Source organism: Trichophyton benhamiae (genome assembly GCF_000151125.1).
Source record: "Trichophyton benhamiae CBS 112371 chromosome Unknown contig00360.0, whole genome shotgun sequence".
In the NCBI taxonomy this organism is placed as follows: domain Eukaryota; kingdom Fungi; phylum Ascomycota; class Eurotiomycetes; order Onygenales; family Arthrodermataceae; genus Trichophyton; species Trichophyton benhamiae.
In genome coordinates, this window is record NW_003315074.1 from 1 (window position 1) to 61,364 (window position 61,364).

At 49.2% G+C, this 61,364-nt stretch overlaps 17 protein-coding genes across 17 annotated transcripts, besides 1 other annotated feature; 4 read left to right on the forward strand and 13 right to left on the reverse strand.

The window, feature by feature from the left end:
* Positions 1 to 1,309: 1,309 nt before the first annotated feature.
* On the reverse strand, positions 1,310 to 3,530 carry ARB_03684 (bZIP transcription factor CpcA; the record flags this gene model as incomplete). Its single annotated transcript, XM_003010024.1, has 3 exons — positions 1,310 to 3,026; positions 3,118 to 3,397; positions 3,476 to 3,530. The coding sequence occupies 3 exons, from the start codon at positions 3,528 to 3,530 to the stop codon at positions 1,310 to 1,312; spliced, it is 2,052 nt and encodes a 683-aa protein (XP_003010070.1).
* Positions 3,531 to 4,624: 1,094 nt separating this feature from the next.
* ARB_03685 (uncharacterized protein) lies at positions 4,625 to 5,167 on the forward strand (the record flags this gene model as incomplete). The annotated part of the gene is made up of 1 exon (XM_003010025.1): positions 4,625 to 5,167. The coding sequence occupies one exon, from the start codon at positions 4,625 to 4,627 to the stop codon at positions 5,165 to 5,167; it is 543 nt and encodes a 180-aa protein (XP_003010071.1).
* Positions 5,168 to 5,512: 345 nt separating this feature from the next.
* On the forward strand, positions 5,513 to 8,660 carry ARB_03686 (uncharacterized protein; the record flags this gene model as incomplete). Its single annotated transcript, XM_003010026.1, has 11 exons — positions 5,513 to 6,383; positions 6,436 to 6,588; positions 6,648 to 6,788; positions 6,842 to 7,003; positions 7,062 to 7,232; positions 7,295 to 7,549; positions 7,606 to 7,739; positions 7,805 to 7,960; positions 8,014 to 8,182; positions 8,239 to 8,562; positions 8,611 to 8,660. 11 exons carry the CDS (start codon positions 5,513 to 5,515, stop codon positions 8,658 to 8,660), a joined length of 2,586 nt encoding a protein of 861 aa, XP_003010072.1.
* A 1,605-nt stretch (positions 8,661 to 10,265) lies between these two features.
* On the reverse strand, positions 10,266 to 12,381 carry ARB_03687 (conserved lysine-rich protein, putative; the record flags this gene model as incomplete). Its single annotated transcript, XM_003010027.1, has 5 exons — positions 10,266 to 11,047; positions 11,122 to 11,514; positions 11,549 to 11,750; positions 11,818 to 12,016; positions 12,125 to 12,381. The coding sequence occupies 5 exons, from the start codon at positions 12,379 to 12,381 to the stop codon at positions 10,266 to 10,268; spliced, it is 1,833 nt and encodes a 610-aa protein (XP_003010073.1).
* A 63-nt stretch (positions 12,382 to 12,444) lies between these two features.
* Positions 12,445 to 12,825, forward strand: ARB_03688 (uncharacterized protein; the record flags this gene model as incomplete). The annotated part of the gene is made up of 1 exon (XM_003010028.1): positions 12,445 to 12,825. One exon carries the CDS (start codon positions 12,445 to 12,447, stop codon positions 12,823 to 12,825), a length of 381 nt encoding a protein of 126 aa, XP_003010074.1.
* A 1,492-nt stretch (positions 12,826 to 14,317) lies between these two features.
* On the reverse strand, positions 14,318 to 18,190 carry ARB_03689 (uncharacterized protein; the record flags this gene model as incomplete). The annotated part of the gene is made up of 8 exons (XM_003010029.1): positions 14,318 to 14,426; positions 14,568 to 14,685; positions 14,734 to 15,159; positions 15,238 to 15,850; positions 15,915 to 16,148; positions 16,205 to 16,404; positions 16,460 to 17,863; positions 17,932 to 18,190. The coding sequence occupies 8 exons, from the start codon at positions 18,188 to 18,190 to the stop codon at positions 14,318 to 14,320; spliced, it is 3,363 nt and encodes a 1,120-aa protein (XP_003010075.1).
* Positions 18,191 to 21,272: 3,082 nt separating this feature from the next.
* Positions 21,273 to 22,242, reverse strand: ARB_03690 (uncharacterized protein; the record flags this gene model as incomplete). Its single annotated transcript, XM_003010030.1, has 3 exons — positions 21,273 to 21,360; positions 21,532 to 22,136; positions 22,216 to 22,242. 3 exons carry the CDS (start codon positions 22,240 to 22,242, stop codon positions 21,273 to 21,275), a joined length of 720 nt encoding a protein of 239 aa, XP_003010076.1.
* A 1,021-nt stretch (positions 22,243 to 23,263) lies between these two features.
* ARB_03691 (HMG box protein, putative) lies at positions 23,264 to 25,113 on the reverse strand (the record flags this gene model as incomplete). Its single annotated transcript, XM_003010031.1, has 3 exons — positions 23,264 to 24,637; positions 24,724 to 24,798; positions 24,865 to 25,113. 3 exons carry the CDS (start codon positions 25,111 to 25,113, stop codon positions 23,264 to 23,266), a joined length of 1,698 nt encoding a protein of 565 aa, XP_003010077.1.
* Positions 25,114 to 38,416: 13,303 nt separating this feature from the next.
* ARB_03692 (uncharacterized protein) lies at positions 38,417 to 41,327 on the reverse strand (the record flags this gene model as incomplete). The annotated part of the gene is made up of 5 exons (XM_003010032.1): positions 38,417 to 39,658; positions 39,730 to 40,569; positions 40,636 to 40,852; positions 40,914 to 41,011; positions 41,157 to 41,327. 5 exons carry the CDS (start codon positions 41,325 to 41,327, stop codon positions 38,417 to 38,419), a joined length of 2,568 nt encoding a protein of 855 aa, XP_003010078.1.
* Positions 41,328 to 42,516: 1,189 nt separating this feature from the next.
* ARB_03693 (uncharacterized protein) lies at positions 42,517 to 44,123 on the reverse strand (the record flags this gene model as incomplete). The annotated part of the gene is made up of 5 exons (XM_003010033.1): positions 42,517 to 42,604; positions 42,738 to 42,908; positions 42,967 to 43,342; positions 43,448 to 43,561; positions 43,643 to 44,123. 5 exons carry the CDS (start codon positions 44,121 to 44,123, stop codon positions 42,517 to 42,519), a joined length of 1,230 nt encoding a protein of 409 aa, XP_003010079.1.
* A 576-nt stretch (positions 44,124 to 44,699) lies between these two features.
* Positions 44,700 to 45,713, reverse strand: ARB_03694 (uncharacterized protein; the record flags this gene model as incomplete). The annotated part of the gene is made up of 1 exon (XM_003010034.1): positions 44,700 to 45,713. One exon carries the CDS (start codon positions 45,711 to 45,713, stop codon positions 44,700 to 44,702), a length of 1,014 nt encoding a protein of 337 aa, XP_003010080.1.
* A 130-nt stretch (positions 45,714 to 45,843) lies between these two features.
* ARB_03695 (uncharacterized protein) lies at positions 45,844 to 46,029 on the reverse strand (the record flags this gene model as incomplete). The annotated part of the gene is made up of 1 exon (XM_003010035.1): positions 45,844 to 46,029. One exon carries the CDS (start codon positions 46,027 to 46,029, stop codon positions 45,844 to 45,846), a length of 186 nt encoding a protein of 61 aa, XP_003010081.1.
* Positions 46,030 to 48,229: 2,200 nt separating this feature from the next.
* On the reverse strand, positions 48,230 to 48,823 carry ARB_03696 (uncharacterized protein; the record flags this gene model as incomplete). Its single annotated transcript, XM_003010036.1, has 1 exon — positions 48,230 to 48,823. One exon carries the CDS (start codon positions 48,821 to 48,823, stop codon positions 48,230 to 48,232), a length of 594 nt encoding a protein of 197 aa, XP_003010082.1.
* Positions 48,824 to 49,589: 766 nt separating this feature from the next.
* On the reverse strand, positions 49,590 to 50,405 carry ARB_03697 (uncharacterized protein; the record flags this gene model as incomplete). Its single annotated transcript, XM_003010037.1, has 1 exon — positions 49,590 to 50,405. One exon carries the CDS (start codon positions 50,403 to 50,405, stop codon positions 49,590 to 49,592), a length of 816 nt encoding a protein of 271 aa, XP_003010083.1.
* A 1,306-nt stretch (positions 50,406 to 51,711) lies between these two features.
* Positions 51,712 to 52,838, forward strand: ARB_03698 (uncharacterized protein; the record flags this gene model as incomplete). The annotated part of the gene is made up of 2 exons (XM_003010038.1): positions 51,712 to 51,766; positions 51,856 to 52,838. The coding sequence occupies 2 exons, from the start codon at positions 51,712 to 51,714 to the stop codon at positions 52,836 to 52,838; spliced, it is 1,038 nt and encodes a 345-aa protein (XP_003010084.1).
* Positions 52,839 to 53,576: 738 nt separating this feature from the next.
* ARB_03699 (polysaccharide deacetylase family protein) lies at positions 53,577 to 54,657 on the reverse strand (the record flags this gene model as incomplete). Its single annotated transcript, XM_003010039.1, has 2 exons — positions 53,577 to 53,973; positions 54,029 to 54,657. The coding sequence occupies 2 exons, from the start codon at positions 54,655 to 54,657 to the stop codon at positions 53,577 to 53,579; spliced, it is 1,026 nt and encodes a 341-aa protein (XP_003010085.1).
* A 2,057-nt stretch (positions 54,658 to 56,714) lies between these two features.
* On the reverse strand, positions 56,715 to 58,345 carry ARB_03700 (uncharacterized protein; the record flags this gene model as incomplete). The annotated part of the gene is made up of 4 exons (XM_003010040.1): positions 56,715 to 56,927; positions 57,001 to 57,066; positions 57,160 to 57,560; positions 57,592 to 58,345. 4 exons carry the CDS (start codon positions 58,343 to 58,345, stop codon positions 56,715 to 56,717), a joined length of 1,434 nt encoding a protein of 477 aa, XP_003010086.1.
* A 2,741-nt stretch (positions 58,346 to 61,086) lies between these two features.
* Positions 61,087 to 61,364: a repeat region (AT_rich region).

Here is a 61,364-nt window from a genome sequence, read left to right on the forward strand (position 1 = left end):
GTTGCGAGTGATTCCACCGATTCCTTACTTGCTGAAATACGCCTATGAATGAATCTGCACTATGGTACCAGGCATAATCTAGGTCTGCGCACCGTTTTTCAACTTATTTATACCAGAACCGAATATTCACGTCAAGGAACATGTTCGGTTCAACCACATTCATACTCCTAAGACGACACCTTTATCCATTAGTTAATAGCGTAGATCGTCTACCTAATTTACAAGATACTTGGAGTCCCTCTACAGTTTGGACTTACCCGTTGCTACATATACCAAGCTGCAGAGGGACGTATGGAGTACGTTGTGTCAAGACAAGGAGAGCTGTAGTCCATATTTTTCAATGCAGCAATGCAGACGGCATACATGAGCGTGAAATCGTCTACAGTGCCGAACGCGGTAAGAGAAATACACCAACGAAACGCATATTTGAAGACGTGCGTTCGATTTCACTGTGTATACATTCACCGAGCTAGAGCTGAGCATGACAGGTTCATCTCCAGAGGATTGGGTCAACTGCAATATTGCAGACAGGGCGCAGTATTTACAGACATAGCCTTACACATATAGAGTGCGTCATTTGGAATTGTCAAGAATGAATAGCAACTGAATTAGATTTTTTTTTTTTTTTGTTAAGGATACTATCCTATTCAGAAAAAGCACATTGGTTAAGAATAAATCTAGACCACTACCAGCCCCGAAGGCGAGGGTCGATAAACGCATCGACAGAACAACACGTGTGAAGGACAAGTAGACATCAGCGTAGGAATGGAAAAGAACCATGGATTAGAGGGCTGGTGTCCATCGGAAGAGAAAGAGAAATAGAAAAGCCACGAGTCAATCCTAGCGCAAAACATACCAACACGGGCTGGGCTGAGAAGCAAAAAGAGGAGACATCAGACGGCAGGGAAAGAGTAAGCTGAGAGCAGAATGGAGTACATCAGTGACGGTGAGCAGTGAGAGGGATGTAAAAGCCTGAACATAGAACAAGAGGAACAGATAATGATGAAACTGAAACTTTTCTCCAACGCCGTCTGGGCGGAGGGAGTTGGTTACCCGACGAGTCTCTGATAATGAATGCTTTTTTTTTTTTTTTTTCAGACTGTAGTAGATTCGGAGACTCGCCGGGTAACCGATCATAAGTAGGAGAACAGACAACACTACACAACATGTGTAATTGTTGGGTCGGCCCGTGGGCCTCCGCAAACAACGCCTTTGTTCTTGACGAGACTCTGATGCGGAGGCCCATCGGGTAACAGAGTGTTGAGAATAAAGTCACTGACTTGAACGAGTAAAAGTCACATTCTCAGGATTAGCTTCCGGTGTGCCCAGCAACACCTTTCCAGTGCTCGGCCTCTTGTTTGGCTTGCTCCAGTTCGGCTTCAAGCTCTTCAATACGACGCTCAAGTGACTCCTGGAGTTCCACCTTCCGCTGGCGAGATTTTCTGGCTGCCTCGGTGTTCTTAGCTCGCTTGACTGCGACAGGATCGGAAGGATCAACCTCAATTGGTGGCAAAGGGTGCTTTTCACGAGTTCGCTTAGTGACCCCGGACACCGATGAAGGGCGGCTGGATGACGAGCGAGAACTCAAGCGAGGTGATGGCGTTGGAAAAGAGCGAGATTTAACAGCAGGTGAAGACGAAGCAGTGGTAGAAATCCTTTCTTGCTGGACAGTTCGATGAGCCGGTGGCTGAGTCAGAACAGGCGCCGAAAGCTTTGGGGTTTCATCGAGAGTGGTCAGCGGATCTCCGGGGAAGAGCGACTCCCAGCCATCATGGTCAGCAGAGAGATCGTCCGCAGTGCTGAAGAGTGGCGAGGTGTCGTGGCTGAAGGTGCCGGGGGACTCGAAGGATGGAGTGCTGAGATCGGTCATGCAGGTGGAAGGCGGGCACGAAGAGTCCAAGAGAAGTTCTTGGGGAGAAACAGTCAGGGGAGGAGCGTCTGCAAGGGCAAGTGGCTGGCTGCCGTTCAAGGCCAACGAGTCACTGCCCTGCATTTCGTAGGTATCGGACAAGTCAAAATAGTCTATAGTAGTAGCGAGAGAGGGATTAGTGTTGGTCAAAATCGAAGAAGTAGCGACCGACGTACCCTCCATTGCGGCGTTCTTGATCTGATCTTGCAAATGGACTGGAGTTTTCTTTCCCAAATCCACGAACAAGGGTACAGGAGGACGCAAGCTTTGGCTGGCTAGGCGAGATGAAGAAGTGTTTACACTAGGCGAGTAGAAGACCGGTTGCGGGGCTGAGATACAGGTACGACTGCTGCTGGTAGGCAAAGCAGAGGCTGCAGAACCAGATCTAGGGGTATTCTGGATACTCTGACGCAAAACCAGACGAGAGCTCTTGGGAGCTGACCAGCTGCTGGGTTGTGCTGCAAGCGGCTGAGGAGTCGGGAAGAGCTGAAAGTCTTGCTGCAGGGAGGCAGGGAGACTGTTGTAACTGTATTGCGGTTGCTGTGGACGATTGTTTGTAGCCAAAGGCTGTCTGGACTGTGGTTGGGAAAGCCATGATGGGCGTTGGTTATCCGTGGTGAACGACGTAAAGTCGAACTGGGGAATGGTGGTGGAGGAAGAGAACGCGGGGTTTGCACGAGACAAATCAGAAGATGCGTTCAGAGGTCCGGAAGGAGGCTCTGAAGGGGGTGAAGAAGTTGATGGTGAAGTGGTATAATCGTGGGAATCCAACGTGGTTGTTGTCTCTTGGTGGGAGAGACCGAGCGAGCTGGAGCCTGCGTCTAGAAGGCCATCTTGTAGCCTTGAGAAGAGAAAGTCGAAGTCAGGGAATGCTTGTATGGTTGCGTCTGGCGTTTGTCTGAGGCCTCGATGCCGGGTATCTCGCCGTCTATCTTCTTTTTCTGTGTTTATGTGTATGTCTTTTTTTTTTGTGTGCGTGAAGAGGATGAAGATGAGAGAAAGAAAAAAAAAGACGAAGCAAAAGACGACGACGAAGCGAGTTTTTAAAATAAGAAAAAAAAAAGGGCGCGCGAGTGGCAGTAAAATCCCACCGCCTTCCCGATCGAGCGACCCGACTCTGCGCTAAACCGAGAGCGGCAGAAAGTGGGGCTGCAGCTATGAGTCACTGCACTTCCGCACTCTGATTGGTCAATGGCAACCTTAACCACTCTGTCTTAGTCATCAGAAAGGACGACCGCGCGGGACGAGGAAAAGTCGCAGCGAGACGCGGGAAGATGGAGGAGACAGCAGAGGCGCCAGCGAGGACGACGAGGCCAGCAGCAGCGCGAGGGAGAGGGTGGAAGGCGGCCGTGGGCGGTGGTGGGCGCAGCTGAAACCGATAGTTCGCTTCTGGCGTGGATGCGAACCCTTGCAGAAGAAACGAGATGCGGCTCAACGCCGCCTCAGCCTGCGCACTCCAGCGCTGGAACACGAAGCCAGGCAGCCATCCTTCGCCGCTTTTGCCGGATCACTCGGCCTGTCGCTGCCAATCCCCCCTCTTGTTTAGCTTGCAGCCTCGAGACAGACGCTTGTCTCTCTCCTTTCCGCTGAATATCTTTTGCTCACCCCATTCTCCGTCCATGTTTTACTTGCCTGCGTTTTCTCTCTGGCGTTTCTCTCTTCCACGGTGTGGTCACTGCGCTGCTAGGTACCTACCTATTTCCTTTTTCGGAAGAACGCGGAGATGCGGCCATGTGACGGACGCCAAGCTTCCCAAGGTTATCTCGGGCCGTATGCTGACTAAGAGGAACATCAGGTCCGACGGAATCTTTCATTCCTCAGACGACGCCCCAACGCGTCCTCTGTATGCTTAATCGTAAGCGGATGTTGCAGAAATAAAGGTTATATATTATTAATTAACAGTCCCTTTATGATTCGTTTTACGAGTTAACTATAAATAACATCTCGTTTTGCGAGTGATCTCCAGGCCGTTCCCGCGGTCCTATCGACATTTTGTACTCCGTATCAATCTATTCTTAAGATTAGTATGTTGGAACGGTGAATGGTTGCATGTGCTACTCCGTATAAAGAATGATGGCGTCTTTGACAATTGGGTGTATCCTTATGTCCATGCCAGCAGCAGTTACTTCGAAGTATATAGAATGAAAGAAGCGATATACTGCTTTCTCTTTGATCAGTGTTATGTTGCATGTCGAGACAGACTTGCAGATAATTAAGGCCTCGCACACACGGCAAGCAAATATGGCAGTGAAGGAATGCAAACAGCCAACTTTCTGCCACCTAGATGCTTACCATTTTTAGTGCGGACTCCATCCTTTTGGCCATAATATGGTTGACTTTGTCCTTCCAGTAGTCCTCTTTGTCGAACGAAGCGAAGTTGTGGGGAAGAGCATGCCAAGGCCTTATCACGAGCCCCTTGATGACTAAGCTTTCCCTATTACATAAGGCGGAGCCTGATCCTCCGTCTTTGCGGCCTTTTGTTGATAAGATCAAGATAAGATCGCGCGCTTTCTGGAGCTTCGTTGCGGAGAGAGGCCGCGCTTATCCCAGTCGACCCCTCACAACATCCACAGCAACACTTCTACAACGCATCTATACGCCCTTAATAGATGCTAACACTGCTCAACCATAGTTGCAACGGGGTCTGGCGGCCGTCTGGGAGGTAGTACCCAGTAGAATGATACCCATTCTCCACCTACTGCGAGACACGCGACCATGAACAACCTCACCTCCCTGCGGAGAGCTGTGGTCAGCTTCGGGCAGCATGCTCGTTTCTTCTCCTGCTCGTCCCAGTACTACCAGCAGCAGCAACAGCAAAGTGACAGCAAGATCAAAACGGTCCCGTACTCCTCCCTCACCATCGGCGTGCCTCTCGAGTCATACCCGTCAGAACGCCGTGTCTCTCTCACCCCGGCTAATGCCGCCCTCTTGCTGAAGAAAGGGTTCGGGCAGGTGCTGGTCGAGCGTGGGGCTGGTGCAGCATCCCAGTTCACGGATAAGGCATATATAGATGCCGGGGCTAGCTTGGTGGACCGCCATGACGTTTGGGAAAGCGACATCGTGCTCAAGGTGCGAGCTCCCAGCCTCAATCGTGGCGAGGTAGGCTTGCTTAAGGATGGTGCTACGGCCATATCTTTCATCTATCCGGCACTTAACAGAGACCTGGTTGAAGCCCTGGCCAAGGGAGGCGTCACCGCCTTTGCCATGGATATGGTTCCTAGGATATCCCGTGCCCAGGTCTTTGATGCTCTCAGGTGAACTACCTAGTACTCCACCAGCACAGAGACAAAAAGGAAAACTAACGGCCAGTAGTTCAATGGCAAACATAGCGGGATACAAGGCAATACTAGAAGCCTCTAACCATTTTGGGAGATTCCTACCCGGTCAGGTTACTGCTGCAGGGTGAGTATGCTCTTACGCTTACCCGCATTCATATACAATACTAACATCCAATAGCAAGGTCCGTTTTGCTGTTCACTCCAATTATTGCCATAATTAATGCAGTGTAGATTCCACCCGGAAAGGTACTCGTTATCGGTGCTGGTGTTGCTGGCCTCAGCGCAATCTCGGCAGTAAGCCACGGTCACTCTTATATAAAGCATCATGGTTTATACTAAAAAAATCAAGGCACGTCGTATGGGTGCCATAGTCCGCGGTTTTGATACCCGTCCCGCCGTTCGTGAACAAGTTCAATCCCTCGGAGCCGAATTCATCGAGGTAGACATCCAAGAAGACGGTTCCGGCGCTGGTGGCTACGCAAAGGAAATGTCCAAGGAATTCATCGAAGCTGAAATGAAGCTCTTCCTCCAACAAAGCCGTGAAGTGGACATCATCGTTACCACAGCCTTGATTCCTGGAAAACCAGCTCCAAAACTTATCACTGAAGAAATGATCATGGCCATGAAGCCTGGCTCTGTCGTGGTAGACCTCGCGGCAGAGGCTGGAGGGAACTGTGTCCTGACTAAACCTGGGGAGCTGGTATTAAGTTCCAATGGCGTTACTATCATAGGATACACTGATCTTCCATCCCGTCTACCCACGCAATCGTCTACGCTGTACTCAAACAATATCACTAAGTTCCTGCTTTCAATGGCCCCCGTTGAGAAACAGTTCGGTGTTGACCTCGAAGATGAAGTCGTCCGCGGCTCCATTGTCACCCATGCTGGTTCTATTTTGCCCCCTGCTCCCAGGCCCGCCCCGCCTCCACAGCCAGCAACTCCCAAGAAAGACAACGCAGCTCTTTCCGCCGACGCGGCTAAGATGGAACTTACCCCATTCCAAAAGGTCTCAAGAGAAGTAGCTACTGTTACTGGTGGCATGGGCACAGCTCTCGCCTTAGGAAAATTCACTGGTCCACTGTTCATGAGTAATGTCTTCACAGCGGGTTTGGCTGGCTTAATTGGATATCGAGTTGTATGGGGCGTCACTCCTGCCTTGCATTCTCCCTTGATGAGTGTAACCAACGCTATTTCAGGTAATGTAACTCTCCGTTGTCTAATACCGACTATCTACTTACTCGCATGTAGGAATGGTGGGAATTGGTGGCCTATTCGTCATGGGTGGAGGGTATTTCCCCGAAACCATACCTCAGGCCCTAGGTGCATTGTCTGTGCTCCTTGCCTTCGTCAACGTATCAGGCGGCTTTGTCATAACTAAACGCATGCTGGACATGTTCAAGAGTGAGCTCTAGTTACCCAGAGGTATTGCTTGGCACCGCACACTAATAACTACTATGTAGGGCCTACTGATCCACCGGAATATCCATGGCTCTACGCTATTCCTGGTGTCCTATTCGGAGGCGGGTACCTTGCAGCTGTGAGCACCGGTATGGCGGGTCTAATTCAAGCCGGATACCTCGTCAGCAGTATTCTATGCATAAGTATGTACTTTATTCTGTGGTATTTGTGTGATCTGCAACTTCTAACAATGTAGGTTCTATTTCGGGCCTTGCATCTCAGGCCACTGCTCGTGCAGGAAACTCTCTTGGTATCTTGGGCGTTGCTTCTGGTATTCTCGCCTCTTTGGTTGCTGTAGGCTTCTCTCCTGAAGTTCTTGCCCAATTTGTCGGACTAGCTGGTATCGGAGGTTTGGTTGGTTAGTTCTACCGTTATCGTGTTCCGTTGTTCTATTCACCGATGATAACATAACATAGGTGCCGTGATCGGCCGTCGTATTACTCCCACCGAGCTCCCTCAGATGGTAGCGGCACTGCATTCTGTTGTTGGGCTCGCGGCCGTCCTCACTAGTATTGGAAGTGTCCTCGCTGATATCGACCATGTTTCAACCCTACATCTTGTTACAGCATACTCTGGCGTAGTCATAGGTAAGCCTTCGCAAATCGTATAACTACTAAAACAGGGAATGTTAAACTCACTGAATAAACAGGCGGGATCACCTTCACCGGCTCCATCGTGGCGTTCCTCAAGTTATCAGGGAAAATGGCATCTAAACCACTTGCATTCAAAGGTCGACATATTGTAAACTCCTCTTTACTGGGGACCAACATGGCGCTCATGGGAGGATTTATATCAATGGCTCCGGGCGCTCCCCTAGTAGCTGCAGCAGCTTTATCAGCGAGTACCATCCTCAGTTTCATAAAGGGGTTCACGACAACCGCTGCTATAGGGGGTGCTGACATGCGTATGTTTACCTTGATCCTTTAATCCTGGTGAAGACCTGCTAAATGACTTTTATAGCTGTTGTGATAACGGTTTTAAACGCTTATTCTGGCTTTGCGCTTGTTGCCGAAGGCTTTATGCTTGACAATCCACTTCTTACGACAGTGGGATCGCTTATCGGCATCAGCGGTTCCATTCTATCATATATCATGGTTAGTCCACGGCTAGCGATGTTTCGAACTAGTTCTTGAAATAGCGCCAGGCTAACTGTCTAAAGTGTGTCGCGATGAACCGTTCTCTAACCAATGTCCTATTCGGCGGAATATCATCACCAACCCAGGCACAATCGGATCACCAAATTGAAGGAAAGATTACGAAGACTTCCATTGAAGAAACGGCCGAGACTCTTGCGAGTGCCGAAAGCGTTATTATAGTACGTTACTCTAATCTTGATCTGTTGAATCAACTGTTAACCTATGTCCCTAGGTCGTTGGATACGGCATGGCAGTCGCAAAAGCCCAATATGCCATATCAGAAATCACCCGTATGCTTCGTGCAAAAGGAGTCAAAGTTCGATTCGCTATCCACCCCGTCGCCGGCCGCATGCCTGGGCAATGCAATGTCCTGCTTGCTGAAGCTGCTGTTCCATACGATAGTAGGTTCTCCTGTTTATCGGTGTCTGCATTGCACAAAGCTAACAAAGGAAATTAGTTGTCCTTGAAATGGATGAAATCAACGACGACTTCGGCGATACGGACGTGACTCTCGTCATCGGTGCGAATGACACGGTTAACCCCATTGCCTTGGAGCCCAACTCCTCTATTGCGGGAATGCCTGTTTTGCACGCCTGGAAGAGCAAAGAGGTCATTGTTATGAAGCGTGGAATGTCAAGCGGATACGGTAAGTTATTGAACTCCTACCTAACCAAAAGGGACCTGTTTAATCTAACATATCCGATAGCTGATGTGCCTAACCCCATGTTCTATATGCCTGGTACCAAGATGCTGTTTGGAGACGCAAAGACTTCTTGTGATGGTGAGTCCTACTACCAGACTAACTGCGTTTGCCTGTGTGTAATTATAGATACTAACTCGCACCTAGCTATTCAACATGCTCTTGAAGCACATAAATGAGAAGAAAGAATTTTACAATTCGGGTGATATATAAACTACTTGATATCATTTTTTTTCTTCCAGCCACTCAACCTCAAATAGATCAGTTAGATCACTTGTTCAAAGACCGAGAAGATATTTTTATCTATCCACGCACTTTCTAAGAGCCTTTCTTATCTAGTTGCGGTCAATGATGCATTTACAGCATATTATCAACTATTTCCCCCACATATTTAACTAGGCCTTTTCGCTTTATTTCCTTGGTTTGTTTTACGTTTTTCACCCCCCTGCGAGCCTGCTGTTGAATGGATTTAGCTAGTCGAACGAATTAACTGCTGGTTTGACAATGAGCTGGCTGACTGATTACTTTTGTTACTTATATGCAAATCCCTTATACAGTATACTTTATGTCTACTTATCACAGTGTGCATGGACATGTCTCTTTTGATACATGCCGGCGTAAGTGTAAGTTAGTGTACTTACAACCCGTTTCCGTTTCAACAAACTGATATTCTCCATTGGAGAACATGAAGCGCTTGCCAATCAAGCTCCGATTTGCCTTGTTTGACAGGTGGCATGATGACGATGGATGGATGCATGGTGGGGGAGAAAATACGAGCCTGTGTAATGCAGGCCTCTATTCGCCAGTTTAAATCATGCGGTCTGCTCATCTCCTGCAGGTTAATGGCCTGTGGGTGGAGGTGATGTATCATAATATCATGCATATACACAAGGGGGGGGGGGGGGGTGGTAACTTGCGCTACGATGAGAAAAGTCGGGGAAGTTTGGAGCAAAATATTCATGGAAAGTTATAATTATCAATTTGGATGGTTGAGTAGAGAGTAGCGGCATGCATAGCCATCAAAAGTAGTAAACAAGTCATACTGCAACTAGAGTCCAAGAGACGAAACGCATGAGACAAAATCATAGACCATGGTATGGAAATACGGGGAGAGGAGAGATGACGTTTACAATCTGGATAAGGAGAATTGAACGGAAGCAGAATTATGCAGGACTAAAAGCGAGTAATTAATTAACAGGAAGAAATGAAACGCAAGCAGCACAAAACGGTATGATTTGGGTATCGGGGGTATCGGGATCGGGTATGGGTATCATTCACGTCCACCTCGCCTTTTTTTTTTTTTTTGGATTGTTGATTAGAAATTCTGATAATTCCCACAAGACAGCCATGCATCATCACCGCGTACAGAGGGAGTGACGAAACAGTAGGGAGTGGCAAGTTGGAAATTTGGATGGATCGAGCCAGTAATTAATTAGACAAGAAGAGCAAGACATAGGAAACAGAAGAAAAGGATAGGGGAAACACAGGCACACACGAACACACGAGACATATATTAGAGTGAGGTTTTTAGAGAACTGGATTTGGTTTTTCTTGTTCAAAGTCATGGCCATGCTCGTTAGGAAGTTGGCTGGGCTGCGTGAAGGATTGGTTTGATGGCGGGACAGTGTTGAGTGTTAAATTGGCTAAAGTGCTGTGTTCAGGGGATTTTTTATTTTATTTTTGTTCGGTTGATATCGTTATGCTGTAGACAAACCAGGACAGTGCAAATACCGCTGGTCCCACCACTTTTCGATTTCAACGGAGCTCGTCCTGGCGTCTGCTCTTCATGCGGCAGTGGGCACGGGTTGGGTGGCGGCAACAGGAGCGGGCTCAGAGGTGGGGGCCTCGGTGGCCTTGGGCTCTTCACCGTTGGCAGCCTGCTCGGTGGTGGTAGCAGCTTGAGTCTCGGTGACGGGCTCCTCTGCAATGGGCTCAGTCTCGGGGACTGGGTTGGGAGCAGGCTCCTTCTTGACAGCCTTGCTGGGCTTGCGGAAGAGTCCGGAGAGGGAACTAGATTTCTTAGTCTCGCCCTCGGGAGCTTCACCCTCGACTTCAGGCTTCTTCTCCTTCTTGCCACCGAGGTTGCCGAAGAGCGATGTACGGCGCTTCTCCTTGAGGCCGGGAACAACAGCATCAACTGCAGCAGTGGCAGTCTCGTCAGCCTTGGAGACGGCCTCATCAACCTTCTTCTCGACGGCGTCAGTGGCAGCCTTCTCAGCCTTCTCAATCTTCTCGGTCTTGTCAGACTTCTTCATGAAGGAGAGGAACTTGTTGCCCGAGGTTGGGGTAGTGACCTCCTCGGTCTTCTCGGCCTTTTCAGCGGTATCTTCAGCGGTAGCAGTAACAGTCTCCGGCTTGATTGGCTCGGAGGTTGAGGCATCGACAGGGTCGCCGAGCTGGGGAGCAGTGCTAGAGACAGCCGGGGTCTCAGAAACGGCCTCCTTCTTGGCCTTGTCCTGATCTTCCTTGGGGAACTTCTGGAAGAAGCTGCCGAAAATGGAGGTACGCTTGGACTTGACAGGAGTCTCTGCCTTCTTCTCCTCTGGCTTCGACTCTTCAGCAGGAGCTAATAAAATTGCAAATTATTAGTAAATGAGGGCTTAATGAATGTGATATTTTGTAAACCAGGTTTAAGCTTACCATCAGCGGCTGGCTCAGCAGCAGCGGAAGTAGAGGCCTCAGCGGCCTCGGCAGCGGCAGGCTCGGTGACCTCAGGAGCATCGGTCACAGCAGCTGGAGTAGTTTCAGCATCATCCTTCTTGACTTCCTTGTTTTCCTCAGTCTTGTCTTCCTCCTTCTGCTCGTCTTTCTTCTCTTCTTGCTCTTCCTTCTTTCCGAGGAAGTTTCCAAAGATGCTGGCACGCTTGCGAGACTGAGAGCGGCTCTTCTTGTCGTCCTTCTTCTCTTCCTTTGGCTCGACAACAGCATCAACGGCCTTATTGGCTTCGTCGGTCACCTTCTTGGCGGTGCCGGCAACAGCGGCAACGACGGGGACCTTGGCTGCACCACCGTTAGTCAAAACGATAAAATAAGCTTTAAATTGGGGGGTTACAAAATGGTCACGTACTGAACTTCTCAAGCTCGCTCTTGTAGCCCTCACAACCAACGATCTCCTCCTTGGCGGCCTTTCCTTCGGCAGACTTGGCCTCGATGGCGGCAATCCAGCTGTCACGCTCGTCGGCGTCGGCGGCCTGGAAGGTGTGCTTCTGGCCGTGGAGCTTGAAGATAAACTCGTTGCTGCCCTCCTTGGTGATATCGGTGACATCACTCTACAACTACGCGTTAGTCCAACTCCTCTCTGTTTTGCCCTTGAATTTATCTAGACCTCCAACATACCAAGTTGATGATACCAGCAGGGTTGGCCTTGTCCTCAGTGCGCTTGGCAAAGAAAAGAAGACCCTTGCCGGTCTGGCTGGCCCAAGCAGCGTTGGGGTGAGCAAAGCTAAGCTTTTCATTCTGGAAGTAGGAGGTGAGCTGCTTGCTCTCGACGGGCTCCTCGGTGAACCAGAAGTGTCTCTTGACAAAGCGGAAGCTCCTGTCATCCAGAGTCTTGTTAGTGTTGTTCTCTTCTTTTTTTCTCTCTCCTATATCCCTCCCTCGCTACCAAAAGCATGAATATATGTATCTGCCTTGTACTACTTACTTGACGAGTCCCGGGGCCTTGTATCCAAGCTGGCCGTCGGTGGCTGGGACAACCTCCTTAGCAGCAGGCTCCTCCTTAGCAGGCTCCTCAGCAGCGGGAGCCTCCTCGGTGGCCTTGACGGGCTCTTCGGTGGTGGTTGTTGCAGCGACCACTGGCTCGGCGACTGCTGGAGTCTCGGTAGCGGCGGTGGTAACGGCGGGGGTGGTCTCTGGGACGACGGCGGGCGTCTCCTCGACGGGCTTCTGGACTTCAGACATGGCTATTTGTTGTAGTCGTGAGCTCGTTGGGCGTGTTTTATTTTGTGGTGAACGGTGTTTTTGATGAAGCGGATATTAAAAAGTAGCTACGGGCGTCCTTTTCGAGGGGCGGAAACGGGTATCTCGGGTATCACGAAGAAGCGAAGAAAGGAGGTGATTAAAATAGCTAAGAGAAGGCTCTCTCTGGTAATTATTAGATGGAAAAGGCGAAGCAAGCAAAAAAGAAAAGAAAAAGGTATCACTGGGTATCTCAAGAAGGCAGAAGCTGGAGCAGACGAAGAAGAAGAAGAGGAGGAGGAAGAGGAAGAGGAGGACGAGAGAGAAAAGGCCGGATTAATATTTGCGACAAGGAGGCCGTTTTTATTTTGCTCTTTTCCGCTTTGGGCGATAAATTACAGGGTAGGGAAAAAAAAAAAAAAAAAAAAAAAAGGGAGGAGCCCGTGACTTGTAAGGTAAGCGCGATACAAGGGCGGTAAGTTACGCTGGGCGGGTCAGCCCCTTTTTTGCCCTGGTACCGTCATGACCGTACGCGTAATACCCGTACCGCGAGCTCCAGGCCGCTCACCTGACCCAGTTGCCCATAGCGCAGGCCGCGCTTGCTGCCTGTTTGGGTCTAGCGCCGCGTGTTCCCGCTGTCTGATCAGCGGTACCGTACGGTCAGTTACGTGACGTGACGGGCTGCTGTCCTCTTACATAAGCCCCGGAGATACCGCTATAGACACGCCAGAGAAGCCATCACAGCAGCGAGCAGAGCAGCGGGCAGATCGATGCAGGTACTCTGTGTCCTCCGTCGCTGGCCGTCGAGTCGCCGGCTGTCACTGCTCGAGTTATACAGTGCATGCATGCATGCAGCTCCGTGTGCGCGCGCTCACGTCTCCCCTAAGTTCTGATTCGAGAGAGTCGCTGCAGCCATGATGATAATAATAATAATACAAGTAAATACTAGAAGACCAGCCGGAGGCCCCCCCTGATACCACGTGACTCCCCTATTTCGGGTGGAGAACTCTCTTTTGTCTTGGCATCAAGTCACATGCCCACCGCTCTGTGTTTCGCCCGTTTTTTTGTCGCCCTTTCTGGGATGTCCCGTTGGCGACGCTCCTCGTCGGGGGCCGGTTTGATAGACAGCGAGGGACGCTGGAGATGAGACGACGAGGATGCCAGAGGACGCAGAGCAGGGCCCGATGTTGACTGTCGGTGGCGAGGCCAGCGGTGCCAGCAACGAATCGCCAGATGGAGGTGGTCTTTACCCATCCTTAGCACGCACACGCTATTGATCAGTGGAGTACACGGCAGAGGGCCAGAGATTGGATATACGGGAATTACAGCCAATACAGATAGCTAATACCTTAATTCGAAGACAAGATGGAAATTCGGTACCTGTCATCATAAGGTCGTTACCATAATCATCATAAATTACTGCTATCGCGTAATAGTGGAAACACGCCGCTCGCTCGTTCGAGAGCTATGTATGAAGCGACTTTGTGTGGTCTGCCCAAAGTGCCCCCTTTTTTTTCCTTTTTCCTTTTTCCCTTTTTTTTTGGGGCCTTTCTCTCTGCGACGCTAGGCTAGGGTAGCTGTGGCCTTGTCACCAGGAGCTTCGACAGTACGACTCAGCAGGGCCCCTGCGTCAGGCCACTTGAAACAGCTGCCAACCAGCTTGACCAGCTCCAATTCGAACCATTCGTTACGGTAGGCGAGGAGAGTGGCCTGTAATCATGTCCAGACTTCGTCTGCCCTTGGTGAAGACTGGTAGCCTGGAAACAGGGAAAGGGGCAAAACACACCCCCTGGGCTGGTCAATCTCATGTTCGCCCTTGATAGCAAAGTGAACCGATGGGGCTGCGAGAAGGGGAAGAGAAAAACTTTGGACCGCTGGCAGTCCACTCCGGGCACCTGCAATCAGCGTGTGGCTGTCAAAACATATCTAAAATGAGCTGTTAGCGCCGGTCGATCGTACAAGGGGAGAGAGACCATGGAGCTTCTTTTATCAATTTCTTTTGTTTTTCTTTTTCTTTTTTCTTTCTTTCCTTTTTTTTTTTTTTCGCTCTTTACTTCTTCCCCCTAGCTAGTTATTGGACCCATGTCCAATCGTGCGTACAGGGGAAGATTTAAAGCCGTTTGCCGTGCAATTGATAAGGAACTCTTGATGCAAGCGGGGAGGGCAGGGAAGTAAGAAGAAGAACTTACGAAGTGATGCTCTCCGTCCGCTCAGCTGTCAATTTCAAACACACTTTCAGCAACTCCAACGCAACGGTCGGCTCCTTTACCTGGAGTGTCTCCCACTCCTTCGTCCCTAGCGTCCAGACTACACAATCACGTTCTACCCTCACGGTCGCACTGCGGCTCGTCTCACCAAAGAAGGACAGCTCGCCACATGGTCGGCCAGCCACGATGAGCTCAAAGTAGCTTCGCCCTTGTGGAGTGGCATGTTCCGCCCGTAGCATACCTGATTCCAACAGGTAGAACTGACCCGGGTAGTCATTCTCGCGGTACAACACCGAAGATGCTGCAAACTCGGCCCGTGTAAAATATGGACACACGGGAAGCCAAAACTCTGCGGATTTGATGCTGAGACCCTGGAAGGTTTGGAGCAGCAGCGGGAGCGGCTGCTGCTGCTGTTGTGCTGGTGACAGGCGTTTGTGAAGGATCTTGCCCGATCGAGTGTCTTCGGCTTCCTCCCGCAGGAAATTGGACGCTAGCTGGTGAAGATAATAGCCGCGAGGAGTGTTGGCAGCCATGTCAGCCGCCAGTGTCTGGGCATGGGCCTTGTTTAATGGTTCTATATGAAACATGCCTTATTTAGCAATGATGATCCAACTCGTTATCAACGATGGGCACCACCAAAGGACGGACTTACTCAGGTTTCCTTCACCGGGGGATAGCCCGGCGGGCGGAGTCTCTTTGTGCTCGTGGATCGCCTTCAGGGCCTCATTCTCGCAGTGCTCAAGCGCAGAATTTAGATCTTGGAAAATCTCGACCGCATCGTCCAGCCCAAACAGGCCGACATTTTGCAGGCTTGTTGCAACCTCTCCCGCTATATCAAGCCCGCATACAAGCATGTGCACTCCCTTCTTTTTCAGTATCCTATTCAGCCTTGTAAAGGCTTCGGCTGCTGAAAAGTCTAGCCCGTTGACATATGAGAAATCAAGTATGAGGAATCTGATGGGCCGCTCGCTGAATGCTTCTGCATCCACCAATCCACGTATCCGCTTTTCGACACTGACAATGGTTCCGAAAAAGAGGAAACCAGCGAGCTTGATGACGAATGTCTGCTTGCCCGCTTCACGTAGGAACCTTGCGTGCAGCGGGTGTCGCCGAACGGTAGAAAGGGCCACTTGGCCTGTGTATGTTGCTGTTATCGCGGATTTTTGTGATGTTTGAGCCACAAAATTGACACACGCGAGGATGATACCCACAATAATACCCGCAACAAAGTCCCATGCTCCCATCGTGACAACAATTGTTACAACCTAGTCCACCAATTTGAGATTAGCAGGTGGACCGTGCCAATTAGCGAAATTAGACCACACTCACAGTCAAATACTCAAGCCTGTGCAACTTCCCCCACGTATCAACCAGTGCTTCCTCTAGAAGCTCAATTCCAAGCATATATATCAGGGCACCAACAACCATAATTGGAATATATCCAACTATACCTGGTCCAATGACTAGAATTCCAAATGTACCAACAGCCAACATGATTCCTGCTAGACGGTGATTGCCTCCACTGGCAATAAAAAGGAGACTGTTCGTGTATACAAGGTAGTTCTAGGCTGTTCGTTAGCTCTCGTTCCGGTAAAAAGAATGACGAAGTAAAGCCATACCTGCACACTACCAGCAAAGCCGGAAAATACATTGGAAATTCCATGTGAGACCAGCTCTCGGTCTATATTCAGGTGATCTTCACCCGTTGAAATACCAAGCGCAGGAACGTTGATGGGAACATGAAGAATTCCAAAAAATGTTAATGCAAACATGGCTGGAACAGTTTCTGCAAGTGCAGCCCAATGAACCGCCGAAAAATCTGTATCGACGGTTAATCTCAATCTTAGTCTGTCTCGTGGGCAGACAATACATACCGTATAACGTATAGAAATGGTACCATGGTTGTGAAGATGCAGGAGCATAAAAAACCCACCCTCCTTCCCTCAATGAACTCATAGAAACATTCGTAATAAACTTAACAATGTAAAAACCGGCCCCGATGGCTAAAAAGTAGGCACATAGAAGGAAATTAGAACGTATGAAACGCTTCAGAACCAGCAGACCAATTGCAAGAAGCAACGGAACGGTCCACAGTGGTATGGTATCAAGCTGGAAAAGCTTCTCTAATGTTTTGAGGTTGTATTCTAGATTGCCTGACAAACGAGCGGATATCTCGATACCAGTAACGACAAGGAACCATCCTACGCCGCCAATGCAGCCGATGAGAATGTGGCGGGGGAAAAACCCAATTAGGGAGCCAAGGCGGCATGCTCCCATGCTGAAGAATACAAGCCCTGTGAGTATGGCGCTTAGAGAAAATGCTAAAATTGTTGTTGCATAAACAGCTCTAGGGTCATCGTCTCCCACCCTGGTGAGAATTTGTGTTGCCATTGCGTGGAAAAATGGGACGACCTCAATCATCTCCGCGCCGATACCGCCTTTGAAGACCGAGCCTCCGCAGGAAAAAACCAACTGGGAGATGATAGTACTGACATAAAACATGGCAATGCCGTCAGCACCCATAGCAGCAAATATGGGCTCACCCAGCGGAAAGAGAATCATTCCATAGGAAAGGGCATCTAGGATATTGAGAAGCAGGCCTAAGAAAACAGCTGGCAGTAGGCTGACGGGTAATTTTACTCCATTTTCATATATGGATTTTTTGTCCCACGTCCGTGGGTTGCATATGGTCTTTGCCCATGCAGGAGGTTTTGAGACCATCCATCGACCTAAGCTAGCTAAATCTGGTCTTTGGGGCCCAAAGTCTTCAGGGCCGCCAGGTATAGAACCATACTTGGAGCTGCTCTGAACTTTAATCAACGGTGCTTGCTCGGGATCTATGATCCGAGGCATAGATGCCACCGGGCGGTGACCAAGGGCCGTTTCCTCATCATCCTCATTGGGTTCTTGTATGGTCATGTCTCTTCCAGATTGCACGGGGGCACTGGTAGACTTCTTCAAGGGGTTTGTTGGGGACGATCGTAACATGGCAGTCAAGGCAGATTCACCCACGAACGAAGGGAAGGCGGATCCTCGGGGGGTGGTCGGTTCTGACCTTTCTTCAATGGCCTCTGGTCGGGACCGAGACCGAGTGAGACGATCTGACACTCCATCCCCAGCCCAACCTTCCCTGGCGAGTAAACCGCCAGTAGACGTAGACAGATCACTCGCATAACCGGAGAGTGACTTATGACTAATTGATTCGGCGTCAGATAAGGCTAGAGACTCGATCTCCGCAGTTCGTTCTCGAACTCCTAGTGAGGAGTATTGGGCGGTGTCTAAAGTATAGATAGCCGTTAGCTTTGTGCGTCAAAAGGAGGATTAATCCGCGGTATTAGGTACGCACCCAATGGCCCATGAAATGTTCGATGGTAAAATGATCGTGTCGGTGTCTTCTCGCTGACAGACACACGGCGACGTAATGAAGCTCCGTTTGAAACGTCTGGAGCTTGCAAGAGATCCGAATTGTTACCCGCAGTCGTAGTTGTCGCACTCACTCTTCGATCAATAGCTGGGGCAGCATCTCTCAGGAAGCTTAGGTTGGAAAAGGTCGACGAACGGCGCCTGCCAGTGGCTGGGAGGGTTTTCCCCTTTCCTCCATCCATCCTGTTGCTTTCCACGACCCAAGAAAGCGAAAATGGCACTAAAGATGGAGGGCCAGAAGGGGTCGTATCCCAGGGCTACACCAAAATCCGTAGGCGGTGCATTCTAGTGGAAGTTATATTGAGGGGAAGCATGTACAAATGATGAGGCGATGGTTGTGATCTTGAATGTCTCCCCTCTTAGTGGTCTTGTGATAGCTTCTCCATACCAGACCTAGGCAGGCGGAGCAGGGAATGACGCAAAGAGGCTAACGAGGTACAAGGATGGCCACCAACCTCCGGGCGAATACGAAGTATCTTTTTGGGGCGTTTCCAAAGCGCTTCAGGTGCAAGCTTAATAAACAGTGGCCAGTTCTGGACAGTGAGAGAGGTCGGCAAGAGGGTAAAAACACACTGATTGGTTTTCCCGACTGGCCCTCTTGTCTCAACATACTTGGTTATATCAAGGCCTCCCTGGCGATAAGATAGGCAAATGGATTCGATGACCCTGGCGATTATTGTGGCGACCATGCACGGCAGATGCTGGGCTTTGACACCGCGCTAGTCGCGAACTATAATCAACACATATGGTTAGCCGGCTACAAGATATCTCTCCCCTCTCCCGGTCCCAGCCCCCGCCGGTAGCAGGGGTAGCTTTATGGTAGCATGGACGGTTTTACCTCTTGCCAGTAAATTATCCACGGGCTTCGTCTCATGGCCGATGCTCACGCCTCTTCTCGCCCTGCGAAGTGGCCAAGTCAAGCTGAAGTTGGAGTTGAAGTTCGGTTTTGATGCCAAGACCGACGCTTATCTCAAAGCTTTTCTTGGCAAATCTGATGACTAAGACGCACGAGCCGCATGCTTTGACTGGTTATGTAATCTAAGCTGGTAAACATCAACATCAACATCATTTGCTGCGAAGGTATTTTTACTCACGAGCAAAGGAATCGATGGAGACAGAGGCCATGAAGTAACTTTCACCGTCAACGTAACGTCTAGGCCTTACCACTATATAGCCAAAACAATATTACCAACTGCAACTCGGCAAGAAATAAGGAGCATAGGAAGACGGGTAGCATTCTAAAGTGTTGGTAGGCGTGACAAGTGCCGACCAACACAGGCCGGATGCCCTAGGTACTTACTTCTGTGACATACGGAGTACTCATATTAACACAGGATGTTTCGTTCCACTAACTGATAATAAAATCAACCCTACGCTAGAAATGGGCTCCAGATCCACCAAATATGGACGCAGGGGTCGTCGTCGCAGTCGATGGTCGTAACCCACTTTTCATTCTTATGAAACTCCCAAGTTTACAGGTTTAAAGACGGACGAAAGGTGTAAAGTGGGAACAACAACCCAGGGGGAATGCAACTTTTGTACAGTTAAAGTTTTTGGAAGATCGTTTCTTCAGTATGGTGAAGGGAGAGAGCGAACTACGGGGCCTTATCCTCAGCCTTGAGACACCATTTGACCCAAAAAGCCACTAAGCCACTAAGCCATGCTGATGCAGAGAGCCGATGAGTCAAATACTTTCAATCCTTCAGGAATGGCACCCTAAGGGAATTATCTATGGTGATTTCAAGCCTGTCAGTTTCCTTGTTTGCGTTGATATACGGCTCCGAATATATGACTTGAGCGAGTCGGAGGACCCTGATTAGTGGGATGATATGACAACAACAAACGAAGTATCACCAAAGCAGGCTCAGTACCGGCCCGATTTCACCGATCCGTCTCCAACGATTGAGGATGGTCTCTATGGAGTCGGGGTGACAATCCGTAAATTTGCATTAAAACCTATCCTGTGAAGACTGGTATAGTGAGGACAGGACGTGGCGTCTTAACAGTAGGAAGCCCATGGATGTGAGTGAAGTAGAAGACCTGGAAGTACGGAACATCATCTGCGATTATCTTCGCTACGGCGGTGCCAAGATATAGTTGAGGAGCCCAGTGATGGAAATGTATGCGAACAGCCTCTGTTAGTTGTCAACCGAAGATACCCAGAGTGATATTATACTGGCTACTTCGAAGTTGGATCATTTTGTTTCGAGGTTTATTGATCGATCGTTTACATTTGCCGCTCGGCTATATCGCACACTTAGATACCGAGCGACAAGGGGTAATACACTGGATCGTTGGTTGAGTTGGACTCCATATGCTGATGTATTGAAATCTACCACTCTTACATAACCCTTTAGATTTTTCTCGGTTTCAGGTATTCTTGCACAGAACTCCTATCGACTGCTAGATTCCCGTACTAAAACGAAAGACGATCTCCCAATGCCATTAGGAGGAATTTAGGAGAGATTTTACCCCGATAGTTTACACTTGATGGAGTATTGAACTGGTATTTAGTTGGCTACGTGAAACCGGGTCGGCCAGTGGTTCATCCATCAGTAGTCTGTGACGGTCAAACCATCCCTTCATTCTTACTATCCAGTTTGCTAGTGCGGTTGCTTTACCCGTGCGCGGGAATAAAACTAGCAACTTTTATCGGCATTTATTCAAAGTTGCATTTATACGCGGGTCGGAACCGGTAGCCCACTGTGATCTAGTGGTATGATTTCCCCATAACCATCTGGGAGCTGATTCCAACAATAAACCAGGCTTTAAAGGTATACATCAAGAATTTTCGGTTCATTTGCTGTCGAAAATCCCTGGTTGGCGGAGGGGCTTGAAATACTGGCTAAAGCAGTTAATTTGCAGACTAGGCTGTATCCGCGGGAATATCATCTTGTCTGTCTTCGAGATGGTGTTGTGAGGCTGTTTGTTGGTGGGACGCCACAAACGCAAAAGAAGGCTAAGGAAGGTTGACACAACGTGGCAGAGGGGAGAAGGAAATCCCGAGTTTGGCTTCTTGAATACCACGGTTGCAGCCATCTTTCTGCGGGCAAGTAGCTGGTTGGATGGATGATGGAGGGGCCAAAGGGGGTTATAGGGGATCGAAGACAAGAGAGGGAATAATCAAGGGGATCAGAAAGGGGACTATGGACGATTCGATTGTTCGGCCTGGAACGGGGAATAAGGTTGCCGATTTTCTTTGACTTTGGAAATGTATACGGTACTTCCAAGCGGGTGGCCATTCAGAAGTCAAGTCATTCAACATTAGTTTTCTCGCACATGGCCTAGCTTTGGCGAAGAAAGAGTGATTTTCAATTTAATCGTTGAAGGTAACCTTGGGTGATTAGTTGCTCTACATCCCCCAGCCTCACGAAGAACTGACTATTCTTTGTCAAATTGATCGACCTATGTATCTCCCGAAGCGAAGAGTTCAACGCCATTAGCCTTCGAGTACGGATGCAAAAGTGCTAGACTAGAACCACGTGGGTAAAGGTTGAGCCATATTCAGAATGAGACCACTTACCCGTATTCAGTCTGGATTTCTCCAGCATCCTTCAGAACCCGAACGTCAATGTATAACTCCTTCGGTGGTTCTAGGCTACCAGTTAAATCAACATCAGTCCAGTGGCCCTTGTACGCCATCAACATCTCATTGTATTGTCGAAAGTATTCCTCTTCCACTGGTGTGAGTGAACTGTTATAATGCGCATTCGAGAGGGGCGTTCTATCAGTTCTGGTTGTTACATAGTCTTCGCTATTGTTGTTCCCACTCTCTATCTCCCGCTGTCTTTGCTGGTGTTCTAGCGGGTCTATTCCATTCCAGCACATTTCTTCTATTTTCTCTGCTCGAATTCTATGGTATGCGAGGAGACAACGTTTATTTCGCCTCATTGATAAATGGTCGACTAATAGAGCGCAGGCGGTAGCAGGGTCATCCGCGGGGTTAAAGGATGAAGGGGGATTGCCTCCCTCTTCTCCCTCTGCAGCAGCTCGTGCTTGCTCCAGTTGTTCAAGAATACGGCTCACATCTTTGTCGAGGTCACGAACTTCGCGAGTCACCGCTTGGACAATCTCGCGTTGGTAGGGGGGTAGGTATGCGAGGGACTGAGTGCGTTTGGCATGTTGAATCTGGAGAAATTAGCATATTGCACAAGTAATCTGCCTTAAATATACAATTATACTCCGTACACAGAGCAAACCAACATACCAGCTTCGTCCCCAAATCACCATACATGTTGAAGGATGGGGTAGAACTGCAGGCTGGATTCAATTAGCCGAAATTAAAGAGTGAGCCAAGAAAGATGTAGCTTTAGCGGCCTCTTGTAGATGGATGAATTCGCTCTCTGTATATGGATGCCCTTCATAGTCAGGGGATGCTTCAATGAGCAAACGAGAAAAAAGGAAATGCCTTGTTGAATTGCAAAAAGTCGAGCGCAAAGAGCACGCGTGACCGAGAGCTTAGTTAATTGACTTATCGATAACTAAGCCCTAACTCATGAACGCTCACTGAAACAAACTGCGCCAAGCCACCAGCAAAGATTGAGCCTCAACACCAAAAGCCAACGTCAAGTGTTTCACGATTTTCTTCCTGACGTGAAGTGAAGATATGAAAGCGAATCAAATCCCATTCTCTGTGAAGAGTGCACTTTCTAACTAAACTAATATACTACGGAAAAATATTCGAAAAACACAAAGTCACTATTACCAACCCAGATGATGATGATGATGATGATGATGATGCAAAAGTCTCATGGATGGAAAGGTATCCAAACGCAACGAGAAAGCCTCCGATGGCATAAGCATAAACATGAGATAGTAATAAGGAAGGGAACCGGGGAGCCGTGCTGAGTAGAGGGAAGGGAGTAATGTGAAAAGAAATGTGATACCAAGGGAAGATGCCGATGCTTAAGTAACGGAACAAAAGGGAAACAAGGGGAGTCCATTTTGGTATTTTCCAATCTCGACTCTTAAAAGAAATCATGTTTCATGATGGAGCCAATAAGGGAGAAAAGATTGGATACCATGATGATAACGCCAGCATTCCAATCACTCCTCTGTGCGCCTGCCATCCGCATCCATACCATATATTCGAAAGAGCCGCAGTTGCCGGTGCCACCGTGAAGCATGAAACACAAATAGGGAAATAAAGGGGAGAAATGTTTGCAATAAAACATGGGAAGAAGGGAAATTTGAGTTTGGAGGGAAAGGGGCATTGACGTTTACTTTTGTCCAAAGGTTCAGCTTGCCCACTGTGTTTAGTTTACAGTTGATCCGCCAAACCATTCGTTAAGTTCTTCGCCTGGAATTGTATGGGCATTTTGCCACATAACACGGTCAGCCACTAAACCAGTGGCCATTGACGACGGCGGGAGTGTTGCATGATGATATTGGTCAGTTTCAGGGGTCGACATGTACCCTGGAACATAGTGCTGGTTGCTAGTGGAGTTGAATTGCCAAAAATCATTTTGGTTCCCAAAGCTGCTACCCGTATCTGTTGGAAGTGGTGTGTTTGTTGGCTCAAGGTTCAGTAACTGGGGATCAACCTGGACTTCGCCCATAGAGACGGACATTCTGTTGTGGTTTAGTGGTTGTGGCTGAAGAAGGTCTGGATGGGTGCCACCTGAAATATTAACCATTGAAGCAGTAGCATCATAGGCCACTCCGCCGGGCATACCGATTCTTCTGTATGTCACGTCTTCGATGTTGGACCCAAGAAGGCTCTGGTGGATCGACGGCTGGTAGTAATGGGTCTGCTCCGGTTGTGATATAATACCAGGATGAGGTCTTCCGGGGTTGATCATCTCCCAAGACGAGCGGTTAACATCCCCAGTTCCGTAAATCTCGATCTGTGAATGCGGGATAGGAGTGCAGTTGCGGCTGTCATAAGTACTGTCGTTGTCGCATGGAGTGGAGTTTCTGCTATTACTAGCATCACCATTGGGGCCCAAAGTTCGTCGCCTCCTTGATGGATGGGGGTATGATGTGATATCACATGGCTGGTCTTCAAAGTCACTAAGTTCGTCCTCGTGGGGACGCTTCTTTTTGGATGCGGAGCCCGGATTCTTACTCCCATTCTGGTTCTTCGACGTGCCCTGGTTTTTGTTTGGAGCGAATTTGTAGTCTGGGTGTGCCTTGTGGTGATTGTCTCGCTCTATGGTTGCATAATTTTCATACAAGTCTCGAATCTCTCGAGGCTCAAGTGGCCAGCTCTGTCCAGAGGCCCGTGAAACAACTTGATGGTTGTTTTGCGCACACCATTCCTTTGTCCGCTCCGCATAGGCTGATCGGTATAGCATGAAGGAGTTCATGGGGCGGGCAATCTTGCCGTTCTTCGACTTTACTTCCTCCAAACGAGTCTCCTTTGGACGGTTAACCCAGACAGCCATATCACGGATGGGGATATGTAGCATGTTTTTTGTCAGCTCACTAAGCGGAGCGTCAATGGTTGGTCCATCTCCCTTGTCAGCCTTCGCTGGCTTTGGTCGCCGTCTGAGCTTTGCTGGTCTTATTATGCGGACTCTATCGTCAGTATTGGACTTGGCGATAGTCAGCTCCTCTTTGAGATCTTCTACTGTCTCGCCAGCACTAAGAGTGGCCGGTACTGGCATTTCTCCTGCGCGGTGGTATGTCTGTGATAAGTGAGAGGATTAGCGGCTATTCTTTCTTTTCCAACTGGTATTAATTCTGCTGCATATCTCACGGTCGGGCTGCTTACCAGAGCTGGGAGCGAAGTGTCATGTTCACCACTAGTCATACTGTGATACATAGAGTTGGATTCATACCCATTCTGCTATTTCCAAACGTTTCTCTGTTAGAAATAATGCTTTATGCCAGGACGGGGAAAATATATACTAACCATTGGGCCACTCATAGCTGGAGTACTAGCTTCCAAATAGCTATAAGAGTACGGCTGCCCTGCAGGGATATGCCCAAGCTGCTGTTGCGGGTGGAGTTGTTGTGGTTGGCTGTGAGAGTATGTCTGAGGGTATGGTTGTTGTAGTTTCTGTGGGTGTTGCTGGAAGCCAGTCTGTGATATCGCCTGCGGACTAAGCTTAACGTCACCGTCATTCGATGGTGGAGGAGAAGGAGGCTGCTGGTTAAACATGATTAACAATAGCAGAAGGACAAGCCTTTCTTTTCTCCTTTACTGGCTTTTTAAAAGAAGGTCTGTGTCCCTGTTAAGAGCGCAGGAAGGCAGATAAAAAAAAAAAAGGAGGGGGGTATTATCAGGAAGAAGGGTTTGTTTGCAGGTTATGAATGAAAGATTTGATTGCAGCCCTGAAGAGAAGAGGGGCTGACAAGAGGCGAAGGAAATCTCCGCGACAGTGACAATAGGCTGCTCTCAGATTGTTTTACCTCAGTTTTGGGTGCCGTCACTGGATGTCTGGAGCGTGCCTTGCTATCCAGATTGGTGTTTCATTTGGGCAGAACAGAGACCGCTTGATAAGGAGGACTGGAGCTATGGCCAGCGAATCGAGATCTTTCAGGGGCTGCGGCAAAGGGGACAAGAAAAGAACACTTCCTCCACAATGAAGAGGGGATGAGAGCTGCACCTTGGCCCCAGCGTCGCTGTTTGAGAAGCAGGATATATCAAAAGCCGGGAGCGGTAGACCTCCTCGCGGTTAGTGACTGTGCGGGAGCTGAGAATGAGGAAAACGGCGAGGTGAGGCGCGCGCAGGGGATTCTCCTGCAGTCGGTGAAAGAAATAGCAGGAAAACGGCCGAATCCGGGACCGTAGCAGCAGATGCTAGTGGGATCTTCCGGCAGACGAGCTCTTCCAGGTGAATATTGAACGGGAGTTTCCTCTTCTCTGGCGTTCTTTTTGTCTTCTGGGCTTTGCTTCCCCTCCAGTTGGGCAGGCTGATTGATATACTTCCACGCCAACCAGGACAGCTGATGATGGTAGTAGTGAAGGGCCGAAGTGAGAAGGGAGTGAGAAGGACGGAGTGAAGGCCTAAGAGCAACTAAGGGGATGGGGGAAATAGACAGAAACCTCCCTGAACTGCAAACAATATAGCAAAAAGATGCCGGTGGATACCCAGATTGTTTCTCTTCTGCTTGGTAGAATATTGCAACCACCCGTTTGGCAATTCAGAGAAGCAGGAAACAGAAATTTGACCAGATTCGCAAAGACCCTATCTCAGAGTCTTACTTAAGAGTGAGTTGAGAAAAAAAAAAAAAAAAAAAAAAAAAAGAACCAACTGCGAATCAGAGACATGCAGGTTGGCCAGCTTGACCTGACCGTTTCTTTTCCTAAGATCTAAAACATGGCATTTTTCCAGCCTAGTCAGCATATCCGTGTATTGACTCTTAGCTCTGCGTTCTCTGGATGCAGGCAGGATACCATTGACGAAACACGGCACCTTGTGAAGAAGATTTGACAGTAAGGGGGGGTTCTCTATGCTGGTCTTTGTTGGATGAGATTGATCTTTGTACTGACCTGGCAACGGATGCAGAAGAGATAATGGCAGCCTCACCCCCAGGTTCCTTACGGCCCTTTTTCCGTTTCTTGCTATCTTCTATGGATGCTGGGATAGCCGTTGAAGATGCTGAAAATAGGCCTCTTTGTGGACGAAGCGAGAGGGAAGAGTTTCCGTATCTCTGCTCCTTTTTGCACGTTGTTGTTTGTTTCCCTTCTCTAGTTCCCCCCCCTCTCCGTTTCAACTGTGGACAAGCAAGCTGGAGATATTGTCTTGTCGAAAGCAATTGTTACGCGATGATGATATGTTGGTTGGTTGGTTTGTTGGCTGCTTGATTGATGGGAGTCGTTGGACTGCGATTGAGAAGCGGACTGGCCCTTGATCCTCGACACTGGTGAGGGAGAGCTTGTTGCAGAAGTAAAGTGGGAGAGCAAGGGAGTGATATAAAGAAGAGTCCGTTTTAAAAAAAACAAAAAGAAAAAGAGCCTACGGAGACGTGAGGGTTCCACTCATGTCGATATAAGCAAGGCCATGGCTGGGAACAGAGGAAGGGGGGGAAAAAGCAAGCAGTGGGAGGAAAAAGCAAGCTCTTCGAGATGGGGGAGAGGGATGGCGATAGTTAATTAAGCCGCCGGCGGATATGTATGTACGTATGTATGTATAAGTATATGTATAGAGTGAGCTAGAGGTCGAACGGTACATAGAGACATGCAAGCCGGGGAGTGGTTGGAGGTTTATTTTTTTTTTTTTTTCTCATCATCTGCAAAGCATAAAGGGACCGCTTTAAAAAAAGAAACAGATGAATAGCTAGTTCTGTCCATAAGCACAGGAGGGAAAGTCTGGGTGATAGACATGGCTGGAGCAGCTGGGCTTGCAACTTTAGGGGCCCCGAACCCTTTGCTTTTGCTGCTTTTAGCCTGGTTCTACGAGATGCGTTTTATGTGGAGATAGATATCAGACAGTTTAGTTAGTTAGTTCTAGTTAGCTAGTTCGTTAACTAGGGGGGGGTGAGCGAGTGAGTCTGCCTGTTAGTAGAGCAGACCGAAGTACTGGCTACCTCGATACCTCATCCGGCTCCCCACCATTCGTGTATCCCGTACGCCTTGTACCCCCCTATGCCCAACGAGGACGGTACTTTGGGCGAAAGGCTATGGAGCATACCCGAGGTCACTGAGACGGCGCCAGAGTCGAGAAAGAAGTTGGATTTTTTGCCTTCTGCTTAGTGATCTCGGAAACTTCGTTGCGGAGAGTGTTGAAGACTAACTAGGGTGCTACCAGTAAGTATAATCCGCGATGCCAGAACGGTACGCTGTAGCTCGCCGTGATGGTGGGCGGAGTTGGCGGGCGGGTTGGCAGACGAACAGACAGACACGCAGGCGGGAAAAGAATCTGACATGGACCCTGACGGCCTGTATATTTTCTTATTCCCCTTCCTTTCGATTAACCTGACTGAGCAGGGTAACCTGGAAATGCCGGCACGTTTTTTAGTTTTGTATTTCCACCCGCCAACCTGCGTTGCTATCATCCATGGGGAGTAAAAAAAAATTCTCAAATCGCACGATAGAGCCAAGGGGTGGTTGTGTTATTTTTTTTTTTTCTCCTTCCCTTTGCATATTTTGCAAAAGAGAGACGATGTTAGACAGCCAGACTCGTCCAGGATGCTCCCTGAAGCCGATCCTGACATGGTGATCAACGCCTTTTCTCCTGTCCCCCTCGACGCTGGCGCACACCAAGATGCAGAGAGTCATCAGCATGCGGTACCGCATATGGTAGAGAAAGATGAGTTATGGGAGAGCAGGAGAGGGAGAGATGGACCCCAACTGGAAACATGCATATGCCACATAGACATACGCCCGCTCTAAACCTGGGCGGTGATCCCAAGAACGGTACGCCAGCCGATCGCCTCCTACCTCTGCATCCATCAACTGTTTCTGTCTTTCCAACTTCCCCCCTTCCACCGGCTGCCGGATAGTGTTCCCCCATGTCATGTGGAGGAAAATGCGCATCCAGAGACAGAGGCGAGCGAGAGAGAGAGCCATTAGGGGAAGCAGAGGCTTGGTTAACTACGGAGTAGTTAGTTAAACCAATGTGTCTCCAGCAATCCCCCAGAAAAAGAAAAGAGAAGAGAGGTTGTGCTGTGGGTACAGAGTACATTGGACAGACCTATCTGAGCCAGGATGAAAATTCCTCAATATCACACCCCAGGCCTGCGCCCTGACTGGCTTCCGCTGTGGCGGGTTCGAGGCCTGCCCTGCCCTCGCTGGCTGCTGGCTGCTGGCTGTCCAGAAAGGACGAGATGGAAGAGATGAGAGTTCGGCCGTACCAGTCGACGTTCAGCTCAGGTGTGAACAAACCCTGGCCTGGCCTGGCTTGCCAACTAAGTACACTTAGTGTGTCGCTATTATTTCTTCCTTTTGGCACTTTTTCCCTCTGCTCCCGCGGCCTTCCTTTACCTGTGCAGGCTTATGTTTGACTAATAGTGTTTTGTCTTCGGCGATTGAAGGGTTTTCTTCTGGCGCATCGCCGAGTCGAAGCAACCTCTGGTAAGGCGAAGGGAGGAGGGGGGGGGGGGGGGGGGAGGAAGGGAGATGATGATTGACGCCGCAAGCAAATATGAAAACGGCCGGCCTTGTTTCGGAGGGGATGAGACCTAAGAGGCGGAAGCCAGCAGACGCTGTAATTTGGATGCTGCTCCTGCTCCTCTTCCTCTTCTGCTGCTAACTAACGAACCAGCTGGTTAGTCAATGGCTATGCGGGTTGGAAGAAGAACCACTGGCTGGCTGCGGCGTTGACGGGAACAAACGACCACATATCGCCTGCGACTGACGGCTTTTTCTTTTTTCCCCCCCCTATGAGGGAAAGCAAGAGGACTGCATGACGGCCACAATATTATTATTATTATTATCTAATAGTGGGTTCTGAGTACGCAGCAGATGGCCGTCCAGGCGGCCGCAGATGGGGGTTGTCAGGGCAGAACCGTTGCCCGGGGATGCGCTATTATCTTCCTTCCTTCATCCGTTTGTTGGCTCCTTTTCTCCTCCATCTTTGAGGTCCCCACAGGCGACGACGGGTGCGCCAGTAATTAACTAGTTAGCGGTTAAAACTCGATTAGAACAGCAGGAAAGAAACGGTCCATGTCTGTTTGTTTCTCCTCCGTCCACTGCCTGGCCAGTAGCTAGTTAAACTGCTCCGCAGTCGAGTCTCCTGCGGCGGTGGAGAGCAACAGTGCGTTCGTGATCGCCCGCTCGAAGCTTGGGGAGCTGTGGAGAGACGCAAGGCCGGTGGAGGTGGAGGTGGAGATGGAGATGGGCCGCCTGTCGCAGCAGCTAACCACTGACAGCAGCTAAGTTAGTTACATAGTTAACTATCTAGTTATCAACTTTGCCCCAGGCTTTGAAACACCGCCCGCCGTGCTTCTGTAGCCGCAGCGCAGCAGCAGCAGTTCCTCGTCGGCGTTGATGCTTTCGGCGAGGCAGTCAAGTTGAAGCTGGCATCCACAGCCGTCTACCAGGCTGTTAACCACGGAGTCAGGCAACTAACTAGATAACTAGCTAGTTAACCGGCTTGGGGGCCGCTGCCCTGGCTATCGTCAAGCCGAATCCACCGGAGGCCCCGAAGCCCTTACTAGCGCTCTCACGCTCGTCAACCACGGTGATGCTTGCTCGCTCGGGGGGGGTGACACCAACACATAACGGTCGTTTTCAATTGGCAAATGCTGGCTGGAGATCCGATCTGCTGCGGAAGATGGAAAAAATATGACCTGTTGCCCCAGTTGATAGCGAGTATCTGCCCCAGGCGCCCAGCATGAGCGTCCTGGGACCGGATAGATACCTATGTACCCAGGCCTGGGGGGCTGGGGAACAGAGAATCCGTCGTTCCATCTCGCCAGAGTGCCAATACCCAACCAACCGCTCTATCGGTGTGATTGTATGTCAGATGACAAGCCATGCTCCAGGCAAGCCGGTTGCTTCTCTTCAGCGTCTTCTTTACCGCACCACCTGCGCTTTTCCCTTCGAGTGACGAAGGAGACGGTTCTGCATGGGCCAAGCGCGCGCCCACATCGACTGCCCTCCCGCCCCATTAGGCACCAAGTTAATTAATCTCTTTGACCGGAGAGACCTCCGCGGCGCTTCTTTGAGGGGGCCGTTTCTGCTCGATGCAGTCGCTGCCCTTGCAGCGCCCATCAGCAACGCTGAGCATGGTCAACCACATATTCAACACACCTCGAAGAGATTTGGTCAGAGGCAGACATCCTGAGGTCGATCCATAGGCAGAAAATATAGATCCATCTCGTTGCTGTGGTGAGCCGGGATATATCATCAAAGAGACAGCCACCTGAAAGTGACATGTCGACAACTCCTGTAACTATATTGGAAGCCGTGTACTTCCCAAAGCGGTAGTCCAATGAGGACAGTGGAGGTGTTATCCTCTTTTCCTCTCCCCTGGGATCCCCTGCAGGAAAAGGGTCGTTGTCATCATGATGGCGTCCCGACGTTATTGTGCTTTGCTTTCTTCGGTACCCTCCGCCGCCATCAAACAGCCCCCATCATATAGTTAATTCTCCAGAGAACAGCCTATGTAATCCCTTATCCCCAGAGTCGGAATATTTCCCACCCGCCCCAGATCCCTTGTGCAGAGTTAATTAACTACCTATTCGCTTGCGACTGACTAATTATCAGAGCCTTCATGTTGAAGCAGGCTTCGCCAGCTACGAGCCCCTCGCTACCATCCTTCTTACCTGCGTACAAGTCCAGCCGAGACTGATGTCTCTTCAGGATTTCATCAGAGTGGCCCCCGGGGAACATGCAAAAAGCAATATACGAATGACTCGCAAGAGAGAGCAGCAAATAAACCCGGCCTAACCGTTACGCCGGGACTATTTGAAAATAGCGATTGGCCAGCGCTGATCTAGACCATGAACCGCGAGACGCCCTGCCATCCTCTCTTTCCATCGTCGACGTCAATATTTTCCCCCAGTCCCCTGTTGCATGTCCAGCTAGGATTTTAAAGTCCCCTAGTGTGGTTGACACTGAACTTTCTTTCCTACTCTTCCTAAGTAGTTAGTTAGTTTCTTTTCTTCTTCCTGCGCTCTGTGCTGCTTGCTCACTACGCTTTTGCTTTTTGGCTGTCAACTAGCCGCATGTGTATATAGCTCGACCTTGGAGGGTGAAGGAGGCTGCACCCCAGGCTTGAGCCCCTTGCCGAACATCCCATCGGCTTGCCATTTCGATCCTAGCTCCAGCCGAGGCCACTCGAGTGTTGGCTTCCATGCTCTTCTGCCGTCTCGGAAGAGGGTCCGAAAAATGCCTTTAAGCCGTAAAGGGTTAACGGATTCCTCTGCATGAGGAGATTTCCCTTTTTTTGCTTCTGCTTGTGTGCATATGATAACTAACACGGGGTTGTTTTCTCTCCACACGTTGTGCCGGTGGATCGTTGACAAATGCGGCGGTCGTGCCGGCTTCCCTCCATCCAGCCTATACATAATAGCTGCGTATGGATATATGTCGTGATAGCTATGCAGAGGAACTAGACCCCTAGCTATCGTTCAGTCATCACGTTCTCGGACGAGAGGTCTGGTTAGCTGAGTATTTAGCAGGGCCTCAAGCAACTCTGACCGGACAGAGACGATGCAACATTCAACGGCGTCGGTGAACATGCCGCGTTTGCTAGTGACTGACACCAGTGTCTGCGTGTATTGCAGTAACTAGTGGTCAGAGTGCTGCAAGGGGTCATTTGCTGCACGAGATTTCAGCTCCTCTTAACTACACTGTATCAGCCATTGCTTCCTTGGTATTTAGCCAGTCAATTAGTTCAAAATCTCACGATCGGTGATGGAGTAGTTAAAAAAGACGGTGATACAAATCCTGTTAGACTGGCCTTGATATCCGGGTTGGTACGGTGGTTAAAATGATGGCTTAAGACGACGATGGTAAAGTTGACGCCATCCAGAACAGACGTCGGCATACCCTGTAGAAGCAAGATTGGTCTGATACAAACCTCAGTTATCCTTGGACAATATTACTTTTAACAGTGGAGCACGCTGGAGTCCCCGATCGATGCTAGGTCTATGATCTTATGGACCACAGACATGATACACTTATTCAGTTATTAATAGAAAGAGGCAGTGCCTGAATCCCCTGGAGATGAAGCCTACGCCGCAACCGGGGGCTTCCACATCAATGGAACTTCTTCTACCGACGAAGCCTTGTCGCATGATGACATGCAGCTGCCTATCAGTTTAGTGAGCAACTCGCTAGCTTCAGGAACAATACTCAACTATACGCTGCCAAATCCAAGCTGACACGACTCTTCTAGGTGTCATGATATAGATGAGATATATCCAACAACCTTGATAACCACTTGATTCTTCAGCGCAATCCATGTCAATGAATGCTTAAATTTGTTTCGTGTGCCCCGTATGCAGTTAGACAGTGATGGATCCAACAACTGCGAACATTAAAACGTTGGGTTTTTGTTATCGTTTTAAGTAGAATAGAAGAACAGCCCTAGAAAAAAACCGAGAAAATACCGCGAGTTGGAAGAATCTGCTCAAATACATCGTAATCGTCAGATACATGCATGCCTGCGTATGTACGAGAGAGTAGAAGGGGCCCAACAGGAGATGTCGACGTGGTCTTTAGGTTCTGTCAGAAGATATCACCTTCCAACCACTTATATCCTCTGATTGCTGTCTTTGATTCTCTGCCGTGCGATGTAAGACAGAAATTCATCATGCAAGAGTCAAGCCATGGTCCTGGACCCGGGGAAACTTGATCACGGTATCCCCGTTGCGCATCAGTTGACTGTACGATATAGAGGAGGACGGGGCAGTGGAAGACAAATACCTTCGCCCCCAACGTAATGGCTTCCAGTCCCATTCGCAGATCGTTTGTATTTTTCTTGCATTCTGATGGTGGCGGCGGAAGAGTTATCATTGAACTGACCAGTAGAAAATCAAACCTGAGCCAGCCATTTGCGGTATTAAGTCTTTAATGTTTGTTCGAGATGCTGGATATTGCCTGGGATGGACTACTGTATTTTCAGCGCCAGGAATTAAACCATATATGGAGTACTCGTAGGGCAAGGCAGTGATGCAACACTTTCCATTATTCGGGAGATACTTCGTACTCGATGGAAGAATGGCTCTATTCACGGTTCTGAGGATGCCAGGATTTGAGAAGACCTTCATTATATTCCTAATTGCGATCCCAACTGCAAGGACTTATTCGAATATTTCGGTCGGGGCCGGTATCAGGTTTAACAGTTGAATGGTAGCAACCCAAACACTAAGACATGGTCTTGGTCTCTATCCCTGAGCCTCCAACTTGGTATCATCTCCCCAACATATAGGGAAATTTCTTGATTGGGTGGAACAAGGATGCCACTCTAGTGGCCTCATGGAGAAAATCCATACCATCCATACCATCCATATTGAATAGACGCTACCAAGCGCTGTGGTGTACAATGCATATGTCACTATCTGCGGGGGCGTAATTCGATGGGCATAGCCCTAAAGTTTCCAATTGGCTGGTATAGGACGGAGACGGAATGAGGTTAGGTTTCACAGCATCATTCATATCAAGGGGTATGACCAACGATCCCCAGGTCTAGCAGTATGCGCTGCGCTGCAGGTAGCTGGCATACTGATACAGGTAGGTCGAGTTTCGACTGCAATGACCCAAGCTTCTAGAAGAATTAATGAAGGTATTGCAGGTGTTTCCAAGGATAGCACCCATAGCAGTGGTTTTCCCAACTCTCCACATATGATTAATGCATCCTCGAAGCACTTGCCAGCTAGAGTATGACTAACTGGTTGGTAACTAGTAGGCGGTGCAGTCATCGGATATGTTGTCAGGAGTCAGAGTTTATCGGTCATGGTATCGAAACCCGAGGCATACCATATGTAGGATTCCGTAGAGTAATATCCTGATCCGGCGACCTTCAGCCATGTAAGATGTGATACCAAATGGCTGATATGGGTGGAACTAAGGCAATATCCAGACCGCAATACCATACCTGCAGGTCAAACCTGAGGTATGAAATTATGCAGGGAAAGTGTTACAGTGCTAGGCCGCGGAGAAATTCAGGCCAGTTGCAGTCGATCTCGTAACTGGACTGAAATGATATGCATCTGCGGCGGCCTTGTACGTACATGTGCATATTCACCTGTCCTTGTTTGGCATTGTAGGGCACTATGGGCATTATCAGCATTATCATTTTGGAATGACAACCCGGCAGTTTGGGTGATCAGGCGCAGGTGGCTTGGATGTGATAACTAAGAAAATAAGAGCTATCAAGTTCTTCCTTGTCCCAGCAGATGTATGCTTGTTTGTCTTCAAGCCATCCTTGCCGCAGGTTTGGGATTGAATGGGCCGCAATGCTGGAACAGCAGATCAGCTTTGCAGCTCTAACGCAGTGCAAGTTGCCTAGTTAAAGCAGGATAAGCTTTCTTGTCTCCGACTAGAATCCAGGACGTTTGTATGGTTCTGTTGGATATGATCTACCTGTCTCACGTAGGAAGCGCCCCAGGGGAACCTGCTAATATTGCATCCCCACCCAGGTGATGGTAGCTTGCACGTCTGTCAAATTCATCATGAGTTGATTCTGTTCCGGATATTATCTAGTCGGTTTTTTTTTTTTTTTTTTTTTTTTTCCTGGGGTGGCAGGATGGTGATGCTATCATCTATTATGGCTGCTATACGGAGTACACTAAACCGCATAACTAGTCCAGAGAAACGAGTTATTGAAAGTCGAAAGGAATTATCCCAAGCCCCAAGGAATCTGGGGTCATTTCGAATTCGATAGTTAAGATACTCCTATGCTTCGTACATCTGATGGTCTCCTCAGCGGGCCTCTCCATGCCCAAAGAGTCACACCGGCCGCGACGGATAGGTGAAGCTTCGCCGTCAGGCCAACCCAGTCAGTCGTCAATTAGACACGGAGCTGTGCTATCTTGCATCCTTCAGTCAGAACTTAGGGGTTGGGGCAAAAGCCACCATGGCCTATTTTAGGCTTGCTAGAAAACGGCCTGCTGCTGGGCATGTAGAATGATTGAAAATTGGACGTGACAACCAGCTAACTAGTCGCTTGGTCAACAAGCTAGTTAACTTCCGGGAGCTCCAGCGTCCCTAACAGGCCAGCCAAAGAACTTTGGAGCGATATCAGAATGACATATTTCCGCGACCTGGTCAGACCAGGCGCCCTATCCAACGCGAATGGCGTTTGCGACTCCGCGTCGAGGGTGGACGATTGATGTGAGGAGGTTGAATTAGAAACGAGGCTGTCTTGTCGCTAACTAGTTAGTGTACGTGTGAGTTGCCACTTTGGGACAGGCCGAAACCATCTTTGTCAGCAGCGCTGAAGCCAACCTCAACGTCGAGTCTTCTCAGCGCCTTCGATGGACAAACATTGGAACATCCGCAACACACACAAGACTCGACCGCTCTCCTGCGGACATGGCTAACCAAAACAAGTTGCCGCTGGCTCGTGGCCGCCGGGCTTCGTGGGGTTGTACAGGATGGCCGAATAATCCTCCTCCGGTTGCACAGGGATTTTTGCAACCCGCTATTATGACGAGTGTGAGGCAGGGAACAGGTATCTCCGTCTTGCACAAGGCGTCGCTGCTATACGGCCGGCTTCTTCCATGACAAGTGGATGTTTTGGAGTACAGCTCGTTGCCGTATGACAATTGTTCTTACTGTGTCCCAGAACGTGGTCCTCATGTGCCTACTACATACAACTACTTGGAGTGCATCAAGACTCTTGCTCCAGCATCAAACGTCATCGCCTGAGCCACTTCGCGTATCTCGAGATGCCTGGACCCATCAAGTTGCTAAATATACCCTTTACACAGGCAGTTTGCCACACTCATTTTCTGTACTATGTCCTTGGAGCCCTCCTGGTTAACGTCGTGACTGAAGACCACAATAATGGCGAGTGCTAAGGATAGGAGATAGCCCGATGCTACCCTGTCGGACCGATCTTCGGGCCAATTTTGTCCCACCGCGATGCGTGTTTGAGCCGTGGATGATGTAACTTACATACTTACTTTTCCTGCTGTCACCAACGGTAGTGCAGCTGCCGCTTTACCTTGATATGATATCCAATTGTTTCAAGCTGCCGTCTGGTATTATTGACTACGGAGTAGCCAGACCAAGCTAATTGAATCCCTCTTTAAACTACCTTTTGAATATTCCTCTGTGTTGAGATAACAAATAATAGAGAACTTGGTCCGCTATAACTACTCAGTTGAGGTTCGTCGTGATCACCCAGAAGCAGGCCTTCCTTCCCGCCTGCGCTCCTACCTGCGGTCTAGGCCTATACCAATGCCGCTCAGAGAGATATCTGGATCCGCGCTTAAAGCGGAACTGAGAATGGGGCAAAAGCGCAATTTTCCAAGTCTGTACGAGATGTCACTGATATTTTGCTTCCGATAATGAGCATCCTCTTCCTTCCACATCTCTTCGCTATTTGTGTTTCGTTGTATGGAGTAACTTGGGCAGGGGAAATGTGCTAGTTGCTCGATAATCCCGCGACCGAGCCGCGACCGTTGTGCGTCCAAATGACTTGGGTGTTTCGCTAACTGTGTAATCAGCTTCGACAACATCAACATGCTAGAGCCGATATCCTTCGCTAACTTCGTTCGCTTGCTTGGCTAGCCTCCGGTTGCTAGTTATATATTCCGCTACTTACGTAGGCTCCACGCCTCCGTCTTCATTGCCCAGAGACTCAGCGCTTGGGCCTAGGGAAATATCTCGTTTTTGCGTCTTTTCTCGCGGCTTAATTTCTTTTTAGTTTCTTCGCCTTTCTGACTACCCAGGGAGGCTTGCGACAGCTTGACCGTCCTTCCCGGCGGGATAAGATGGTTCAATTATAATTGGACAGCGGTCTGGCTTCGGGCTGGTGCCAACTGTTCTAATCTATCAGTTTCGTCAACCAACAGTTTATCACTTGAAGTTGGGAGAGTCAGCGAGTCTAGGGATAACACGTCTCAGAAATATCGCCGTCAGATAAATACCCTGTACGTAATCAGCGAGGTTATCGCATAATGCAATTTATCAGCGTCTATTAAGATATATGGTCACTGAAGAGACGAGGTATTTCTCTCAACCAGCTCGTGAGGTTTTATTTAACTAGTTAAGGCTGATAATAACTCTTGAATAGCCACTAATTAAACAATGCACTTGTTCTGCCGTAACTTGCTTTTTAACATGTTTTATTATCATCCTCACCTGACATGAAGATAAATTTTCTCATTTCTCTGTGGAGCAGTCTTGATACATATTAATACCCAGTCTAGTTGGCACACTTGAGGCTTTTTCTTATTGAATCCTCCAAGGTCGCCGTGCAGATTTCACAGAATAATATTAAACAGTTGGAGAGTAACTCATCTGTCTTCTAATTAGGCACACGTTGTCGCAGGATAGTGAGCTTCTGTCCCCAGATTCGAACTTTTATCAATTTAGTTACCAATCTGGGTACATAAAAGGAAACTGGCTGCGAGCTGGGACATATATCTCACTGGGGACTTGAGATTTTATGATCCAAAAACGTACATGTCTGCCCCCGCCACTTTTGAACGAGGTGAATTAATACAAGCCGGGGGAATAGCTATATGTTCCGAGTGTGGTATAAGACATTAAAAAGTGTACACATGCGTTGAAAATCTCGTACTTATATATGCTATTAATACTGATATGATCCCACGTTGATCATATGTCCAGGTTAACACCAAAAGAATACGTGTTTGGAAAAAGGAGATAACAAGGAATAAAATTAGTGGCACAGTGTGTATGCGATAGAAGCCGTTCAGAAAAGCAGCTATATCCTGGAACGTGTGATGAAGAGGAGTAATAATACAGGGACCAAACGGAATATGAGTTCCAGGGAGGCTGATCGATAGTAGGTGTTTATGTATTAACATGGCGTTTCTGAGAGTTCGGGGAATGCAAAATGTCCATTAACAATGGTGGTAGTCATGTTATTATATCAAGTGGATTTTCTAGGGGAACATTGGCTCTGGGAGTCTGGCTGCCTTTGTTCAAATGAGATCGGATGAGTAGAGGTAGGCGAAGAGTAATTTAATATTCTAGGCTGGTGGTGATGCGGCATTCCATTAGTTGTCAATATTGTCTCCGGGGCCATGGATTTCATTGGAGCTGGGATAGGAGCATCCGGTGATGTCCTACCCATCAGCTTCGGGCTAGGTTGCAATCTCTGCACGGGGGGGACAACTGGCTGAACACTGACTTCGCTGGAGGAAGCAGTTTGCACGGGAGAGTGTTTTGTGGGGCTAAGGCCAGACATAGGAATTCCGGGAGAGTAGCGATTTGATGGAGGCGTTTGGCTAAATGAAGCCTGAGGATTGGTCGTGGCTGAAAAAGAGGTGGTTGGAGTTTGGCTTGATGGATGATACTGTTGTCGCTGATGCTGTTGCTGTAGCCCCTGGTTCTGGTTCCGTTGCTGATGTTCATGCTGTTGCTGAGGGTGTTGCTGAATCTGGAATGAAGAATATGGAGAGTAGCCATTAGGGTTGCATTGGTATGTAGTGCCTGAATATGAGCCGTTTGATCCAGGTGAGGGAGCGCTACTGGTAGGAGCTGGTGCGGGGGCAGGTGGGAACCCGGCTAGCGGGCCGACATCTCCATTGCCCTGAGTTGGGGACATGGATGGCCGATTCTGGACAGGGGAGGGGAAGTTGCTTGGTATAGAGCCAGAAGAAGTTGGACGCTGGCTGCTGAAAGACGACATCATGTTTCTAGGGATTGAAGCTTGAGGTAGGGTATGAACAGGAGCAGGCTGGCGCCCATAAGAGACGGCAGTATTTGACTGAGGAGCGGGAGGATATCCTTGTTGAGGGGGGCCGTTTTGAGCGTATATTGAGTGAGGTGCAACAGGGGGGCGATTTGATGTAAATAGACGCGGTTCAATTGGGGCAGGGCGGAATTGCTGGGTCGAAGAAACGTTCTGGTGGTTGGTAGGTTGTTGCTTGGTGAGAATGGATCCATTGCTCACCTGGGGCTCTTTTTTCGAAGGAGGTGAAGCTGATGATGTGATGCGGAACTTCAACGGCGGAATCTTGGGTCGTTTTGCTTCTTCAATACGTCTCTGACAATCCTTGCATATGAAGTGGAAGTCGTCTTTCTCTGCATCTTCCTGGGAAATACCAAGGCATTTGCTATGCTGCCAGACATTGCACTTGTCACATGCAACGCTGTGAGATCCATCGTCCTAGAGACAAACAGTTAGTGCGTGGAAAATCTTGGAAAGGAAAGGGCACTGTTGGGGTCAGATATACATACCAGATTCTCTCCATGGATACCGCAACCAGAACAGTCGAATGTCCAATCCTCAACCTCCAGATTTTCCAAGCCTTTCTGTCGCTTTTCCAACTCAGCATTGAAATTCCGGCGTGATAACCTTGCTTCCCCTTCCTCAGCCAGCTTGGCCTTTTCAGTCAAACGAACCAGCTCTTCTTCCTGCTGTTTCCTCTTCTCCTCACGGTCTTTCAGACGCTGTTCACGAGTCATCAAGCGGTACTGCCGTTCCTTTTCAATCTTTTGTGCCTTTTCTTTGGCCTTTTGTTCAGCAATCCGCTCAGCTTCCTGTCTTTTAGCTTCTTCAGCTGCTTGTTGCTCCTGGCGTATCCTGTCTTGTTTGCTCGCAATTCTACTAGATCTTTTTGCAGTAGCTAGTTTTTCAAGGGCTATCAGTTCTTTTTCTCTACGAAGAGCTTTCTTTTGCTGTAGCTCCTCTACTTTTTCAATGACAGGCAAGACATCTTCGACGAGGCGCTCATAGAGCGCCTGTTCGTTTAGATCCTTGGACTTCTTTAACGAGTCAATAAATGTATTGTAGTCATTCAAGGTGATGGCAACACATTCCCACTCGTAGTCTCGATTACAATTCGATGCTGACTGCACAGCATCGGTTTCGTCTTCTTGGCCATCGGTTTCATCTGGGGTATCAACAACTTTTCTTCGTTTCGATGAGCGGACGCCTGCTCTACGTTTCCTGGCACTTGCTTTTCGTTTCACGGGTCTCTCCAGCGGAATCTGAGGTTCTATGCGACGGTATAGGCGGTTATCATCAAGAACATAATATTGGTGTTCATCACGGTCGTATCCAATTTCATTAATTCTCTAGAACATCGGCATAGCGTTAGTTATCCCATCGAGTGTATTAAGCCATGGATGCGCGAAGCATACCCATTGTAATTGGTCCGATTCTTTAACCTCTCCCATACGCTCTCGAAACCGATCTGGATTCCAGAGGGTCCAAGCAGATAGCTGTTGTAGAACGCGTATTCTCTGGAAGATATCCAGCTGGTGGAACTTCAATGGAGACTCATCGTCTCCAAAAGGGTTGCGGAGAGGCGCTTTCGCGAGGTACTGCCGCCGTGTGTACTCTTCAAAGTTATCGTAACTAAGGAGAGATTATCAGGTTAGTAAGTGAGAGGCGGAGAGCGTTCGGGTAGGTTTCGTACTTGAGACCACGGTGGGAGGAAACGAATTTGAGGAGATTCAGACCGATGTTGAGCAGTCTCTCCGAGTGCCCAGGTTTAAGGCACTCCGTCTCGAGTTCCTATAAAGCAATACTGATTAACATATCGAGCTTGGTTGTACTTTTTTTGTCCCTGGTAGACAACGGACTCCCCTATTGAGTAACAATGGAGCAACGGTTTACGCTATCTGTCCATGGTACAGAGCTACTCAAAAGCCATGCATACCTCTATATCGATATCATCATCAAGTTTCATCGGCTTGCCAAATGTATATATGTACTGCATCAGGTTTGGAAACTCCCACATGTTCCGCAGCTGATGAAGGAGGCCATGTTCCTGGGGCTCAGGGGCGCTTTGAGCCTCGGTTTCCTCTCTGGCACGCTTACGCGACACCATGGTGGGCTCTGTGTCGGCGGTGTGCGTCCGGTTCACTCTGCAAGTCGCGATGGAGTATGCGATGCGATACGATCCGGGGTGTCTGGGCTTCGTCGTAATATGGATGTCACTAGTTAGTGCTGGGATCGAACAAACAGCGGATCTCACGTCACGCCAGGGCCTTTTAACTGTTTCTCTATTATCATAGGAGGACGGACGTGTCTAAAGATACAACAGGAGATACTGCGAAGATGTAGAAGGCGAAGAGTCGAAACTTGCAATAGAAAAACTGTCGCGAGCGTCTCAGAATAAAAAAAAGCCGATCCTTGATTTTGCGGCGAAAAAGAAGAAAAAGACGCGTTTAACACGTGATGCTTATGTAATGATGACGTAACATGAAGAAGACGACAAAGGCAAAGATGGTGACAATGAGTATCAAGGGGGTAGGGTAGGTAACCGTGTAGACCAGGAGGCTCTAGTATAGTGATGACAGAGACAGGGATATCCAGGGGATGGCGGGTAACGGTAAGGATGCACAGTGAAGCAGGGTAAATAATACAGTGGATGATGACAATGGCCTGCTGCTTGGGTGTTGCGCTCATGGGGCGAGTTGAAGATAACAATCATGCGAACAAACAAGGTTTCAAGTGGGTGAAATCAAATACGAAAAGGGGGATGGGGGGTCATGCTCTTCTAATCCATGGTATCGTGACAGTGTGAAGACAAAAAATGGGCTTACATGAAAAGAGAAAGGGAGAGATAAAAAAACACATATCCCGACCTTGCCTCGCTCCAATGACCAGAAAGGACAACATCGTGAACATGGGGGAAAACACAGAGGAGGAGGGAGAGGTAAGTAATAGATACAAATACCCTCATTGAATGATCGCCGCACACCGGAGTTTCCGCCGCCCCTTTTTACCTTTCCACAACACTCGCGCGCCAAAAACAACCAGAAGGGGGGGGGGGGGTGAGAAAAAAAATATGAAAAAAGAAGTAGAAGCAGTGTGTCCTCAGGAGGATATCCAAGTAGATAACAAGAAATTTGTGGGCACGGAAGCGGACCGGGAGAGGTAGGGTATGGGGTATGTAGGCAGGGAAAGAGGGGAAAGAGGATGAGGTTGAGAAGTCATATAAAAACAGTGACAAGAAATAAGAAAGGAATTTTATGATGAAACAAAGCCCGAGGTAAAAAATGGTATGGTACCTATTAATCTTTTCTTTTCCTTTTTTTTCCTTTCTCCTTTTCATCATTTCCCAGTATTGAATTCTTTTCATTCCTCCTTTGCTCATTTGGTCTGGGGCTTCGAGGAATGGCATGATTAGGCGATTAGACGAGGGCCCTATTTAGTGTATATCCGGCATTAATCGGATTGATCGGTGAGTTTTTTTTGTTTTTTTCCTTCACATTGCTGGTTCGCGAAGGCTCACATTCCGGAACCAGCATTGGAGCCATCGACGACGTTATCAGACAGGTTTATAAGGAGCTGGGCAAGGCACCGTTTAGTAGCAGCATCATCGCGAAGAACAGACGAGAAAGTAGCATCGCGAAGGGGCTCTGGTAAGCATTGACGAAGTGCTTCACGGGCACGGTTATTGTCGCTAAGTCTAATATCAGATTGTTAGCGGGTGTCTTTACCGGAGGTCTACGAAAGCTTACCGTAAGAAGCAGCGGACGACATGTTTAAGTAGCCGAACAGTTTGCTGCTCCACAAGCTGGGTGACCATGTTGCTAAGAACTGTCCCAACAGCATAGAATCGTTCATATGTCGCACAAATATAGGCTAAACCAATGTCATCGAGTAGAATCTTTTGAACGATGAATATGGCCACAGTCTTGCTAAGCTCTGACCCAGTCTCCATTATTCGAAGACATAAAGGAATGATTTCGGTAGTTAGGAGGAAGTTGATGACATCAGACGAGTCATTTTTGACCAGGGCGCCGATAACGCCGAGTGAGGTGAGACGGAGGTATTCAAACGGACGAGACTTGGAGGTTGTGTTTAAAAAGGGGTAGAGGAATAACGGTATATGAGCTAGACAATAGTATTAGTCGCCTTAATTATCTTTGACTCTGTTGGTGGAAAGCGCATATATACCATTTAGAAATAGGGTTCGGGTCTCGTTATGGGATGCCACACATTGTAGCAGGGCTAGGGCATTGCATACTCGATTCGAAGCAGCAGCAGTCAGTTGAGACGGGTTCAGTAGTGGGTAAACAGAGATAATCTCTTGCAGAAGAGATGTCATGACTCCTTGAAAGTACGTTAGCATGTAATATATCGCACATTACTAGTGTACTCGGGGGGGGGAACGGATGAAGGAGTATTCCCTACCAAATGAATGCCAGATAATAAGTGCCAGTTCCGGCACCTGTTCTCGCTTCTTACTCAGTTCCATGAGTGCCGACTCTCTCCGGTTGGGGTCCAGCAGCTCGGCAACCCAGACGAGAACCTTCCTGTTTTCCTCGCTCACGCCGCTATCAATGTTTCCTGCGATTCCGCTGCCGTTGTCCTGACCGCCAGGAGTCTGTGAGCTGCTATTGACACCACCGGTCATACCGATACGGCTATAGTGCTGTTGCTGCTGCTGCTGGTGTTGGGCAGCTGCGGCAGCGGCAGCGGCCTGAGCCTGGGCCTGGGCATGTTGCTGCGCGGCGAGAGACGGGTGCTGCTGTGGCTGTTGCGATTGGAAATGAGACTGGTGCTGCTGCTGCTGATGTTGCTGGTGTTGCTGATGCTGTTGGGCCCATGAGGAGTCGGCCTGGGGATATTGGTGCTGGTGCGAGAAGACGTGCGGAGCTTGACTCTGCAGCATGGCGAGAGACGGGGATCAAGGGATTCACTCTAGGGAACTTCCCCAAAGGTGAATCTTCCTGGAACAGGGCTTCAAGCAGGGTGTAAATCTAGGCACAAGTGAATAACTGCCGGGCGTGCGATAGCTATGCGAAATCAGAGAGCAAAGACGTGCGTCCTCAAGAGGGAGAAGTTGGAAGCCGAAGTTGAGGTTGGAGGTTGCGAGGAAGAAAAGGCGGGTGGGGATTCGCTGATTTGATGACTAAGACGTTTTATTCACTATAAAAGTTTCTCGTACGGAGCCATACATATGATATTAAGACATGAACGGAGGAAAAGAAGAGGAGGCATATACATCGTTTAATCAACAACCAACTTAACGAGAACTGACTAGGAGTCCGTCTCCTGTTATGTACCAGAAACACCAGATTTTAACATAACCCCAGCCATATCCACAGAAGAAAAACGGGAAGGAAGAAGCCAGACGTGCACCCATAAAATATTCGCGTAACGGACATGGACATGGACATCGAGATCGCGTGAGAAACATTAATTCAGGAGTCGGGGCGAAGGAAAGTAAAAAGATATTAATAGCTCGTCAAGGCCGCTCTGTCCGCCGGCCGGAAGAACTGCTGCTGCTGCTGCTACTCGAGGTGTAGGTATAGGACGAGCCGGTGTAGTAGGTGGTTGACTTGTCGTCTTTTTTTCGACGGAGACCGAGACAGAGAGCAATAGCGCCGATGACGACACCCAAGCTGGCCAATCCCATGAGGCCGGTCTTCTTCTTGCTCTTCTCTGAGCTGACTCTTGATCCACCGCCGCCAAACCAGCCGTGGTGAGAAGAGTAGGACGATGACCCGGTGTAATTTGAGTGTCTGGCTGGTCTGCGGCCGCCGAGGCCAAAGATGGCCCGCACCCGGTCGACACAGCTTCCCACGCAGCAGCAAATGCAGATGAAGATGAGTATCAGTGCACCAGCAATAGATCCGATGACGATACCGGCAATGGCTCCGCCACTCAGGCCACCGCTGCCCTTGGTGATACCGATAACGCTGCTGCCATCAGTGCCCACGGCGGGAATGAATGGGACAGTAGTGGTAGCTGGAATAGTAGTGATTGTGACGCCCTTGGTGCTAGTAGGTCGAGTTGGAGGAGTGGGAGCTGGTTCAGCTGTAGGGAACGGCGAGCCGCCTGCTTGAACACATACGAGATCCTTGTTGCATGATTGAGCAGCCGAACAGCAACGGCTGCCGCATTCCGTCTCTCCTAATTCGGCCTTGCATTGTGGCTGGCCTGTCGGCTGGGAGATGGGTCGACTGCCGGTAGAGGTGACCGTGACAAAGTCAGTTTGGACGTAGGTCGTGGTGAAGTATTCCCATTGAGTGTTGCCTGCCTTCTTGGGCTGACACAGGGCTTGATTATTCGAGTCCGTTACGCATTCTTCACCAGAGGTGCAGCAGGCCTGTCCGTAGTAGCCGCATGGGCTACACTCTCGGGCCGCCAGCGAGTTGGTCGGCGAAGGAGTAGAGAAGGGCGACCCTGCGACGAGCCGGAGTTGTAGAAAGAGAGCGAGAATGGGCGCCGAAGCTCTGCACATAGTCTGTGCCAACATCGCCGGCGCTGCTGGTATACTTCGTTTCTGCTTCTGCAGGCTGGTAACTGTGCTGCCAGCGAGAGCCTCAAGCGGGGACGGCTTTGGGGTAAACAATCAAGGTATTCTCGCAAAGCTGCCTGTCAGGCGTCTAGGTGGCTGGCAGCTCCGGAGAAGGAGGAGAGCGATTGCTATATGATATGTGAGTATCAATGAATGAGCGAACAAAGGTGAGAGAGAAAGAAGAAAAGACATCAAGCTGGAGAAGACTTGAGGCTTGCTGGTTGGTCTTTGTAGATGGGCCGCCGCTCTGCCAGCCATCTTCTTTTGCGGGCATCCCAGCCACGCCCAACCACCCGAATTATGCTATTCGGCTGCATCCTGGTCCCGCCCCAGGCCAGGGAGCTCTCCTGGTTTCGTGGCTTCTTTGCAGGGGGTCAGTTTGGAAGACGGTAGGTGTCCCAGGCGCCTGAACTGCGTCCGCAGGGCCGCGAAGACGCTCGTCGCTGTTGGTGGTTGCAGCGGTCGTCATAGGCATGAGTTATTCCCAGCGTCCGGAATAGTTAGCAGCCACTCAACATACCAGCCAGCGACAGTGATGTCGTGTCCTGGGCTGTTCTTTTCGGCCCATTATACTCCGCAGCCTCAGACCGACTCTTCTCGCCGCTTCAGCTCGGCTGCTTTCTTGCAATCATCGCCGCTGATGATGTTTTTTGTCTATTTTCATCTCGTCGTCGTTGTCTATGCGTTTTGCCGACATAAGTCACGTGACAACGTATAATTTTTTATAGCCGACGTTGACACAGAATGCGAAGGGCATGAAAGGGAAGAGAAGAGGAGGAGGAGGAAGAGAAGGCAGAAGAAGAGAGCACTCTCAGGTCCTCCTGTCGATGGGAATTGTCGCGTCCTCCATCTTTGCGGCCATATAACTACATTCTCTCCCGGATAATCAAGTAGTTCTAGGTAAACTCCTTGCTCTACCCATCGCTCATAAAAGGCTGGCAAGAAGAGGCCTTGTCAAAGGGTATCTAAACAAATAGTATAGACAATTAATCTATACTAAGTGTCAGGCCCTGTTCCTCTGTTAACTCCAATTTTCTCGTATACCTGCGTGGGACGTCTTCACCTTGGAACCAAATACCCTCTACCCAACTGCTCCTCCCTATCTTACAAGCAGGTCAAGGAAGAGATCTGCCCTCATGTATACACTGGCACTTCCGATCAAACTGGATTCTGCATATGGCCACCGACACTACAATAGGAACATTTCTCAGGCTGTCCTCGGTGAATTCTACTTCCAGCTCGAGGCTCCAAGCCTGCGTCTTCCTTAGAGCCGTGAAAAAGCAGTTGGTGTCAAGCAGTGAATGCCACACCGTGACTGGACGCTGTCTCTCAATTATATGACCATAGCACGATTATTTCACTTTAAGGCCCTTCGAGAAGCTAAGCACCTCGCTTGTAGGACTTCAGGGTCCAGAAGCTGCCATAAATATACTTGAATTTACTATGATTCCTAGGACAGGAACTCCTAAAATACATAATCTGATGCCTTGTATTAATATTTTTGGCCTCATCTCGGTTTCGAATTGAACTTCAGACATCACGAGCCGGAAAGAATGGATTATATCTCCTTCTGCTGTACTGCAATTTTCTGTTGCAAGACATATATGGCAAAGTTGAGATTCCGTTAACCTAATAGCATGGGGCCATTGCCATCTGGTACCGTCTCTGACTACCTGCACCGTTTGGGGCAAACGCAAGTGCAGTCGAATAGCCTTGGTCCAGGGTCTGATGAAAGCACTTCGACATCGGGTAAGCTTCTGGGCTCGATCCCATGGTCAGGAAATCGGGCCCTAACCGAACAACGCTACCACGGGGAATGCGACAATATCTAGATGATGATCTATTTGTATGATTTCCTACTCACTATTTGACCTTGGGAAAACCGTGGCTCCGATGGATTTGTACCGGTGTGGATGGGATATCAGCATCGCATAAGGAGCAAGCCTATATCGTCGGGCCACGTTCATATAAACCCCGGTGTGTTTGATATGTTTCTGCTCTCCACGGGGCAACTCCTATGGCTCGCATATATTTTCAGTGTAACTTTCCCAGACGAACAAAGCAATAAGAGAGGCTTTAACTAGTTACTGGAGTAGGCCCCGTGCTTGGCCGTGATATTCCGCCAGACGAGGGTACTCTCCTTTCATCAAGTCGTACCTCCTATAATATCCTCTACTAATCATGGAGACAGATGTCTCGTTCTATTACTTGTATAAACCATCGATAGCTGCAACCAAGCCTACTCCAAATGTACTTGCAGAGGTGAGGATGAGAGGCGGGCCAATACGAGCGCTTGGCTTTTAGATGCAATAAGATTTCAGGGGAAGCAGTCATTTAACTATAGTTTAAGGTGCGGCTCTTCCGCTGATCTTCGAAAAGTCTTTTTTCGACACATTAAATATTTATTTTATTATATTAGGGGTATCCTTGGGGCGTAGAATAACAAGACGGCTGAGAAACACTGAACGGCATAGTTACAGCATGATGCGCCTGCAAAGATGGTAACTTATAAAGGCGGACACGGTAAGCCAGCTATACGTAGCCGCAGCTTGTACCAGGGCTTCTGGCTTGGGAGCGGAGTTGGGAGTTGTCCGCGTGGAAGAGGCAACCGCTGGCGTCATCATTGTGGTCACGGCGGTCGGCCCCCTGGCTGTGGTTGCAGGCCGAGATGTTAAATTAGCCGTTGGGATTGAAGTCGTTATATTGGCCGTAGGATGTTCGGTAATAATGGTAGTAAAGTCTGCGGGCGTGGGAGGTTTAGTGGCGGTAGCAAAGTCTGTCATGGACGTAGAAAGATGGTGCTCATCGTCGTCGTTGTTGTCAGGCTCTGGCTCTGGCTCGTATAAATCATCGATGCAGTAGAACCTCCCTTCTTCCAGGTCAGGACATTCAACGTCGGGATTCAGTTCCTCGAACAGGTCAACAGAGAGATGGTTGTAATGAGCAAATGCCTCGCATGTAGCGCCGCCCACGTTTGTAGCGAGGCTGCACCAGGGCGGCAAGCGATCGTCGACCTGGGCGGCGGCTATAAGGGCTGAGGCCAGAGGGATAAGGAGCTGGAAACGCATCGCTGGGAGCTGCGAAGTGCGAGCTGGTAGCTATTTTCTGATAACTACCGTAAGTGTGCAGGGAAGGCTGCTGGATGACCAGAGAGCAACGAGGTTAAAAAAAGGGGGTTGAGAAGAGAGGCTGCGGCGGGACAAAGGGAGCACAGATGGAGCGGTCGGCTAAGAGAGTCTTCTGCTGGCCAGCTCACTGCGACGGCCAAAGAGCTTTCTCGACTGGCTACATGTGAACGCAAAATGCATCAACTTATTCCCTGTTAAACACTTGGCTAAACCATGCTACAATGGCCGTCCAGTACCCCTATTTTAGCTGCCAATAATCAACTCGTTTGGTTGGATGTTGCGGCTCTAACAAAGGACCCACAGACAGAGTGGGAATGAGAGACATCGGACTCTAGCATCGAACCAGCCAAGGCACAGCCGTTGCATACGGAGTAGAGAAGGTACATAAGTATATGCGGTTAGGAAACATGGGGCGGAATAGGGATATCCAGATATTAGCTCGTCATTTTTGGCTAGGGAAAAAAGGGGCTATAAGTATATAATATGTACTGCTGCTACACGAGCAAGAAGAAGAGGGAAGAAATCCGTCCAAAAAACAGTTGAAAAGCATATAAACATTCATTTCCATCCAGTTTTGCGCCCAGGATACATCAAGGGGGAAGGACTCGTAAATCAATGAGCACAAGCGTTAGGTTTCAGTAGATAAATGGTCACACTGACGGGCAGAAACCACAACACGAGAGAGAGAGAGAGAGAGAGAGAGAGATCAAGCAATCATCCCGGCGATGGCGATTGACAATCCCATAAGAATCTCGTATAGGGCCGACTGTCTGTGAGGTGGTTGTGGCGAGCCGTTGGGAGTACCTCCGCCGTTTGCAAAGGCGGTACAGTAACCCTCCTGGAGGCCGAAGCAGGCCCGCAGCAGGAGGCTGGAGCAAATGGCCTGTCCGTTGCCTGTGGGAGCGGCGCCCTGCACGGTGACTCCGGCGCCGTTCCCTCCGTTGATAGTGACTCCGTACGCGCCGCCGAGGGAAGCTGTGCAAACCGAGAACTGTGACTGACAGCCAGAGTAAGAGCGTACGCACTCTGCCGAGTCATGGAACGTCGTGGGAATATAGACGAACGGGAAGGGAGCTCCCGGCACCGTCGAGCCCGTGGGCGTCGGGGCAGCCGTGGTGCCTGGCTGCGGGAACATAAAGCCCGATGAGGTCGATGTAGGTGCTGGTGCTGGGGCCGGGCCTGGCGTCTGCGAGGGTGCTGCAGTCGAGGTGGTGTCCATCAGGGTGCCGGTGCATTCTGCGCCGAGGGGGCAGCAGGCGATGTGGTTTGCAGCATCGCGGGAGCAGATCGACTCGGGCTGGCAGCAGGCCTGCGGGCTGCCCAAGAAGGCGCAGGAATTGAAGTGCAACGGGCAGAGATCTTCCCGTTTGACGAGCCGGGCGAGCCTGGGAGTGAAGCCGAAGCCGAAGAGGGAGAGCGAGCTGTCGAGATTGCTGCGGGCTGCGGGGGCATGGAAGGGCGCCGACTCTGCTGCGAGGGCCGGGAGGACAACGAGCAGCAGGAGGTTTGCCTGCGTCAGCATCATGGCTTGTTTATATCCGGCCTAATAATTCATGAGGCCCTTCTGCTGGCTCTTGTTAGCCTGTGGTGTTGCTGCTGCAGCTGCAGGTGTTGTTGTTGTTGTTCTTGTTGTTGTTGTTGTTTACCTGGCTCGCACAAGGGGTGTCTGGGGTTGCGGTCGAGATCGAGAGGTCAGGCCGTCGTCGAGAGGCCGGCCATGCGATGGGGACGGTGGGAGGAGGAAGAGAAGACGAGAGCTGCAGGCGAGCAGAGAAGCGGTCGACGGTCAGCGCAGAGTGACTGACAGTCCCGTCCCCGTCCTGCGTCTCGATCCATGTCTGCCCGTCGCTTGCTCGCTGGCCTGGCAACGGCGCCAAGTCAGCGTCTCGACCAGCAAGGAGCTGCCGGCGGGGCGACAGCGAGGATGATGAGGCCGGCGATGACAGTGCCAGAGATGGGGGCGATGCCTGTCTGCCGTCCGTCTGCCTGTCCCTGGATCACTGCTGTGTAGATGTAGATGTAGATGTAGATGTAGATGTAGATGTAGGTGTTGCTGCTGCTGCTAGATATGTAGCTTAAGTGCAGACACACCCAGTATCAGCACTCGCATCATCAGCAAGAGGCCGTCGCCGACACGCATGAAAGCATTATAAGCATTCAAAGGCCATCGTCAGCCCTTCCGGCCGCCATGCAGGCGCTCTTCCACAGGCCGGATTTTGCATCCATCCGCGCCCGGCAAATCGTCGCCGTGGCCGTGCCTACAGCAGCCATTGCTGACTCGTCTCATGCATAAAAACTGCTGGAATCCATCACATTCAAGCATTCCATCTGCGGCCTCGCTTGTTCCATCCATCGCAGGCAGATCCAACGCACTTTTTTGCATTGGGTGCCGTTGCTTGGTGGCGGATCTTTCGGCTCTTTTTTTTTTTTTTATCTATCCACAGCTTTTTTTACTTTGCTGTTCGACGTCAAGTTCGCGAATTCTCAACTAACTAACTAGTTAACACACCTTACTTCTTACTTACCGCGCATCAACTGGTGACTGACACCGCTGAGGCCGTGACAGCAGACGAATAGACGGATTCCCAGTCCAGCAGAGGCCCTGCAATGCCGTGAGCCATGAGATTCTGACCCGACCGACCACCATGGGCCGCAGTTGACCGTCTCTCTCACGCAGCACACACACACACACAGCGTCATGCAAGCCGGCAGCACAGCTCGATAACCAAACAGCTCCAATTCCTTCTATTCCTCTCCTTCTGCTGCTCTATTGCTCTACTAGTAGCCAGTCCTCTGTCGCCGGCCTTCTCCCGGAGGGCGTGTAAAGGATGTCTAATGGATCCAGGTCTGATGCGCTGAAGAGTACCACCACCACCACCACCAGTAAGGCCGGCCGGGACACCAAACACACATCACATCCCCATCGTCTGCAGGTATAAGCACGGACTAACTTGATGTGCGGACGCAAGCAGCTACCAAACCGGTCTTCCATTTCGCCGCCGGCCTCTTCTCAGGTCTCACATCTTCCATCCTCCTGCAGCCGGCGGACCTGCTCAAAACCCGGGTTCAGCAGTCCGGCCAGCCTACCTCTCTCCTGCCCACCGTCCGCGCAATTCTGGCCTCGCCCAATCCCGTCCGGAACCTATGGCGTGGAACACTCCCGTCAGCCCTCAGAACCGGGTTCGGATCGGCCCTCTACTTCAGCTCTCTTAATACACTACGGCAGTCGGTGGCCATAGTCAAGCTACATACCAAGGGAGACGATGGCAGCAGTACCACCAATTCTTCTTCTTCCTCGCCGCGGACTTCGGCTCTGCCTAAACTGTCACACTCAGCAAACCTGCTGACTGGAGCTGTGGCGCGAGTATCGGCTGGGTTCGTCATGATGCCCGTCACCGTGCTGAAGGTGCGGTACGAGTCCGATTACTACTCGTATCGGAGCCTCTGGGGGGCTGGTAAGGACATTGTTCGGACAGAGGGCGTCAGAGGATTGTTTTCCGGGTTTGGAGCAACCGCCATTCGCGATGCGCCGTACGCCGGTCTCTATGTCGTGTTCTACGAACAGTCTAAACGGTCCCTGTCCGCCCTTCTATCGTCCCCGTCTCGAAGTAGCAAAGGTGAGCTGGAAAAGGAAGCCGTCTCATCGATGCCATCCGCAGCTTATGTTCACTTCCTCTCTGGCGCACTTGCGGCAGGCTTGGCAACAACTATCACCAACCCGTTTGATGTTCTCAAGACCCGCGTGCAGCTGATGCCCTCCAAGTACCGCAACATGTGGCATGCTGCACGGCTGGTTTTACGTGGTGAAGGCGTCAGGGGCCTGTTTGGCGGGCTGAGCCTGCGTATTGGGCGGAAGGCCATTAGCTCTGCTTTAGCCTGGACTATCTATGAGGACCTGATATTGCGTGCTGAGACCTCCCGGTGGGCCCAGCAGGAGAAGAGCATGTTAACTTGATTCAGACCTCCTTCTCTCCTCTGCTCAAACTGTATCATCATTATCATTATTTATTATTATTATTATTACTGTTATTATTACTATCTGCTACTTCGTCTCCCCCTTCTTTTCTACTATGGTGTCATTGAATCCCAGGTGTACGGTGTTCTGGTATTGATTTCAGGTGCGCAATGTACTCCATACATTTATGTATTGTTGGGTTAGCTAAAACAGGCGGCCTTGAAACGTTAATATCCCAGCTCATATCAAAAACTATTTTCAATATGTGAAAGTAGATAATCATCAACAGTATTACAAACCATCTAGGTTTCTAGACATTAGAATTAAAAGGGGAGGAGCCAGCAGGGTATAACTTGAGTCTTCCATTAAACGCCAACGCACACTGCGTAGCCAAGCCAAAGGCTTGCACAGCTCGTGCCAACAGCCGGGTTCCATTTATACAGGTTATCCAACGAAATACCGTTGGCCGCGGCGATGTCGTAGCAGGTATCGCCGCTAACTACAGTGTGCCACTTCTGACAGTTTGAGGCCACGCCGGGCTGCGTGGGCGCGGGCGGAGGAGTCCCTGGACTGGTGGGAGTGGCCGTCGGGCTTGTGGTTGAAGTGCCCGTGGGTACCTGCACGGGGGTGGTTCGGTACCAGTTGGCTCGTGGATCCCCCAAGCATTCTCCAACAGTGACAGCTAATACCAAGAATGTTAGCATGTTGGATCCAAAATGTGATGGGATAAATAGAAGGTTAGAAATAATAACTGGATATAAATATACCTTTCAGGCCTCTCCGTTTCACCTCGTCCAGGAGTTGCTGGATCAGGAGATCAACAGTAGTTTGATGTACGTCATGAGCCAGCGCAATGCTACCACCTGCGTTTAGACCATCCCTAAAAAAGCCAACGCTGACACTAACTCCGTCAGGAGTATCATGCTCATAATCCTTGGTGTCAATATCAGCTTCGATAACATGATACTTAAGGTCGGCCATGGTCTGCAAGACCAAGGGGCTATATGCAAAGTAGGGCACGCGCATATAAGTCGGGCGGTATCCATTAGTAATAGTAGCAAGAACGTCATCGAGCTTTGTCATTTCGGATATGATGCCGGCGCCATTAAGGGTGGATAGATCGGCGTGGTCGTAGCTATGACTCGGTTAGTAGTTTGTACAAACCGGCAATTGGACAAAAAATCACTCACGTATGGGAAGCAATCTGATGGCCGGTGTTAAAGGCTCGGAGCATCACGGAGCTATAGTCTGTAATAGACCCAAAGTTCTGAGCATTAACAAAGAGTGTTGCCTTGGCCCCATTTGCGTCAAAGATATCCAATAGCTTGTTGGTATAGTCATAGGGACCGTCGTCAAAAGTGATTGCAACAGTGCCCTTCACAGTGCAACTCCGGATGACTTGACCAAACGGTACAACGGTAGTGGGGGTAGACGGGGCGGCAGCCGAGGTGGAGGTAGAGGCAGAGGTAGAAGAGGATGTGGTGGAGGTTGAGGCTGAGGAGGCAGTGGCAGTAGCAGTAGCATTCGCAGTCGATGAGATAGCAGGTTGGGCTGTTGAAGTTGCTGGCTGGGGAGTTGGAGTAACCGGCTTTGACGACGTAGTTGTAGGCTTTGTCGTAGTGGTTGCTAGTCCGGTCGTCGATGTCGCTGGTGTAGTTGTTGTAGTCGCAGCCCTAGTGGACGGCCTGGGAAAGGGGAACCACCAGTCCGGGATCCATGACTTTCCCACAAGCTGCGGTAATTCGGGATGCAATGGCCCGGCTGCAGCGCAACAGGCAAGCAGTGCCGCAGCGAAGAACGTGTATAACCGCATTAACATGATGAGGGATGTAAAATAGGGAGAAATTTTTATATAGATATAAAATATAACAAAAGAACACCCAGATGAAAGGAAAGGTAGCAGGAGTATGAAACGGACGTTAATAAAGAGTGTCTGGTATAATCATCTAAACGAGTGACAGTTAACAGCGGGCTGATGGCCTGGAGCAGGGTCAATGAGCATAGTATAGTAGTCCGAGAGTGCCATGCTTTCTTTATATATTAATATTCAGATCCTTGCCCTTGACAAGACCGGACTATCAAGGGAAAACTTGAGAAACCAAATTGTTCTCGTACTCGGCAAGAGGCGAGCGGGTCTTCCAATCAGTCAGTCAGCGAGATGCCAGGGGCAGAGGCAGTTGTTGGAAGTAGCTGGACTGCCCCAAAATATGGAGATAAAATTGTGCACGTTCCCACCCATTCTGACCCAGAAGATCTAGATGGGAAAGTGGGCTGGAAGGCTCTGTATCAAAATCCTTGCTTGCATGCAGGGGAGGGATCCAATGATGGATCTGGCAGACTTCCAAGGGTGTTGCATATGACTGGTCCCGGTATATACTGGCCAAACAGATACTGCATATGTGTCTCTTCCCTATGAGAATGGCCATGTTTCTTCGTTTTCATAGAGACAGGCATTAAGTAAGTACCCGTCCAACTTTTGATGTATTTTTGCGTTGGTCGGGTTATGGCGTGGAACATGTCTCAACGATGGTGTGCTCCAAATTGACTATCGTCTCATCCTTCGCTACACTGTGAAGAAAAATAGCGTCGGAGAGAAGATATCTTGACCAGCGTTTTCTGCGCGCATGGGAGAAAGTTCGCCGTCCAGGGGTATCCAAGGAAAACCACCAATGAAAAGGCCGCCTTGAAGCCATTCTTCGCTTGACATGTGGGTGTGGTCCATGATCGATCGTCTAATCCGATTCCAGATGCCGAGGTGGCGACGGATCACATACCTTCCAGGCACAAATCTAGATAAAGCCCCCCCCCCCCCCATATAACCTTTAGATACCATTAGCGCCTCTAGCACTCTCCGCACTCCGACTATATCCCAAAAGCGTCAGCTGTAGCCGCAATAAGTGGCCTCCGTTGACGGCGCCGTATATCCGTTTGCGCGGTGTGAACTTATCTCTGTAGAATAAACCTCTGGTGAGAAAAAAAAAAAACCTCGCTAAGACGTTTCATGATGGTCCCTTAACAGATAAATTTGATGTCGCAAAGTGAACTCCGGAGGCTTGCATGGTGGCGTGAAGCCAGCGCTGCAAGGCGAATCACCAACTCCTCCCGAGCTGAACGGCAATTATCCCTTCGACAATAGAAGATATGCTCTGGGAGAAGCCGTGTGACTATCCGCGGAATCACCGGTTGCTAATATAAATTAATATGTTGGACCCAGCTTGTCGGATCGGACACTTCTCGATTCGTGCACATCTTTTGTACCATGTTGAATCGGTTAGTCACCGAAATGTACTGGGACTGATCCGGGCTAGCAGGGGTGAATACGGGATTAATCGAAGATGGTGGTTTGACCGAGTCATCGTTTGTTCGTTTTGTCCATCGATTCCTCTTCGTGATGATAAGCGGACGATGGAGTTAATTAAAGTGTTTTATGTGGCTAAAATTAGACTTTAAGTTTGTTGGCCAGACTTTGCTAACTAATTTATTTACCATTGGTTTAAACAGCGTTAGTCTAACTATAAAAACGATATTTTATTTGTTTGATTTTGTTCGAGGAGTTTAAGCGAACCTTGACTGGCCAGTTAAACACAGCTATATTAAACACAAGTAGCCAATGATAATTAAATCCCGTTTGTGCTCGTTGCGAGAATCTTGGAATAGAGGTCAGTTCAATATACTCTATGTACTTTTCTGTTGATCTGTAAACATGAGATTATATTGTAAGAGTCATAATCATTCAAATGAAAGACAAATAGAAGAAAGTGTCCACATTAATCGGACAATAAACATATAGAAGATAGAAGGGAAGTGAGTAGAATATGAAATAGACGTAAACCCGTACAAAGAAAATATAAAGAAACCCATATACCACCAATCCGTCTACCAAAATAGGCTCCTCCGGTCCTGTTTCTTCCTAACAAGGTATAAGCCATCTCTCTTCTTGTCATTGACCTTCATTTCAACGGTTACAGGACCGTTGTGAGGAGAAGCAGTCAGAGTACGCTGTCCACGTAATTTGCGGGTATGGTCAAAGAGTCTGTCCTGCTCCTCTTGACTGAGAGAATGGTAGATAAGCATGTAATCTGCATCGTTCTATAATTCAGTCATACTAGTTAGCGAGGAATTCTTAGGTTCTCACACAGTAATCGGTAGAGACAACACTTACAGGATCAAATTCCCAAATCAGACTAAACGCATCAAGAGTTCGAGGTTCGAGATAGCGGCGATGAACCTAAAAGGCAGAAGTCGTTAGTTGAACCAGTGTTTCAAATACCGTATCTACGAAGCTTAGGGTAACAATATAAGCCAGATAGCTAAAACATACCTTAACAAATGCCTCTTCGTCTTCTATTTGCCTGTGCTTTCCGTGGTGGACATGTTTTTCAACATGGACAAGCTCCATTTCCTTGAGTGACTTGCCTTGCATGATGGCAGTAATCTTGTCCTCGGAGAAACCAGCACTGCCTAACAACTGGTTTACCTTGTCGTTGAATTCCTTCTTGGCCTTCTCTGCTTCTTCTTTTTGCTTCGCCAACCTCTCAGCCTCCTTCTTCTTGTACTCCTCAATGGCACTGGCTTTTAGTTTGGCCTCCTTCTGCAATCGCTCCATTTCGTCCTTCTCCTTCTGGGCAATTTCAGCCTGTACTTTCTCTCGAATTTTCCTCTCGCGCTCCTTTTCCTCACGCTCCTTTTCCAGGACTTTCATTCGCTCAATAAGGAGAGCATCTTCCATTTTTTCGCCTGGCAAGCTCATCACTTTCCATTTTCTTGAGCCTTTCAAATTGTATCTCTTTTTCAATATCTCGTCGGGTCAAGGGGTGATCATCACGCTCAGGCCGTTTCTCTAACCGTCCCATCTCTTGCATCTCCATATATTCCTGCAATTTCCGCCATCGCCTTAGACTCCGGATTTCCTCTTCTTTGGCAATACGAATCTCTCGTTCCAGTTCGGTCTCTTGTCGAGGCTGTGGCTGAGTCTGTGGCTGAGGCTGAGCAGAAGCGTTTCCACTGCCCTTGCTCGCCTCAATGCGTTCACGTTCCTCGCGACGGATGCGGTCTTCACGACGCATGCGATCCTCTTCCTTTCTCATTTCATCTAGTTCCCGTTCTCGCTGTCTGATTCTCTCCAGGCGAATCTCAGCTTCGATTTCGGCTCTTCGAGATGGTTCTTCGCGTTCCAGTCGGCGAATAGCCCTGCGCTCATGACGAATAATGTCATCCTCTAGGTCACTCAGTGCATCAGCCAATACAGGCCGTCGCTGGGAAGCAGATCTTGCCCGACCGACTGGCACCTGTGGGGGGGCTAGCTTAGTGTTTTCTTGCAGGTCATTCTTGATATCAATGTATATCTGAGCATCGCCCCCACGGTATGGATTGGCGACAGATGCAGAACGCGGCCGCCTTTTCTCTTCAACGACAACCTTTTCACGGGGTCGACGGTGGATACGGTGATAGAACTCCTCTTCCGAATCGGTATCCGAGTCTGCGTGGCGGTAGTATTTCCGATACATGACTCTCGAATTTGCACGAGTTTAGTAAAAAGGTATATATGGTGACGCTGGCGTTGTTAGCCAAATGGCTGTGCTGCACTGGGCTCCAAGGCAGCTTCGTAGGCGTTATGTTGCCTGGATAAGAAACGTTCCCTCGGTTTCGTTTGTGGATGGCGTACGCAACTCGAGGGAGGGAACAAGAAGTTCTGGTACTTCCGGTAACAGTGATGTTTGACCCAGATTATTTAAGGATAAACTGACGATAAGTCAGGATCGAGGGGCTCTCGATATTCGATAGTTGGATGAGAAAAGGTGGTTGGGAAGCCTGTGGAAGAGTGTCGTGACGTTGAAATAAATACGTCCGGCTCGGAAAAGGTGGGCGCCAGAGCCGCAAGCGAGAATGAGGGGCTCCTCTGATAGGGCAGCAATCAAGGAGTCTGTTGGCGCCTGGGGACAGCGCAAGGCTCCAGCTTCAGGTTTCAGGACGGCGTCGAGCGTTCTCAAGGCTCAAAGCTCAGTGGTTTTCCTCGTCTTGTCGATGCCGCCGAGATATGTACGCAGGCGTTGGGGCTCCCTGGCGAAGGGGAGTAGAATCAGGTTTTGTCATGCGACGGCATGCACCCTTGTCACGCCTCTGGATGTTGTGTCTGCCCAGCAGGGCGGCTAGTAAAACGCCGCGGCCCCGTCACGGGAGAAAGGGAAGCCCAAGTATGGGGCATGTATGGGCCACCCAGCCACCCAGCCATCCGGACGTTGGGCATGCACGTCTGAAGGCCGACAGACAGGCAGTCGGCGGTCGTTTCTCGAACATTTTTACTCACTCACTGGCTGGATCATGCCGTCCTTGCGTTTGCCTGTATTCCCCTTTGCAGTGACTCTCTTATATACTCAAAACATGCCTAGGATGCTTCATACTCCTCCGTACCCATGAATAGACTCAAGATTAAAACAACCGATCAATTACAGGATGGTTCCATGGTTCCCTAAAAAGGCTAACAGCACTTTAATCATTTGGACTGGACAGCTGCATCATGTCGACTATTATTTTCAATGGAGAGAGCGCTTTTAGTCGTATTCTGAATGGGACAAATAACCCTGCGAATTCTGTGGCTTGGCGTATCGTCTTGATACTGTGCAGTGTCTCCATAGCTCTGGCTGAAGTGCTGCTTCGTCCGCTCGTCTGCTCGTCTGCCTTTGATGTTGAGTTCCCAGTTGAGGGAATACACCCAACTACTAGTATGAAGCTTTCTTGCGTAAACCAGCTTGTTGCCATATACTTGTCATGAGCCATTCGTTCCGCATGAAATATCATGGTGGCTTTTCACCTATTATTGCAGTAGTCAGGCCGCAGCAACCAAGGTAGAGAGGCCCACCCTTTACCGATGGCCGTGCCTGAATAACTGTCCAAGAATAAAGGCGCTTGAATCCATACTATGACCTTCCGCCACTCCGCAGCATCTGTTCTATATGTTCGCGACTGTTTTTATGCGTCGTCTCCAAGTAGTGTAGCCTCTTTTCGAGAGTTGTAATCTCTGTTTTTAACTCTTTCGTCTCCCTTGATAGTCTTGTGTTCACCTTATCTATCGGCGTGGCAACGAACCTGCAAGATGCAACACACAAAGGGGTTAGACTACAGTTATTTTAAAGAAGTCATTTGTTCCATCCAGAAATCTTGTGGTTATACGCACATTTTGCCTACGCCTTCATATACGTTTGTGTCCTTTGGGACTTGGCCAATCTCGCCGGAAGTAAGCTCTAATAGGCGCATTTCCCGCTGCTTCGCAGTTATCTGAGTCCTGACGACGTTGATCTGTTGCTGGGCGGCAACAGCCTGTGATTCGATCTCCTGTACAAGCTGTTTCGTGGAAAACGGCCATACAGTTAGTTAGTGTTCTTTACTTCGCTTGGTGCAAAACGAGGGGTGAGCCATCTTTCCTTCCTTCCTTACCTTCTGGAGAGTTTCATTTGGAATGGACATCGTCGTTGCGTCAGCTGATGACAGCCTTGCTAAGAATTTAGAGACTGTAACTTGACCGTAAGTGCAATGGAGACAGAATAAAGCCGTGAGAGCTGCTCGATTTTGCTCCGAAAGTTGGCGTTGGTGCTTGGAAGTTCGTTTGCGCAAGGAGGCTCATGCCTCTCACGTGACAGTTACCTAATGTGGCTAATTCCAGCCGAACTTAGTATCGACCAGTCGGGAAGGAGAGGGGCCGGGGCCGGGGAGACACAGAGACCGTTTCTACCAACATCCATTGAGCTCAATGAACGATGAAGAGGTTTCGAACAAGGCGTTGAAATGATGGAAAGTTGACTCTGCTTAATACCTATTGTGAATTGTTTCAGAGACTCGATTATTGTCAATCATAGGCTTGTGCCCCCACCCCAATAGGGTGGGGGGAGAGCTTTTATCCCCCTCCCCTTAGCCCCCTAAAGGGGGGTGTTAATGCCCCCGACCCCCCCTCTTGGGGGAAGATTTTTAAAAATTTAGCCCCTAACCCCCCCCTTACTTACTAAAAAGGGGTATAAATTAGTTTAAATATAGTTAATAAAATCTTATCTATAGAAACTAATTTTATAATAGTTAGATTTATATTTAAAATATAGAATTCTATATAGAATAGTATAAATTTTATATTTTTACTATTAGTAAATATTATTAATATATATAAAATAGAAAATCTAACTATTATTAGATTAAATACTTACTACCCTTATTACTCTCTTCTTCCTCCTCTCTAGCTTATCTTTCTTAGACTTAGTTATAGTAGAACCAGTACTAATATCGTTGATATTAATGATTAAGATAGACCGATACTTATTAAGAAGGCTCTTAAGCTTATTAAAATAAGTAGCCTTAACTATATTATTAATATATATAGAAGAGGGAATCTAATTATTATTAAATTAAATACTTACTATTCTTATTACTCTCTTTTTCCTCCTTAACCTTAGTCTCCTCTTTAGATTTATCTTCTTTAGACTTAGTTATAGTACAATTAGTACTAATATAGGTATTAGGGTTAGTAATATAGTCCTTAAG